Genomic DNA, 70,807 nt, shown 5'->3' with positions numbered 1-70,807 from the left:
ATTATACCCTCAATGTCCATCCATGTTGTCACAAATGCCTGGATTTCATCGTTTCTTATGGCTGAGTAGTATTCCATTGTGTATATATACCACATCTTCTTTACCCATTCGTCCCTTGATGGGCACTTAGGTTGCTTCCAAGTCTTGGCTGTTGTGAATAATGCTGCAATGAACACAGGGGTGCATGTACCTTTGCAAATTGGTGTTTTCAAGTTCTTTGGATAAAAACATATTCATATGAGCATTTTAAAAATATGGAGGAAGAAAGTAAAGAAAGTATATACATGAAGTTGTTAACAATTATTGTCTCTGAGTGGATTGGATTATGGAATTTTTTTTCTTTTAATTGTCTTTGCTCTCTTATTTTTCTGTAACAAACATGTATTGTTCTTATGATGAGTTGTTTTTAAGTAAGTAAATAAATAAAAGGCCCTTATCTTTAGATCATGACCCTTCAGCCAAAAATAGGAAATAAAAATAAAGTGGTTGTTCCTTTATATGTGGGGATTACAAATCACAAGTTAGGTTTCATTAGAAAGCATTTTTTTTTTAATGCAATTAAAAATTCTTATACCAAACTCATCTTTCTTCACTCTATGAAGAGAAATCATAAATACTTTTCTCCCCAAGAGCTCCAAGAAGGAGAAATCAATTTCTGGTGGCCTACTTTGTGAGGAACCTAATATAGTTCAACATCAGCTGCATGGTTTTATGGGGATCCCATGTGGGACATGGAGGCCCACTGACTGGAGGGACTGCTGACTCCTCAGTGCCAACTATGATCTCTAGGCAAATCTAGCTGGGAGAAGCCTACAAAGCCCAATCCTGCAACTCAATCGCAATGAGGGCTTTACCTGGACACTAGAAAGACCAGAAAACAAAAGCAGAGAATCCTTTCTCCCCCGCTTCCGGTAAGTAGAGGCGTCCGTCTAACAAGGGTGGGTTAATTCTGGCTGTGTTGGGGATTCTCTATGAAAGTATTCAGCTGCTCCTACAGGTGGTAGTAACAATCACAATGATGACGATAATGGCTAATATTTACTATCTGACGATTGTGTGCCCAGCACTGGTTCTTATAGATATTTAATCCTCACAATGACGGAAAGAAGTAGGCAATATTGTTATCCTCCATTTTAATAGTGGAAGCAATAACTAAGTGGGAAACACCAGTATAGGGAAGTTGAGAACTTTCCCAGAGCCAGAAAGATAGTAAGAAAAAGGGCCAGGAATTGAACTCAGCTAGTCCAGTTCTGGGGCAGGCTATAAACCACAAAGCTAGCATTCTCAAACTTTGCGTGCATTGGAATCAGCTGTGGAGCTTTCAAAAACCCAGATTCCCAAGCAGCACACAGAATGTGCCTGTATTTGGAGATAGGGCCTTTAAAGAGGTAATTAAGTTAAAATGAGGCCGTTAGGATGGGTCCTAATCCAATATGCCTGGTGTCCTTATAAGAAGAGGAGATGAGGACACAGACACACACAGAGTAAGGAACACATGAAGACACAGGGAGAAGGCTGCCATCTGCAAGCCAAGGAGAAAGTTTCAGAAGAAATCAACTGGACATCTTGATCTTGGCCTTGATCTTAGTTTCCAGAACTGTGAGAAAATAAATGGTTGTTGTTTAAGTCCCCCAGTCTGTGGTACTTTGTTACGGCAGCCCGCGCAGAATAGTACAAGAGGGTAGGGGCTGCAGTGAGTCAGAGAAGGGCATGAAACCAGCTTCACTCTTCATTATCCCTGTGACCTTGAGCAGCTTCCCTGTGAATAATGGACAATCAGTCTTACTTGGGAGAGCAGCTTTAAGGATTAAATGAAGAAGGGCATGAGAAAGCTGCTAGAACTGAGCCTCAACAAACTCCATAACCATGTATTTTTCTTATAAAGAAAGAATCCAGTGAGTTAGAGAAATGGTGTCAACTCAGACACCTCCTGTTACTTTGGTGATCCACAGAGACATGAGTGGGCAGAATTGAGCTAGATGCAAAGTGGCATTTTACATCTGCTGGAAGCCTTGGGGCATCACCCAAAGCAGGCAGGTGGGATCTCAGCTCCATCTTCTGAGGTTTGGTCCCTGAGGCAGAACAGGGAGAGGAGGACTACAGTCCTGTTCTGATACTTAACCAGCAGTGAGAACTCAAGCACATTCCCCAAACTCGCTCAGCCTCAGTTTCTTCAATTATAAAGTAGGGATGCCAGAACTTACCTGGTAGGCCATTATGATATGAAATAAGATAATTTGTAACAGGATTTATAGCATAGTGCCTGATACTTAATTTATTTAAAATCAACATCCTCCTTGCCTGATCCTAGTTCCGTGACAGGTTGGAAGGGACAGGAGCTTTCTGCAAAGGATAGGAACAAAGAGAGGTGTTAGCAGTTTTTACCTGCTGGTCTTGCTCCCTGTGAGGTGGAGTCAGGTGACTCACCGAGACTTTTTCTCACTTTTGTACCTGAGCAGGGAGTAGGGAGAGCGGTCAGGAAAAAGCCAGTCGGCTACAGCTTCATAAATGACTACAATCCCAGCAACGGGTCCTTATCTTTTTTATTCTTCTTGGAAAAAATCTTGATTCCTCCTGGAGAAACTCATAGTTAAAAACAGTTTTCAATAAACCTTCTTGATATATTTAACACTTGAATTCTAAAGGCATAATACTTCTGTGATTTTATCCAGGAAAACATACTGTGAGGTCTGAAACAGGTTATAACATGGTTTAAGCTTTTGCTGAGGGACTTTCCTCCCTCTGCCCATCTACTCCTATTCAAATCCTGACATTATGTAACACATCAAAAACAAATGTAAATCAGTAATTATGGATATGTGATTTAAAAAAAAAGACATCTTAAGATAATCCCCATTTAAAAAAATCTCAAACTTACAGAAAAAAATGCAAGAGGTCCAATGAATACCATATGCCCTTCACTTAGTTTCACCAATTTTTTCCAGCTTTATTGAGATGTTATAACATTGTGTAGGTTTAAGGTATACAATGTGATGATTTGATACTCATATCTATATGAAATGATTACCACAATAGGGTTAGTTAACACTTCCATCACTTCACATAATTATCTTTTTTTTTTTGTAGTAAGAACATTTAAGATCTGCTCTCTCAGCAACTTGAAAGCATGTAGTACAGTGTTGTTAACTATAGTCACCATGCTGTACATTGGATCCCCAGAACATATTAATCTTATAACTGGAAGTTTGTACCTTTTAGCCAACTTCTCCCCATTTTCCCCACCCTCCAGCACCTGGCAACCACCATTCTACTGTTTCTGTGAGTTCACCTTTTTAAGCTTCCACATATAAGTGAGATCATACTGTATTTGTCTTTCTCTGACTTATTTCACTTGGCATAATGCCCTCAAGGTCCATCCATGTTGCGGCAAGTGGCAGGGTTTCCTTCTTTCCTGTGGCTAAATAATATTCCATTGTATATATATACCACATTTTCTTTATCCATTCATCTGTAAATGGACACTTAGATTGTTTCCATATCTTGGCTGTTGTGATTAATGCCGCAACGTACATGGGAGTGAAGATATCTCTTTGAGATCCTGATTTCATTTCTTTTAGATATATACCCAGAAAAGTGATTGCTGAATCGTACAGTAATTCTATTTTTAATTTTTTGAGGAACCTCCATACTATTTTCCATAGTGGTTATGGTTGTACCAATTTACGTTTCCAACAGCAGTGTGCAAGGGTTCCCTTTTCTCCACATCCTTGCCTACACTTGTCTTTTTGTTGATAGCCACTCTAACAGGTGTGAGGTGGTACCTAATTGTGGTTTTGATTTGCATTTACTTGATGATTAGTAACGTTGAGTATCTTCTCATATACATATTGGATATTTGTATGTCTTCTTTGGAAAGACATCTGTTCAGGTCCTATGCCCATTTTTAATTGGATTGTTTATATTTGCTTTTGAGTTGTATGAGTTCTTTATATGTTTTGGGTATTAACCTCTCATCAGATATTTGGTTTGCAAATATTTTCTCCCATTCCGTAGATTGCCTTTTCATTTTGTTAATTGTTTCTTTTACTAGGTGGAAGCTCTTTAGTTTGATGTAGTCTGACTTGTTTATTTTTGCTTTTGTTGCTTGTGCTTTTGGTGTCATATCCAAAAATTGTGTCAAGGAGCTTTTATCCTGTGTTTTCTTCTAGGAATTTTATGGTTTCAGGTCTTATGTTTAAGTCTTTAATCCATTTCGAGTTAACTTTTTTTTTTTTTGCTGAGGAAGATTAGCCCTGAGCTAACATCCATTGCAAATCTTCTTCTTTTTTTTGCTTGAGGAAGACTACTCCTGAGCTAATATCTGTGCCAGTCTTCCTCCACTTTATATGTGGGTCACTGCTACAGCATGGCTGATAAGTGGTGTAGGTCTGTGCCAAGGATCCGAACCCATGAACCCGGGCTGCTGAAGCAGAGTGTGCTGAACTTAATCACTATGCCACAGGGCCAGCCCTCAAGTTGACTTTTGTGAGTGGTGTAAGATAGGATTCAATTTCATTCTCCTGCATGTAATTATTCAGCTTTCCTAACACTATTTACTGAAGACACTATCCTTTCCTCCTTGTATATTCTTGGGTCCCTTGTCAAATATTAGTTAACCATATATGTGAGGGTTTATCTCTGGGCTCTTGATTCTGTTCACTGGTCTATTTTTATGCCAAGACCATAGTGTTTTCATTACTATAGCTTTATAATATAGTTTGAAATCAGTGTAATGCATCAAGTTTTGTTCTTTCTCAGGATTGCTTTGCCTATTTGGGGTCTTTTGTGGTTCCATACAAATTTTAGGATTGTCTTTTCTATTTCTATGAAAAATGCCATTGGAATTTTGATAGGGATTGCATTGAATCTTTATATCACTTAGGGTAGGATGGATATTTTAACAATATTAATTCTTACAATCCAAGAACACAGGATATCTTTCCATCTGTTTGTGTCTTCAGTTTTTTTCACCAGTCTTACAGTTTTCAGTGTGCAGATCTTTCACTTCTTGGTTAAATTTATTCCTAAGTATTTTATTCTTTTTGATAATACTGTAAATGGGATTATTTTCTTAATTTCTCTTTCTGATAGTTTGTTGTTAGTGTGTAGAAATGCAACTGATTTCTGTATGTAGATTTTGTATCCTGCAACTTTACTGAATTTGTTTATTAGTTCTAACAGGTGGAGTCTTTAGGATTTTATCACATTGTCTGCAAACAGAGACAGTTTTACTTCTTTGTTTCTGATCTTGATTCCTTTTTTTTTTTTGCTTAATTGCTCTGATAGGACTTCAAGTACTGTGTTGAATAGGAGTGGTGAGAGTAGGCACCCTTGTCTTGTTCCTGCTGTTAAAGGAAAACCTTTCAGCTTTTCACCATTGAGTATGATATTAGCTGTGGGCTTGTCATATATAGCCTTTGTTATGCTGAGGTAATTTCCTCCCATACCCAATTTTTTGAGAGTTTTTATCGTGAAAGGATGTTGAATTTTGTCAAATATTTTTTCTGCATTTATTGAGATGATTATATGATTTTTTATCCTTCATTCTGTTAATGTGATGTATCACATTGATTTGCGTATGTTGAACCAACCTTGCATCCCAGGGATAAATCCCACTTGATCAAGGTATTTGATCCTTTTAATGTGCTGTTGAATTCAGTTTACTAATATCTTGTTTGAAATTTTTGAGTCTATATTCATCAGGGATACTGGCCTGTATCTTTCTTTTCTTGTAGTGTCCTTGTCTGGCTTTGGTATCAGGGTACAGCTGGCACTGCAAAATGAGTTTGGGAGTGTTCCCTCCTCTTCAATTTTTGGAAGAGTTTGAGAAGATTGGGATTACCTTTCTTTAAATGTTCAGTAGTATTCGCCTTCTTTAGATGTTTGGTGAAAACATCTGTTCTTGGGCTTTATTTTGTTGAGAATTTTTTGATTACTAAGTCCATTTCCTTACTCATTATTGGTCTGTTCTGATTTTCTATTTCTTCATGATTCAGACTTGGTAGGTTGTGTGTTTCTAGGAATTAATCAATTTTTTTTTAGGTTATTCAATTTGTTGGTGTATAATTGTTTATAGCATTCTCTTATGATCCTTTGTATTTCTGTTGTATCAGTTGTAAATATCTCCTTTACTTTCTGATTTTGAGCTTCTCTCTCTTTTTTTTAGTTAGTATAGCTAAAGTTTTGTCAATTTTGTTATGTTTTCAAAAAACCAGCTCTTAGTTTCATTGATCTTTTCTATTGTTTTTCTTGTTTATTTATTTTTTTATTTATTATGTTTATTTACTTATTTTCTCTCTGATGCTTGTTATTTCCTTCTTTCTGCTAACTTTGGGCTTAGTTTGTTCTGCTCTTCTAGTTCCTTGAGGTGTAAAGTCGTGTTTTTGAGATCTATCTTTGTTCTTAATGGAGGCATTTATTGCTATAAACTTCCGTTTTAGAACTGCTTTTGCAGCATTCCATAAGTTTTGGTATATTGTGTTTCCATTTTCATTTGTTTCAAGATTTTTTAAAAATTCCCTTTTGATTTCTTCTTTGACCCCTTGTTGTCCTGGAGTGTACTGTTTAATTTACACATGTTTGTGAATTTTCCAATTTTCTGCCTGTTATTGACTTCTAGTTTCATACTATTGTGGTTGGAAAAGATACTTGGTATGTTTTCAGTCTTCTTAAATTTGTTAATATTTATTTTGTATTTTGTGACCTAACATATGATCCATCCTGGAGAGTGTTCCATGTGCATTTTAGAAGAATGTGTATCTGCTGCTGTCCAATGGAACGTTCTGTATATGTCTGTAGGCCCATTAGGCTAAGGTATAATTCAAGTCCAGCATTTCTTATTGATTTTCTTCTCTGGATGATCCATCTATTGTTGAAAGTGGGGTATTGAAATCTCCTACTATTATTGTATTGTTTTCTTTTTCCCTTCAGATCTGTTAGTGTTTGCTTGATATATTTGGGTGCTCTCATTTTGGGTGCATATATTTACGCGGTGCCCTGCACCTTGACCAGCTGGGTAGGCACTGACAAAAGTAGAATGCAGTAATCCATTACCAAGTTTGGAATTTTTTATCTTTGATTCTTTTTAACCTGATTTTACAATCATAATGAAGTTGGGTGAGGAAAAGATTGGATAGGAATTTTGGAGACAGGTAGAGGGAGGAATAATCTAGTTCTGGGGACACACAGTATAATTTGTCCCAGCCCTAACATTCCCAAGGAGTCTCAAAGACAATTGCAATAAATGGACTAAGGAAAAATCAAATACAATTCTTTGTATATTTGGTTTCTTAAGCATGGTGAAGGAGATTGAAAGCAATTGTATCAACAGTAAAACCATGCAACCCAACTTGGAAGAATGTGATCCTCAACAATTTGGCTCTGTCTCTAGTGTGCAGTTATCCAGCACTCGACAGCGCTGCCTCAGAGAATAACATTGGAGCAGGGTGGTCCAGGTAACAGTTGACTCCTCTGGGTCTCCTGGCATAATGTGGAGTTGTGAAGCAGGGAGCTATGACCAGCTTAATTCTCTCCCACCATGTGACAAAGGTGAGGATTCTACCTTGGGAATGCCATACTTTTTAGTAGTAGAATTGTTTGGTGTTTTAGCTAAATTTGTATATATAAACTTAAATATATATATTTTAAGTTAAATATTTTATAAGTTTATATTTGTATACTTTTCAATAAATGTGCAATACTGAAAAAATTTTCTACGCCTCTAGTATTTTTTACTTTGTGGCAGATATCCTTTACTTATATTTATATATTACCCACTTTGAAACTTGAGGCAGCTAGCTCGCAGTATTATATTGCAATGAAAGGACAGTTAGAGTAAGAAAGTAAAAAGGGTTGTAAACATTCTAGTGAGAAGGAATATCATTGTGCCAAATGCCTGGGATGAAACAGTAAAAGCATCTGAGAGCTAAGTTTAGATTGAAGCTTCCTAGCAGCCTAAGCAAAAAGTGAAACTTGATGTTTTCCAATGAGACAAACCTTTTCTGGTGCTAAATACTTCTTGGAACATATCAAATGTTGCCCTCTCTTGAGTTGTCAAAATATGGATGTCTTCAGCTTGGTTTGTACAAAGACACAGAAACTGTCTTCAAACCTGGGCATTATGTAAAACCTGATTGCACGTTATTCACTACAATCTTTATTTCTCTAAGAGTATAAGATTTCAGTTAGGAAGATCTTCTCTCTTTAGGGCAAAGCCCAGCACTTCTCATGGCAGTTTCCATGGCCACGGCAAGGTCCTTGGCCATTCAGGGGTCTGAAGGTAAAGATGAGAATCCTGGGAGTAGAGCCGAAGGAGCTGTGGAAGAGGCACAGAGATGGAACCTGGGCCAAGTAAGGGGGCCTCCCAGGCTTACTCCCAGTAGCCTGGAATCCGGGCTGCCTTCTGCCCCCAGAGATGCAATTTTGCAGGTATCAGGGTGTTTGCAACCACCTGACCCAGGTGTTAGTCACAGGATGGGCACTTGGGAGAATAACTGGCCTGGGTGAAAGTCTTTGTGGGTGTGAATTACAAAGACTTTCCCACAGAGAGAAAGCAAGCCCCTGTAACCTGGATTGCATCACAAAGTTCAACTCACTGATTCTGAGTACAGCTGCTGCCTACCTTTTGCCATCTGAAACACATGGCCTCTGGCTCCCATCACCTACAATACTCTTGATTAGTCACTGCATGTGAATTGCCAATGAGATAGCACTTAGGATGAGAACATCAACAGCAATAACCAGCCCCTTCCCTAAATGAAATGCAACTGGATTTCTTTGCATATCTCTCAGCTCATAGGGAAATCAAAGCCTCTGGATGATAGAGTTAGGGGGGACTGGTATGAGGAACAATACAACATTTCAGAGGGTTTCAGAAAGGTTGGGGGTGGGTAGAAGGACATTGAACCTGGGAGAAGGAGGCTGGAGGGAAAGATCACAGAACCAGGCCCTAGTTCCTGCCCTGCCAGTGACTTGCTGGGTGACCCAAAGGAGTCAATTCTGCTCTCTGAGCTTCACTTTCTCATCTATCAAACAGAGGTTTTAGCTGTTGCCTCCTGGTCATCTCCAGTGAAACTCAGAAAGATATTACTAAATCACATTGGAAATAGTAAGGTCAATAGTTTAATGTTGGTAACTTATAAGCAGTGTATAAAATATTTTTATAAATAAATGAAATAATATTGGTCAAAGGTTACTGTTATGTCTGAATTTATTGCTTTGTCTGAATTTGGAGGCTCAGGTCGGGAAAGGTGTTACCAGATTGACAAAATTCATTATTGGGTCATTGCCCATGACGTGTGCCAGCACCTCATGGGTTTTAGGCCCTCTGTTTGATACTTGGAGATCTAAGTTTCTGCCTCATGAAAGTCACACCTTGAAAAAAGCAAACTTTCAGTGTAAAGGCTCATCAAACAGAGCAATCAAGTAACCACAGGAATAGAAGGAGACCAAGAGGGAAGTGGTCAGCTCTGCAGGGGAGGTCAACATAGCCTGTCTCCAAAATCATGACTAAGCTCATTCAAGGCCACATCCCTCCGAATAGTTGCTGCCACAATAGGAAGGAATAGAAAAGAAACTGGGAAACAAAACATTTTTGAGTGAGATAAAAAGCAGAAGAAAACCCACAGTTAATTCAACTCAGAGTATTGGGTTCAGTAAGGGTGAGCATAGTAGGTTACTATACTCAAGGCAAATGTCTATTCAGAGTTAAAGCAGGAGCTGCAAATTTTTGAGGCAAATGAAATTCAAATGTTGATAGAAGTACAAGCAAAGGTCGTGGATATTCATAGAGGAAAAGGAGCAATTAACATAGGGGCAGAAGGGAATCAGTGAAAATTTTACAGAGGAGACGGCATTTGAGTAAAGGCTTGCAAGATCAGTATTTTAGCGGATAGAAGAGGAGAGGGCCTGGGAGAGCCATCTAGCCAAGGCTCAGAGGTATGAAAATACATGGCGTGTGGGGAAATGCAGTGGGAGATGAGGCGGGAAAAATAAGCTATGTGAAATATAGACAGGGCCCAGCCTAGGATGACACATGAGAGGTGACTGGGGCACAGAATTTAAGGAAGCATTCACTCTCAGGGTCTGATAAGTGCAGGGTTGGCACAGTGGCTGTGGTCATTAAGTAGAGGATTGATTTCAAAATCTCCTATATGAGGGACTTCTGCTTCTGGGAAGATAGAATAGATGTACTTTTCCATATGCTTCGTACCAACTGCAACTTAAAACCCTGGCCATTATATATAAAACAAACATAAGACTCTGACAGATGGAGAGAAGAAACAGACTAACTAGGAAACTTGAGATCCAAGGAACAACATGGTGGTGAGTTCCCTGGGTTTTGTTTTTGCTTCACATTTCCAGACTTGGAGCTGAAGAAGCTGGCAACCTGGAAACACTAACGAGTACAGACAAAAAAGCCCGAATAGGCCAGCCCTGTGGTGTAGTGATTAAGTTCAGCGCTCTCTGCTTTGGCAGCCTGGGTTTGCAGGTTTGGGTACTGGGTGCAGACTTACACCACTCATCAGCCATGCTGTGGCTGCGACCCACATACAAAATAAAGGAAGATTGGCACAGATTTTAGTTCAGGGCTAATCTTCCTCAAGCAAAAAAAAAAAAAAAAAAAAAGCCCCAACAAAAGCCTGCTGTCTTTAGCCAAAGGACTGGGAAACGGGCAGCCAGCAAGACAGAATTAACCACTATATTCCAGTCAAACACTACAAAAAAAAACTGTGGTCCCACCCCTAGCACTCCCAGCAAGGACTAAGTGGAGAGCCTAGACTTCCACTCTCACCAGGCTGTAAAGAGGTGTCCTAAACATCCCATCTCGCCGGAGTAGTGTCAGAGAAGGCTGAGTAGAGAGCTGTGACTTTTGTCCCTGGCTGGTGACACCCCCATCCAACCCCTGTGCTGTCAGCGGAGACCTTGGGAAGTCTGACCCGGTGATAATGAGGCACCATCCTACCTAATTGCTGGGCTGGTGATATCAGAGGAGGCCCAGTGGAAATTCAGGAATTTCACCATCTCCCAGTGGTAACAAGGCCACCCCCACTGCAGTGTCGGTGGAAACCAATGCATGAGGGAATTTTTCTGCAATCTTCACCTTAAGAGCTCCTAGAGGTAAAAGTCATTAAAGTGTGCCCTTCTCCCCTAAGAAAAATCTAGGCCCCTAGGAGTTTCTTTTTTTTTTAACTCTTAAACTAGTCCTCATTCAGCCTCCAGCAATTCATCAGTTACCATTTAAGTGTTCCTATCAGTTGCTGGCTCCAGCAGTGGCTTCTGCTCCTGAAAAGCTGTGGCTCTCTGTATTTACCTGTCTCTTGATTTTCTGGGGTGGCTATTTGCCCTGTGACTTCAATTCTCTGATTGACCTAAGAAGACTTGTTGATTTTCAGTTTGTTCAGCTTTTTTCTTGTTTCGAGGATTACAAATCCCAAGCTCTTTATGTATTGGAGTGGAAACTGGAAGTTTTGTGTTCATTTTTATTCATTCTTTTTTCTTTCTGTTCCTCAGACTGGATAATCTCAATTGACTTATCTTCAAGTTCACTGATTCTTTCTTCTGCCTTCTCAAATCTGATGTTAAGCCCCTCTAGTGAATTTTTTTTCAGTTATTGTACTTTCCAATGCCAGAATTTCTATTTGGTTCTTTTGGAAAGATAATTTCTATCTCTTATTGATATTCCTTATTGGAGACATTATTCTCATACTTTCCTTTAGTTTTTTAGACATGATTTCCTTTGAACATATTTAAAATGGCTGATTTAAAGTTCTTGTCTAGTAGGGCCAATGTCTGGGCTTCTTCAGAGGAAATTTTTATTGATTGCTTCCCTCTCTTCCTTTTTAATGGGCCATACTTTCTTTTGTTTTGTTTTTTTGTTTTTTTTCGTGAGGAAGATCAGCCCTGAGTTAACATCCATGCCAATCCTTCTCTTTTTGCTGAGGAAGACCGGCCCTGAGCTAACATCTATTGCCTATCCTCCTCCTTTTTTTCCCTTTTTCTCCCCAAGGCCCCAGTAGATAGTTGTATGTCATAGTTGCACATCCTTCTAGTTGCTGTATGTGGGACGCCACCTCAGCATGGCTGGACAAGCAGTGCATCGGTGCATGCCTGGGATCTGAACCCGGGCTGCCAGTAGTGGAGCGCGAGCACTTAACCGCTAAGCCATGGGGCCGGCCTCATGGGCCATACTTTCTTGTTTCTTTGCATGTCTTATAGTCTTTTGTTGAAAACTGGACATTTAAAATAATATAAGATGGCAACTCTGGAAATCAGATTTTCCCAGCTTTCCAAGGTTTATTGTTGTTGCTGCTTGTTATAGTTGTTGTTTGTTTAGTGACTTTTCTCAACTAATTCTGTAAAGTCTGTATTCTTTGTTGTGTGTGGACACTGGAGTACTATTGATTAGCTTACTGGTCAGTTAAGGATTAGACAAAGATTACCTTAAATGCCTGGAACTAATAAACCTCCCAGTCTTTCACAGGTGCATGTTGGGGCATGCCTTCAACAATCAGCCAGGCAGTTAAAAGCTCTGGCTTAGACTTTACTTGCTGCTTGGGAAAGGCCTCAAGGTCAGCCAGAGGTGAATGCTTAGGGCCGTATCATGTCTTTCTTGAGCATGCTCACAGCCCTAGGTATGTATATAGCCCTACACTTGCATGGCCTTCTAGACTTCCAGGAATATGTCAGAGCTTTTTAAAACCCCTTTGGACATCTAATTTACCAGCTTTTCCTTTAAGCTTTTTGGCTAGTCTCTCATTTGCCCCAAATGTTATCCACCATCTCAGGCAGCCAAGAAGTTAAAACCATTGCCTGTAATTGTTTTTGCCAAATTTCCCTGAGGAGAAGACTTTTTGCACTGAGTGGACTCCAAGTTAGGTCAAATACAGATAGCTTTGCAAGTGAGCTCTTCGAGGTAACAAGCAGATAGGTGAAATAATGACAATTCTTTGGGAATGAGGCTTTGAAAGAGCACTATCTCTATTCTATTCCCTCTGGCGGCTGAATTGGAATCTGGGCTGTTATTTTCAAGGAAAGCAAATAATGGAACAATGCCACAAAGCTTGCTGTTCATACTGAGATTCAGTTCTTCTTCTTGAATAAATGTTTCCTGAGCTGCTGCAAGCTTCTGGTTAATTTCCAGAGTCTGAAAAGGTTGATTATGACAAATTTTTGCCACATTTTTCATTGCTTTTATAGAGGAGAGAATTTTCAGAGGTTTTGTGCCATCATTTTTGTCAATATCTCCCCTGCTGTTCATGACCTCTGGGTCATGGCCAGGGTTTGGCCAGAGCAGCAAAGAATAACCATTTGTAGTTAAAATAATTCCATCACTTAATTGAAACAGCTTTGCTGGGTGTGAGTACCTTGAAATCATAGAAACCTGATTTAGAATAGATATCCTATTCAAATTACTTTTTGAAATCTTTTTGTCTTAACCATAAAGTATGATAATATTCTAAAGTCAATGAACTTATGTCTGAATCCTGTTAAATGGCTACAATTATATATTATTTCATTGTTTCTAAAACATAAAGTCTAACCAGTCTTCTATAATTGAACTTTTAGATATATGAGTATTTTTAGATATTAGCCTCCCACATAATTATCCTTTTATTTTATTGAAATCCCAAATTTGCTTTTGATTAACAATCAAACCTTAAAAGATTCTCTGAAGGAAACAAAACCTGAAAAGGAGAAACAGATAAAATGATTTAAAATAATATTTGGGCATTCATATTTCCATTGATGCTAAAATATATCTGAACATGGAATGGAATTTAGAGCTCCATGAAAGAGAGTTGGTGTCCAAAGAGGTGATGTCACACAGCCTATCGCGTAATAGGCACAGAAGTCGGAGCTTAACAGTGGCTGCCCATTCTGCTAGCTCTGGTGGAGACTGCAGTTCTAAAAGCAAGCTCTTCAAACTTATATTTTAATTACCCCTAACAGGCATAATTAGAATTTTCTTTCTCAAATTAAAGGTTTGAGAAATTCCTGTTAAGATGTACTCTTCTGTAAGGTTTATTTTAATTGTAATTTTTTTGTACTGTCAGCATTCAACCAGCTGTGAAGACTTAGATGATGGTAAGTATGCTTTGGCATTTGAATTGTTTCTTCTTCTCTCCTGGCTCACTTTTCCCCAGTTTCAGGGAGTTAGATTAAACAAATTGCTTATTCCAGACAAATTGGATTTCCTGGGAGGATTTAGGAGGAAAAATGGCAATTGTCAGTGGGAGAATTAAAAACTTTTCTTCCTGAAACATATATCACTTACAAAATAGATTTGTATATTCTCAGTATTGTGAAACATAACATTTTTAAAAAGTCATTCTCTTAATCATTCCCATAGGAGAATTTTAAGCCTGATGTACAGTGAGGGGTTAATTCTAACACTGAAAGTGAACATATTTCAGGAGGGCTATGTGTTTGGTAGTAAAACCTTTTGCTCAAGTGCAGGCCTGCTTGTTATTTATGGTTTCACATTACTGCATATGAAAGGGAGAAAAAGATTCTTCCCACTTTCTTTCCTTCCTTCTCTCTAGATTTTGCATTTCAGTCCCGTCTCATTCATAAGTAAATCCTTTTCTCCATCTCTGGGCCAGCTTAGGATCCTAGGCCTCCCTGGGCAGACTCATTTGTGTTTTATATGCATAAAAATCTGTGGTTTGGGGTTCATTCTTCCTCCACTAGAGGAAACACATTGAGGATGCTAAGACTCATTTGTTTTTTATATGCATAAAAATCTGTGGTTTGGGGTTCATTCTTCCTCTGCTAGAGGAAACATATTGAGGTTGCTAAGTGACTGTGTGGGGAGGGAAGCTACGTTCACTGCTTGCCTGCACTTCTCTGCCTAGATAAAGCTAAGTCTTCTCAAGTGAACACTATAATTATGTTCTGCATTGGTGGCGGTATCCTGGTGGCCGTGCTTGTGCTGATGGGTGTTGTCATCTGTCTTTACTTCAAAGTAGCCAATGCATTGAAGTGAGTGATGTGGGTAAGACTAACACCCTCCCCACCCCCCCAAAATGGGATTCCTGGGGCTCTCTGCTTGAGCAGGGTCATTCCTTGGCCTGTGGCCACACCCTGGGTGAGGTCAGGAACAGCAGGCGGGTTTGAAAAGGCAAAGGCAGGTGAGTGTAGAATCTTGGCTTCTTCCCCTTCTGGCCTGGGGCTGTGAGCTCATAAGTAGAATGTTCTCAGCTGGCAGCTCTGTGTGTCAGCACTGCTTTGCTGTCACTTGACTTGGTTGAGTTTACCCTCAGCTGGTTACATCAGCATACTGGCTGGGCCCTCTCTGTCCCGGGCACTGCAGACTGAAGACTGCGGGGGAGGCTGTGTATGAGGCTCTGCCTCGCGTTCACTCAGAGGTTGGGCTGAACTGATCTCTTCTTGCCTGAGCTGGGGAGCTCTCAGGGTGCTCTCTCATTCATTGCCATGGCCTTGGGGACAGTGAGGTGGGCCTACAGGACTATGGGGAAGTTGAGCTGTGTGAAGATCCTGGGGGACACTTCACAAGGAAGTATAGATCAAATAAGAGATAATTAAATTTGGGGGAGAGGAACCTTCAAATATGGGAGAGATTAGTTGTCAGAAGCAGTGATGTTCCCATTCTGGGGAAGTTAAGCCTGTGAGCTAGAAGGTAAATCTCAGGATCTGGGGGACAGCCGACTGTGGCACCTTCTCTGTCATGCTCTGCACTTGGCGGGCCTGCCGCAATCAGCTGGGTGATCACACTTGCAATTCCCTCTCCCTCATTTGCTGTAACCTGCTTTTACGTTGCTAGCAATCTTAGGAGAGGAAGGGATTGGATAGGATTTAGGACAGGGGCAGAGAGCTTTAATTTCAGGCTGGTGTTATGTGTTTGATTAGCTCCAGCCCTAAACTTCCCAGATACCCCTGACAATTGTAACAAATGGACTGAGAAGAAAAATTCTAATCCCATGCTTGTATGTGTATGTCTTTTCTCAAGAGCCCCAAAGGTACCTGCTTGTTTGGCCTTAAAAAATAATCCAGCCATGCTCACCCAGGACAAGCTCGCTACAGCCACTGCCATCGCCACTGGGTCTTGTCCCTACCTCCAATGCTGTGACGAATGTAGCTTGTACGCCAACTTTGATTCCCTGCCACCGTGCTGCTGTGACGTAAATGAGGGACTCTGACTTGGGTGGGCACAAATATCTTCATGAGCAATATTTCTTTCTTAGTACAATGTTTTATTATTCAAGTTTTATAGTGTTTACATTATATTATGTACTATAGAACATATTTATGTACCTTTGAATAAAAACAATATTAAAAATAATTTTCTATGCCTCCAGTATTTTATTGTTGTTAGTTATAAATGTACTTAAATTTGTGTATTACCCACACTGGGACATGGGGCAACTAGCTTATAATATTATATTGCAATATAAGGAGAGTTAGAGTAGAAAATAAAGCATCCAGCATATCCCCAACCCCAAGAAGAAAAATATATATTGATCTTAGAGTGTTTCCAGTTTCAGACTCAGCTAAACTTCCCAAGATGGAGTAGTTCATTTGGCTCTTCTCCTTCTGAGGGCTTCATCCACTCTCATCCAGCCACTCTTCTGCAGACAGTTATGTTACATTGCCATGACAGAGAACACTGGTGAATGGCACCCTGGACATAGTGAGAACTGCCAGGTAGGACATCTCTGGGTTTAGGTTACCTGATATGTGTATCAATGGGATTGAGCTCAATCGTATTAAAAGGACATTTAGAAAACCTGAGATTCCTCCTTCTTGGTCACTTTAACACTGATTTTTGCTGACTCAGCTGTCAATGTCTTTAACTGCTATAGGAACCTCCAGCTGAATGCCAAAGCCCAGATTCTCCTGACCTCAGCAATAGGCAGTGGGATGCCCTCACCACTTACGCTTGTCAGCTGCCTTCTTTCCCCGCTCTTTCCCAAGAGCCTTCTGGACCCTTCTACTCACAGACTCCCCATCTGTAACCACAATTTGTACCTTTTCTCATTAACAAAACCCTTGCTTTGTGAGCATCACATGTTGTACTTAGTGTAAAGAATTAACTAGTAACAGATGGTTACCTATTAAAAGGGCTGAAAAAGGACAACAGGAATAGAGGAAAACAGCTACTACCTCTAGGCAGGGAGTGAATGGTGATAGAACTAGGCATTCAGAAGAGGCCACCTCCTAGCTGAGTGTCAGCAGACTTCAACCCTCTCAGCAGAGGGTTGACTGATAAAGGGTTATTCAGCACTTCAGTGGTGGCAAAATTTGCCAGAAGGTGTGGGAGCTGGAGCTGCTCTCACAGAGCAGCCCTTGGAATGGCTGAGAAAATCCCTGGAGGCCAAGCGCTCCCAGCCCCAGTACAGTTTTAGGAGGCAAATTCAAGGCTGCCTCTTCCCTAGAGTCTGCTCTGAGACATTCCAGCTGGAAGTGACCTATCCTTTTTGAGTTCCTGGAGCACTTGCTCCCTCTCCTGGCATCTACTGCTCTGGCCTCGTTTTAGGTGTTCATGTATGCTTTGATTTTCTCTTGCCACCAGTAAGCTCCATGTCAGAGCACATCCAGTCCCCTCTGAACCCCACCCAGTGGGCGGCATAGTGCTCAACAACCGGAGACTGTTCCATACGTGGGTATAGGGGCACTAGCCGGTGGTGCCCCTTTAAATCATGTGTCCTTGAGGCTTCTTGTCTGGGCTACACGCCAGCACTCATGATAACAGTCCTGGGCTTGGCTAAGCTAGCTGTTTTCTTGTGGGAGAGTTAGCACCGAGACCCTCACGATCTGAGAGAACATGGAGGCCCTATGGGGGGGCCTCTGGTCTTTGGAATGCAAGTCATACAGGGACAGTCCCCCTTGGCAAGCATGCAGGCTTTGTTCCTCTGCCTACTTAAGCAAGCTTCTCTCAGGGGGTGGTAGTGGGTGCACATTGCCTGTCCAGCCAGCCGCCAGTGGACCTTCTCTGTAAGTAACTCCCCAGTAAACCCCTATGCCTCGTTTGCTGTCTCCGGGTCTTTTTTTCAGTCTCTCAGCAACCTATCCCGCACTGCTCACCCAGCTGGGCGTGTGGTGCAACAGTGGGGAATGCACCTGACATCCAGGCATCACAGGGTCTGTGAGGGAGGCAGGATGGGGCAAGAGCTCTTTAGGACACCCTTCTGGTAGGCAGTAGACAGAGTGTAACACATGGGCTTTAGAGCCAGATAGACTTGGTTCAAATCCAACTCTGCCTTTCACTAGCTATGTGCTAGCTTGCATAGGTGACAGCGAGGATTAAGTAAGATCAAGTATGCCACCCCCACAGGCCCTGGCACCCTGTGATCTCTTGGTAAATTGCCAGTGACCTGAACCACATTTCTTTGCTGACTGCTAACCTAGGGTTCCCTCCCCGCTGCTCATCCTCCTCCCAGAGGAGTGACCATGAAGCTCTCACAGTCAGTGGTGATGGTTCAGGGAGTTGGGAGATCATGTCCATAGGAGAGAGGGAGAGGGGTGCAGTAAGAAACCCCAAGGGGTGGGAGAGGAGTGGGGAATCTGTGGATACAGCTGAGAATGAGTGGCCCTTAGTAATCAGAAGGGTCCCCACCACATATGCGTGCCCCTTGCTCACTCTCACACCAGGACATCCAGTCCCCACCTGGTACGTTGTGAGCTCCAGAAGTCTCCAAGCTTACAGGAACTGCGTGAAGCTACGCCAGGTACCTTGGTGAGTGTCCAAGCTCCTCATGAGCACAACTTCCCTGTGTCACAGGTGCTGGCCTTGCCTCTGCAGCACTGGCGTGAGGCCAAATCCCTGCTCCAGGGACATAACTAGGAATGTATCCCCTGGGTCACAGTCTAGTACTGTGACCGCCCCAGGAACCCCAATGTCCCAGAACCAAGTAAGGTTTTCTGGACTGCAGGATAGTCAGAATAACATAAAAGGGTTGAGGGCAACCAGGAAGGCTTTCAGTCTAGAAGATCCAGTCTATATCTACCTTTACCTCTACAGAGCTGCTGGGAAGATTCTTTAAAAATTAGTCATCATTTTTCTGTTCAAAAAGTTCCAGTTGAACTTAGAATAAAATCCAAACTCCTCACCTGGCCTGCGGGCCTTCACTGTTTGACCATTACCTGCCCCTCCTTTCCATCCTCACCTCCTACCTCCCTCCCCTTCACTCACATCCGCCACACTGGCCTGCCTTCCCTTATTTTGCAGATGTGCCCAGCTGGTTCCTGCCTCAGGGCCTTTGCACTTGACCATTCTTTTGCCTACAATGCATCCTCCAAGCCCAGATCACACACGAATGCCTCTCTGTGTTTGCTCAAATTTCATCTTCCCAAGGTGCCTTTCTTTACACGCTAATAGTGCATTCCCTCCCAAGTAGTCAGTCTCTATCCCATCGCCTTGTTTTATTATGTTTATAGCATCTCTCACTATTTGTAATTTATTTTTGCTTGTTTGTTGTCTGTTTCTCCCACTTAGATAATAAGCTCTGCAAGGGCAAGGACTGGGTTCTCATGTTCAATTCTGTATCTCCAGGCCCTAGAACAGGAGCTAATGAATATTTGTGGAATGAATGAATGAGTGAAAAGAGGGCAGCTCCTCGTGAGCACAACTTCCTGGTGTCACAGGTGCTGGCCTTGCCTCTGCAGCACAGGTCTCACCTTGGACACCGGGCCTCCTTTCTGTCATCTGTAAAATGTAGTGCCTAAGGGATTTTAATTCACCTGCTTCAGGCTCTCTGGACATAATGGTTTGAAATTCTTGGCAACTGAACCTGGACCTGCACTTTCTCTTTCCTCCCCACCCCGTACCGCTCCACCTCCCTCAGTGTCAGCATCCTGGCAGGCGTCAGACCCAGGGTTTGCCCAGGTGCCCTCTACCCCTGAGCTGATCCTTTGGACCCCTAAAGACTTTAATTTTTGGAAAAGATCAGTGAAGGCTTAAGATGTCAGTGGTGTTAGCCGCTTCATGATCTGAACAAATGAACAGGGCAAAGGCTCAACTCCAAGTCAGTGCCACGAGGAATTACTCAGTGCCTACTGTGTGCCAGGTGTTGGAGATCCCCCGTGACAAGCTTTAGCTGGGTACTCTCTGCAAACCTTCCAGGAATCAGTTGAGGAGAGCAAACACTCACTGTTGGGAATTGCTGATGATAAACCAGTCACACAGCTGCTACATTCTCACATAAATCTACTGCTTGCATGGTCCAACTGACACTTTTCCCTGGAGGTCGCCAGGAAGCTTATGAAACCAGATAGTTATGAAACACAGAGAAGTATAAATCCTGCTAGCCGTTTAGGCTGCCCCGCCCCTCACAAAGATGGAGGCTGTGCGAAGGCTCATCCCTTTGGCCCTTCTCATTGTGCCGTGTCTGGCCGAGTTGAATTCGACTGAGCCTGAAGGTAAGAAAATTGAACCACGTTTTACAATCAAAATAGAGGAGACCTCCTTTCAAGAGGACTCTGCCAAAAGTTTTTAAAGTTTTAATATTTGCCATTGGCCCTAAGACAGAAAATATTTACTCATATGTTCTTGATGGGATTTTGAATCAGTACTAAGTTTTTTCAGGCCCATAGGACAATGTACACAAAACATAAAAGCACAAAGAATTTTACCACGTAATTTCACTACTAAGAATTAACATTTAGGAAATGATCATAAAAGTACACAAAGGTGTATGTACTATGCATTTACACAATTATAAAAGGCAAAGTAGGGGGCCGGCCCGGTGGCGCAAGCGGTTAAGTGCGTGCGCTCCGCTGCGGCGGCCCGGGGTTTGCCGGTTTGGATCCTGGGCGTGCACCGATGCACCGTTTGTCAAGCCATGCTGTGGCGGCGTCCCATATAAAATAGAGGAAGATGGGCACAGATGTTAGCTCAAGGCCAGTCTTCCTCAGCAAAAAGAAGAGGATTGGCAGATGTTAGCTCAGGGCTGATCTTCCTCACACGAAAAAAAGCAAAGTAAATTTCCATCATTTCCTGTAAGTTATAGTAAATCCATACAAAGGAGTACTCTTCGGCAACTTAAAAATAAGACTGATCTATAAGAAAGGCGCCCAGGATCTATTTTAAGAGAAAAAACCCTACCTGAAATTTGTACAATATGATGGTGTTTATGTTTAAAACATATACATTTGAGCACTTGAAAAATCTGCAAGTAGAAGAGGAAAGGAAAGGGTCTGGAAGTGTTTACAAGAAGTGTTTAATGATGATTGTTTCTGGGTGGATGGGATTATAATTTTCCTTAATTGTCTTTGCTTTCTGATTTTTTTTACTAATAAACATAATAGTTATTGTTAGGGAAAAATAAATAAAAGACTATTGTTATAAGGACACCACTCATCAGTCACAGATAAAAAAGAAAATGAAAAGCTGTTTCTAGGTGGAGTTTTTAACCACGAGTCGGGTTCCATTATGAATTATTTGATTTTTTTGTTCACATTCAATCCGAGTCGCTGCTGCTGCTGCACCTCCTCCTCCTCCTCTTCTTCTTTAGTAAAAGCTTTATTGAGACATAATTCACATACCATAAAATCCACCCTTCTAAAATGTACAATTTAGTGGTTGTTAGTGTATACACAGCAGTGTGCAACCATCACCACTATCTAATTTGAGAATATTTTCATCACCCTAAAAAGAAACTCTGTACCCATTAGCAGTTACTATCCATTTCCTTCAATGCCCCTAGCTCAAGGCAACCACTAATCTAACTTTCTGTCTCTATAGATTTACCTATTCTGGACATTTCATATAAATGAAATCATACCATATGTGGTCTTTCACTCAGCATAATGTTTACAAGGTTCATCTATGCTGTACCATGTATCGTATGTCATTCCTTTTTGTTGCTGAATAATATTCCATTGTATGGATATACCGTATTTTATTTATTTATTCATCAGTTGATAGACATTTGGGTTGTTTCCACCTTTTAGTTAACTAGCGCTGCTATGGACATTAGTGTACAAGTTTTTGTGTGGAGATATGTTTTCATTTCTTTTGGGGATATGCCTAGAAGAGGAATTTCTGGGTTATGGTAACTCTATGTTTAATCTTTTGAGGAATTGCCAGACTGTTTTCCCAGAAGCTGTCCCATTTTACATTCCCATGAGCAGTGTAGGAGGGTTCCAATTTCTCCACATCCTTGATAATTCTTGTTATTTTCTGTTTTTGATTCTAGTTTTTGTTCCACATCCTAATTGGTGTGAAGTGGTATCTCATTGTGGTTTTGATTTGCATTCCCCTGATGACTAATGATGTTGAGTATCTCTTCAGGTGTTTATTAGCCATTTATGTCTTCTTTGGAGAAATGTCTATTTTGGTCCTTTGTCCATTTTTAATTGGGTTATTTGTCTTTTAATTATTGAGTCATAAGAGTTCTTTATATATTCTAGCTATAAAGCTTCTTTTTATTTTTTATTTTTATTTTTTTTATAATTTTTATTTATTTATTTATTTTTCCCCCAAAGCCCCAGTAGATAGTTGCATGTCATATCTGCACATCCCTCCAGCCACTGTACGTGGGACGCCGCCTCAGCATGGCCGGAGAAGCGGTGCATCAGTGTGCGCCTGGGATCCGAGACCGGGCCGCCAGCAGCGGAGCGCGTGCTCTTAACCACTAAGCCACGGGGCCGGCCCCTAAAGCTTCTTTTTAAAACCATCTTTCTTCAGGCCTGAATATGTTGTTTACTCTTTTATGTACCATATGTAGAGAAATCGTAAATTATACTTTCTCCCCAAGGGCTCTAAGAAGGAGAAATCAATTGCTGGTGGCTTACTTTGGAGTGAGCTAAATACCACTCACACTTACCTGCATGTCACACTTACCTGTATGGATATTACATATGGGAGGTAGATTCCCAATCCCTGGAGGAGGAGGGCAGGGGCTGCCGACTTTCCTCAGTGCCAACTGTGGTCTCCACCAGGCAAATCAAGCTGCAGTGCCAGCCTGGGGGGCTCCAACGTGGCAGAGACCCACAGAGCCCTGATCCTACAGCTCAATCCCAGTGAGGACTGCACCTGGACACTAGAAAGACCAGAAAACAAAAGCATCAGAATCATCTTTTCGAACTTGCAGTAAGTAGAGGCTTCCGTTCCTAATGATGGTAGTCGAACTCTTTGGCCACACTAGGGAGCGTCTGTGGAAAGAAGTCAGCTGCTCCTAGAGGTAGTGGTAACCCCCATGACCACGGTGATGATGATAATGGCTGAAAGTCACTGACTGATGACTGTGCTCCTGGCGCTTGTCACAGAAGTCCTGCGAGGTCAGTACAAATACTAGAGGCACAGGGAGGTTGAGAAGTTGTCTGAGGTCATACAGCTAGTAAGTAGAATGACCAGGGTTAGTACCCAGACTGTCTAGTTTCAGATTATAGGTGCTAAAACACTAAACTCATGGTTCCAAACTTTGCTGTGCTTTAGAAGAAACAGGGGAGCTTTCGCAAACTCAGATTCCCAGGCTGTACCCCATACAATTAGCTCAAAATCCTGGGGTGGGACCCAGGCATCAGTGTTTTTTTTTTTTTTATTTTAAACTTTGTAGTTTGACATAAATATACACTCACAAGAATTTTTTATAAGTGCCCAGGTGATGGCAGAATGAGACAAGGTGAGAACAGGACGTCGCAGTATAAGATTCTCTCAGGGCTTCATGAGGACAGCCCAGTTCATTCTCTCAACAGCCCTCTGGGGTAGATGCAATCTAATCCTCATTCAATGGATAAGAAAGTCCGGAGAAGTCACTTAACATGCCCAAAGTCACACACTAATAAAAGTGGGAGAAGAATTGAGTCCAAGCAACCTGGCTCAGAGCCTGTGCTCTTACCCTATCCCAGTGGTTCTAAAACTGGAGAGAGTAGCAGAAACGCCTGGAGGGTTTTTTAAAAGCAAGGTTGCTGGGCCCCAGCCCCAGATTCTCTGAATCAGATGGGGTAGGTTGGGCCTGAGAATTTACATAGGTAACGAGTTCCCAGGTGTTGCTGATGCTACTGGTAGAGGTGCCACACTATGAGAATCATGGCCCTAGACCACTGAAGTTGGAATTGATTTCCCTCAGAGAAACAAGAGAGAAGGGGGATGTCTAAATTTCCTGGAATGGTAGGGCTATTAAGAAACATATACACTATTCTTGCTGTGTAAGAACAGAGGAGAGGAGAGAACAGAGCATGGGAAGAGCGAGGGAAGAGGAAATTAACATTTCACGTTTACTGGACACCTCCTGTGTGCCAGGCCTATGCCAGGTGCTTCAAGTGCAGAATGTTATAAACCTCATGGCATAGTATGAAGTAGGCTGTAATATCCCCACTTTACAGACCAGAAAACTGAAATCAAGAAAAGTAAAATCACTCATCCAAAGTACACAGCAGGAAGTGACTAAGATGGAAGGAGAATTCAGGTTTGTCTTCCCTTGTGTTTTTTCCTCTAAGTCATCTTGGAAATACGTCCTCTGGAGCATTTGGAGAGACAATGTCAGAATCGGCAGAAAACAATAATCCTGAGCTGCCCTGTCCAATGCAGGGCATGAGACTGTCCTTAAGAATGAGGAAGTGCGATGTGAGGAAAGGAAGGGGCAACTAGGAAGATGCCAAAGAGCTTTATCTTGAGAGAGGTGGCCATGGAAGAAGAGTTGCTTCACCTTTCCACAGGCTTGGATTTCAACTGTCAAAGGGGATCCGTTCTAAATAAGAAGGTCCCACACCAAACAGTCACATGGGTTTGGGGAACAGGAGAGATGGAAGCAGGGAGAAGATGGGTTCCAGCCCCATCTTCCTCACTTACTTGATGTAAGATGTCGGCAAAACAGTTCAGTTCCCTGAGTCATTTAAGACTGCTAGTATGTGGTTTGATGTTGGGGGAGGTAGGGGGGGGTTGGTCTTGGAGTGGTTGAGATGAACACAGATGTGCCACCGTTTTGTAAAGTGGGATGCCAATGTCAACAAACTCTGCAAAACCCCCTTTGCTGGAGGCTCGTCTCTAACCACAGGTGTGTTCTTTTCACAGGCTTGATCCAGATGGAAGTTGTGAAAGTGAAAACATTCAAGTTTTTGATGGGAACTCTACTAAGGGGTCTCTGCTAGGGAAAGTGTGCAGTAAAAATGACTACATTCCTGTATTTGAATCATCATTCGATACATTGACGGTTCAAATAGTCACCGACGCTGCAAGAATTCAAAGAAGTGTTTTCATTTTCTACTACTACTTCTCTTCTGACACCTGTAAGTTCTCATTTACACATTGTATGCACACGCCACCTGCAGGCACAGAAGGTTACACACTCTCCTGCCTAGGTTGTTGTAACCTTGAGTCTGAGTCTATTGCCTCAGAGACTTCTCTACTTGTGAGAGCAGTGGTTCTCTAACTTGTGTGCATAAGAATCACCTGGAAAGCTTATGGAATCACAGATTTCTGGGCCCCACCACAGAGATTCTGATTCATTGGTTCTGGGGTGGAGCCCATGAGTATGCCTTTCTAACCAGCTTCCAGGTGAAGCAGATGGATGGGGCTGATCAGATGACTACATGTTGAGGTGTACTGTGTTAGACACCAAGGCAGACTCTCAAAGCTCAGCCTGTTTAGTAATAACTCTGAGATCTTTTGAAATGCCTGTTCAGGGATCACTCCTCCATCTGGTCTGATTCATTAGGGGAACACATGCTGAGAATCTCTGACCTCACATCCGAATCTAAGACTATCAGGCAGTCAACAGTTACAATTACATGGTTCTGTATTCACAGCACCTAAATTCCATTCCAGCCCAAAGCAGAATGCCAAGAAATTCTGTGAGTTCACGAGTAAAGCTCCATTCTGGTTTGCTTTCCGAAACCCAGAGCTGATCACATCTCTCTCCTGCTTAAACCACTGATTCCTTGGTGCTAACAAATCTGTGGAGTGCAGCAGTCAAGGTTTTCCCAAGCCAGACCCAGGGCACCCTTTCAAGCCTGATCTATAGCCACTACCTGACATGTAGCCTCTGCTTTAGCCAATCTAAACCATTTTACCTCCCCCTAAAAAGAGCCTTCAGTGTTGTTTCTTCATGCTTCATTTGTCCAGTTGCTTGCTTACCTACTGGGGAAGGGAGGGACCAAGGATGGGGCCAAACTCATGAAGGCTGCATTTGAGGTGAGTTTGAACAATAGAGTGACTAGAGTAGGGAGAGGTGGGAATCAGTGGAGGAGGACTCATGTCAGCTGGAACCAACAGTCCAAGGAGACACAGGAAGAAAGGACAGGCTGGAATAGCAGGTCACATGGTAGTAGCCGATGAGGCTGGAAAGCTAGGCTGGGGCTAAGTGGGGAAGAGCCCTCAATGCTAGTTCTCAGAGTGTGACTTTTCTTTCTATGGCTCAGTCCAGGTAATGGAGGGTCTCTACAGCTGGGATGGATCTTATAGCAAGACTTTAATATTATCCATTTGGCAGCAGTATAAAGATTCAATCTCTGCCCTGCACCAATGGGCAGAAAATCCAGTGATAGAGAAGGATGAAAACCTCGGTATGCTGCCAGTTCAAAAGATGGAGATGGAATAAAACTCAGGGGAGACTTACTAAGCTTCTTCCACAACACAGAAATTAAAAGAAGCCTTTATCTTGATTTACACTCTTTGTCACCCTCATCCCTTTCAGCTATTCCGAACTGTGGGGGTTATCTGGACACTTTGGAAGGTTCCTTCACCAGCCCCAATTACCCAAAACCACACCCTGAGCTGGCCTATTGTGTGTGGCACATTCAAGTGGAGAAAGGTTACAAGATAAAATTAAACTTCAAAGAGATTTTGTAAGTATTGTGGTCCATTTCTCCTGTTGGAGAAAATGCAGTGAGCCCACCTAGCACATGGGGGTCCTGGGGAAGAGAAATTATCACACGAACCCCCTCAATTCTTTTCAAAGAATTTATTTGTAAAGAAAGCACTAATACTATTGCATTGAACTAAGTTGTCGATTATTCTGAACATTCTGATGTCATGTCAGGGATTGATAAAGCCCCAGGTTTGTCATCATAAACCTGAGATAGATAGCACTGTAAGGAAAAACCCTTAATCACTTAAGAATGGGATTGTTGGGTTATAGAAAATAGAATTGAATTGGTTTGAAAAGCTTTTCTACCAGAAGCCCTGCATCTCTAGCCTAGAAGTGGACGAGCACTGCAGATTTGATTTTGTTGCTGTCTATGACGGCTCCTCCACCACCTCTGGCCTGATTGCACAAGTGTGTGGCCTTGTGAAGCCCACCTTCGAATCCTCATCAGACTCGTTGACTGTCGTGCTGTCTACGGATTACGCCAACTCCTACCGGGGCTTTTCTGCTTCCTACACTTCGATTTATATGGAAAATGTCAACACTAGTAAGTCATATTTTACATTCCTTAGCTATTTTGAGATCTCTGAAGATTGTGTACATGGAAAATGCTCCTTGATTCTTAGCTGTCTCTGGCTATCCCTATTTGATACTTTGGAACATATTCATAATCTGAAGCTTGAGAATTAGTTGTGTGCATTGCTTAATACAAGAGGAAATTAATGATTTTATTAAGCTGAAAAAGATTTCCGCAGAAAATATGGGCTGTTTCCCTTGATGCCTCCTACAAAGACACAATTAAAAATATTTGATTTACAGATTCTAGCCACAAACAAGGTCACACAGTGAACATTGTAAAAGGCAGATCAACCGTTCTGTTATCTCAGAGTTCTGATTATGGTTTCGGGCAAAACGGGTTTTGAGTTTTTATATATTCTTCTGTACACATAACTTTTCAAAATTCAAAGTTCCTAGCTGACATAAACATGATCATATTTTTTTTCTTTGGACAGCATCTTTAACTTGCTCCTCTGACAGGATGAGAGTTATTATAAATAAATCCTACCTGGAATCACTTAAATACAATGAGAGTAACTTACAACTAAATGACCCAACTTGCAGACCAAAAGTATCAAATGTGGTGGATTTTTCTATCCCTCTTGATGGATGTGGTACAATCAAAAAGGTAAAGTGAAACACCAATAGCTTGGTTTTGTCGAATGCCAAAAGCATGTTGGGTAATGCTGACACTGTAATACTTGCTGGCTGCTTTAACGCACAACTCCCAGATCTTAGTGGCTTAACACGTGGTAGACATATGTGGACATATAATTGCACACACTCATTTATACACAAATGCCATATTAATGCATTCATTTTCAGGGTAACTAGAGGGTGGTTATCTTTTCTAAAAGGTAAAGAACTCTGAAAATTCACTGGAGAGAGTTTGAACATCTATATGCTGTGGGTTTAACAGCCTACCAGTAATACTTGTATAGAAAATGTTTACATTTCATATTTAGCAAAAATCTAGCTGCATTTTTATGATCTTCTTCTTTCCCCTGTAAAGACAGAAGGTAAAAACATTATCCTTATTTTAAACATGAAGGACATAAGTTTGTGATTTGTTTTACATTTTCTAGAACTTCAATTCAAGATCTCAAACATTTTCAGCCTGTGGGGTCCCTTGAGAGTACATACCCTAAATTTTTCAATCAGATCGTTAAACAACCACCTAATTGAAAAGAATGGAGGCTACACTCCATTCTTTAGGATAGAAGGAAATCAATAAGGATAGAAGGAAATCATTATTTTTTTGCCCAAAATGAACACCTGGCTATTACCTTGTGAATCCCTAGGCAAGGCAGCCTGGGGAGAACCTACTGCAGGACCCCTGTCTGCGTGCACTTTGGAAACCGCCCAGTTAGCCACACTACCTTACTGCTACTTATGGAAGGCTATATGGTATAGAGTCTCAAGACTTTATAGGGCTAGAAAATTGCATTCAAAGTTGTTTTTAATGTAACTGAAAAAAATTCTGTCCAAGTTTATCTTCAAGTCTTTCTAATCCAAACTGAATCTCTCATCTCACATTTTCCTTGCTACCCATAATGTGTTTCTTAAATAAAACACATTTAAGGTTTATAGTATTCTGACATGAAAGCTGTTACTTGTGATTTAAGAAACTTGTGTCTCTGCCTGCAAATGTTATTCACATCTATGCTCGAAAATATTGCTGGGCTTAAAATACAACATTTGAATTCCATCTTGCTCTGCAGGTAGAAGGTCCTTCAATTACTTACACGAATAGAATCACCTCTATTCCATCCCTAACTTCTGAATTGATCACCCGTAAGAAACATCTCCAGATTGTTGTGAAGTGTGAAATGGAATATAATTCTACTGTGGAGATAATGTACATAACAGAAGATGACATAATACAAAATCAAAATGTGCTGGGCAGATATAACACAAGCATGGCTCTTTATGAATCCAATTCATTTGAAAAGCCTATACTGGAGTCACCATACTATGCGGATTTGAATCAAACTCTTTTTGTTCAAGTCAGTCTACACACCTCAGATCCAAATTTGGTGGTGTTTCTTGATACCTGTATCACCTCTCCCACGTCTGACTTTGCATCTCCAACCTATGACCTAGTCAAGAATGGGTATGTACTGATGGTTGATATTCTTTCTGAGGATTGATATTGACTTTAATGAAGTAATATTTTATGTGTGTGCATATATAATTAAAATATATATAATTTTTTATAGTACTACTATGGAGTTTAATATATTTATTTTAATCATTTTATAAAACGGTTATTGTGTACTAGTTACAAATAATTTCAGTTAAAACATTTCTATAGCTACAATCCATACCCACTACAATTTTAAGTGCATTTACAAAATATTTTCTCGTAGAAACAAATTTATTTTTGTCAAGAAGGCTTTATTTTCTTTTTGCTTTTTTCACATTTTGGTTATTTTCAACAGAAACCCAGAAGATTATTTCTTGCGTTCCAGCTTTAGAACATAAACATAACGTAATCAGTAAAGTATATGTGGCATTCTTTAGGAAAGAAAAGAGAAAGTTCCTTTTTGAAATGAAAGGTTTCCTTTTTTTCTATAAGCTGATGGACTTTAACTACATCCACCCTAGTGACACATTCACAGCAAGTATGTAAAGTAAGGTGTTTGATTCTGATATATCAGAATTGATTTTCTAATTTATTCATATGGTCTAGGAATTTTAGAGCTGGAGAAAACTTTATCTCACCCAAGAATCAGATCTATAGTCTTAGCTCACTGTAGTCTAAGCTCAAGACATTGTGTTTCTAGAGAGATTTTTGGATCCACATATTAGACAGTTCAAAGAAAACTTTGTATCATCTCTTTTTGCTATTGAAAAGACTGAACTTCTGTAAATTTCTAAATGTATCATAAATTCTGTTCCAGATGTACTCGAGATGAGACTTGTGAGGTATATCCCTTATCTAGACACTATGCAAGATTCCAGTTTAATGCCTTTAAATTTTTGAGAACTCTGAGCTCCGTGTATCTACAATGTGAGGTTTTGATATGTGATAGTAGCGACCAACAGTCTCGCTGCCAACAAGGCTGTGTCTCTAGAAGGAAGCGAGACATTTCTTCATACAAATGGAAGGCTAATTCCATCGTAGGACCCATTCGTCTGAAAAGGGATCGAAGTGCAAGTGGAAATTCAGGTAAGAAAAAAGCTATTTCAAGATATAAGAACACCTTATGGCTCATAAAATGCTGCTCAAATGTAGTCCTTCTTCAGCGTGTACAGTTTATAGATTTATGATAGTTTTAACAAAGCTCTAAATAAGTCATGAGTTTTAGGCATGCAAGATTAATTTTTATTTCTCTTAGTTGATAATATGTAAACCACGTACAGTTTAAGCACATTATACTCTGATAATTCACCATTATTCACATGGCTTTTGAGTATAAATATAAATATAATGTTGTCATTTATATAAACAATAGTTTCCTTAGCTTCCTAACTCCTTATTATAGGCACCATGGCAGATAACTGAGTCAAAAATAATGTATTTTAACTCCTAAATGAGTAAAATAAGATGAACCAGCATCCCACACAATCACCTATTTGGAAAAAAGCTATTTTTTTAAAACAGAAAATATATTATATTTTCAAGACAGCCCTGCTTCTTTTTAAAGGATTGAAACCTGAGCTCTGCCAGGTTGTGTGGGAAAGAGGCAATAGTAAATACTCAAGGATAATCCATAATTAAATGGCTTAGGATAAGCCAGAATTTATCTTATGAGAAAATGATTCTGGCATAAAAAGAATCGTATGATCTCTGTATTATTATTTGAATGAACTATGAAGGAGTTTGATTTTCATTTGTAGCAAAATATTTCTATGACAAAAACAAAAGAGCACAAACAAAAATTAAATTCATTAATTTTATAAACACACTCACTAAAAAGACTGCATCTATGGATATTAGTTTGAAATTAGTTGAAAATTCGTGAATGAAAGTTATTATAGAAGTATCACACATATTAGAAAAGTATCCTTTTCCTATTTCAAGAGAAGAAACTACTTTTTTGCTCTATTAATCAAATATATTTTGCAACTATGGGAAATAGAGACCATTAATAAATGAACCTGCATTTCCATTTGACTATTATGCTTGAATTTCACAAGTTTTTCCACCTTATGTCAGGGAACCAAATTAAGTTGACTATTTAAGCAAACAAATGTAAGTGTATCTTGTCTTTGAAATTAAATATAAACATAAGCTAAATCAAATATTTGGTAACAGTTCCTGTATGTTGTGTTGGCATTATATATTATACAGTCATTGATATATAAGATTCATAGGTCACGTAGAGATATAAATTTATGCAATTTTCTAATGCCAAGTAATACTTTTCTTTAAATGATTTTTATCTTGTTTCCATTTATAGGACTTTGGTATCAAATACATCAAGAAGAAACTCAGAATCAACCTTTCAACAGCCTGTATCTATGTTCATTCATGGTCCTTGCTCTGAATGTTGTGATTGTGGCTACAGTCATAGCAAGGCATTTTGTGCATCAGAGAACAGACTACAAATACCAGAAGCTGAGGAACTATTAAATTAAGGGTTCAGCCTTAAGTGAGACACATTTCTCCTGAGTGCCGGAGGAATGCCACCTAATGGCTATATGCATTTTGAATAAAGTAGGGAGCATCTCATCAAAGTGATGTACAGGTCCTCATGTCATTGTGGTCAGAGTGTGTTTCCTTGCAGGACAACTGAAATGAACAGACATTACGTAAGTTAGCTCTCATGTTAAACAACTAAAGCCACCAAAATATTAAATGAATTGAAAACATCCTTTTTCATACACATAAAACATTTTAAGTAAACATTAGGTTAAAAGTAAAAGGTTATTTTTACTTAAGAAAAGCAGTCTTCAGCATTAGATGTATTCATTTTCTAGATGGAAATATGCTGCCCTTTGAAACATAAACAATAGTTATAATTTCTGAAACTAAATTGTGACAGAGGGAACTGAAATCTCCTTGATTCACATGCCTTACTGCTTTAACACAGAGTCTCAGCATTTCACACCTTCAACATCTCAGAAAAGGGCTTTGGAAAGAGGACCCTGACTATAAAAGGAGAGACTTCTGTGTAGTTTCTGGGTTAATGAGATAAATAACATTTCTCCTCCCACTTACCATTCAAACAAGCCAAAAGTAATAGTCCTAACAAGGAGTAGTCAGTTCTGATTTACACTTTCCTAGCTACTGTGGTTGAGTAAATATTGTTAAAGACCCCAGTGTGAACTCATTTGACACGTGCCACACATCACATCAAATTCTTTATCTTAGATGAACAGTACAACTCTACCTTGTCACCTAACGAGATGGTCTCAGGCTCTAATATGCATCCAAACAGGCAACCATCTTCCTGAAGGCCCAAGGTGTTCTTCACTTGTGTCCACATGTGCTGAGTATACAGCAGGCTGGGGGGACACATGGATATGGCAGCATCTCTGCCTTCATGGAACAAGTCCTTAGGGGCCTGATTGGTTCCCAACTACAAATCAAAACAGATCTGCCCCATTTTCTTTTTAATATTTCCATGTAGATCTTCCAAATACAGTACTTCCCCAACCAGCCGTGCATTTGAGTCTCCTCTGCCTTCCTCCATCTGTAAACCTAAATGGAACTACTGACAAGTTTTTTTCTAACCTAATGTGAAAACATTTAAGAACTCTATTAGAATGCGCAAATCAAATGAAGTACTTAAAAACTGTCTGGTCATCAGCCCTTCAGCCGTCCCTCTGTCAGGAACTGACTGAACGTCCACTGGTGGCCATGCAAGGGGATTATTCAGAGGCACATCAGGCATAATAGTGTAGTACTAAGAAAACTGTCAAATATTTACTCACTAGAAAGCGTAAAATCATATCACCGTGAATCAAAAAACCCTTTGTAGTGGAGCTATTGAGCTATACCAATACATTTTCAGTAGATAATAATACGTGGTATCAGTAAGCTGCTTTTTCTTGGGGAAAACTACAGTGAAGTGATTAAAGGACCTGGATCTGGGGGCTGGCCCGGTGGCATAGGGGTTAAGTTCGCGCGCTCTGCTTTGGCAGCCCGGGGCTCGCAGCTTCGGATCCCCGGCGCGAACCAACGCACCGCTGCTGTGGTGGCGCCCATATAAAGTGGAGGAAGATGGGCGTGGATGTTGGCCCAGGGCCAATCTTCCTCAGGGGAAAAAAACGAGAATTGGCATCGGATGTTAGCTCAGGGCTGATCTTCCTCACAAAAACAAAAAAAACAATCCTGGATCTGGAGTTAGTGGCCTGGATTTTAGTTCCTCCAACTTACCTGGTGGATTACCTTGGCCAGGTCACCTTCAGCCTTGATCTCCACAATTTAAAATAGGGATGGTAACATCTGCCAACCCCCTGGGAGTATTGTGAGGATTAAATGAGAAAATGAGTTACAGTCAAGGGCTATCTGTGTTCCGCTTACCGCCAATGATGAGTCCTCATGGCCAGCCCCCGAGTCCCATTTTGGAGTCTGCTTCCTCAGACCACACCTGGTCCTGACTATCAGGAGGTGGGTTCCTGGGAAACAAGCTCTGGCATAGAGGTTTGTGAGGGAAGATTCCTGGGGAGTGCACTCAAGATCAACCCCTGTGTGGAGTGAGGGAAGCAGGACTGGGCAAGGGGAGTCGGTGAACTATGGAGCAGCTGTGGTAAAAGGCCCAGCCAATCCCTGGGGAGTCCTAGGCTGGGCTGGCCCTTCAGAGATGGCCCACATTGAGGCATGGTGCTAAGACGTTTATGTGTTCTATTGACCAGTCATTGGATAAAGGCTGTGAACTTGGACAGGGCAGCTGTCTTGAGCTGAGGGAAATTCTGGGGGAGTAGTGGAGCTGAGAGCCAACACTCTCAGCAGCTTGAAGAATGAGTGACTCCATCTGAGGGAGACCTGGGTGTCACATCAGATGCTCTTAAAAGAGTAGGATTTTCAGAATGTCTCGCAAAGTAAAGTCTGACTCTGTGCTATATTCAAGAAACCTGCTTAACAAAGTGTTTGAGGAAGACTAAAAGCAAAGGATGGACAGTGGAGTAGCAGCATGTGCAGTTGAGATGCCAAGGGCCACCTCATTACTGCTGAGCAGGGTTGAACCCAGGCTACCCATGTGGCCTCTGCTGCCCCTCCTCCCAGGAAAGTGGACTCACCTCTTCCTTACCTCTGTCTGGGTGGGTAGAAGTCCCTGCTCTTTACTAGGCCTCCTCTGACTCCACCCTAGAGCAGACTCAAAGGGCTGCATCATACCTGCCTGTCCAGTCTCCCTACCTGATCTCCACTTGACATGGGGGATGCAGAGGAGGCCCTGGTTACTACCCAGAGGTGATGAAAGTCCCAGCTCCCCATTCTGCCTTCTCTGATGCCACCCTGGGGAGGGGAGGGGAGAGGTAAGGAGTGCTGGAGGTGATTGGCAGTCTAGGCTCCCCACTTTACCTTTGCTGGCTGGGTTGCGGGTGGGGCCGCAGTTTTACCCACAGTGTTTGGAGCGGGGCAGTTATTATCTAAAAGTTGTCTGTCTTGCTAGGCTGCCCCTTTACTGGTCCTTTGGGTAGAGAGAGCAGGCTTCTCTTTGGGCCTTTTTGTCTGCACCATTGGTGTTTGCGAGTGGCTCCCTGTTAAGTGCATTTTGATCCATGGGGCATGGGATGCTCAACAGTGGCCCTGGCTTTTAACTTCAGCATTCCTAAGGATCACTTGGAATGCTTTTGGAAAGGGCAACTTCCTGGATCCTATCCACTGAACCACACCCAGGGAGCCTCATCTGGAAGTTCACTGGATCCTTATTTATTCTAAAATTTCAGTCCTGTCATCGTCAACACTTTTCACATTAGGGATTTGTTAAAAGCCATAAAATGCTAGATTTTGGAAGCTGTTAGCCTCCTCCCTCTCATGGATAAGTACAGTTAATGGGCAGGTGAACTTTTGAAAGTAGACACTATCAGCTCATAGTTACTTGGAAAAACTCCTTTATTTATTTGAAGCATTTGCAAGAAATAGATGCCAGATACTAAAATCATTTTTTCGTATGACTGAAGATGAAGCTACTCAGTTTCAAATGATTAACTTTTGATTTAAAGATGCCATCTTCTTGGCCGGCCCCGTGGCTTGGCGGTTAAGTGCTGGCGCTTTGCTGCTGGTGGCCCGGGTTCGGATCCCGGGCGCCCAGGCGCCGCTTCTCCTGCCATGCTCAGGCCACGTCCCACATACAGCAACTAGAAGGATGTGCAGCTATGACGTACAACTATCTACTGGGGCTTTGAGGGAAAAAAATAAATAAATAAAATCTTTAAAAAAAATAAATAAAAAAAATAAAGATGCCATCTTCACCAAACTGACTAGTAATTACACTTCATCAACTTCTATGCATAAGCAGGGAACTTCACAAAAATAAAGGTATCACATTTTTACCAAGACAGTTGTTGACGAAGGGCATGTTTGTAATGAAACTGAGATGTTCCCCTTTCAAGGCAGTGCCTGTCTTGGGGTCACTTGTCAGATTTTCATCTCTCAGGACTTCAGGGTTGGCTCCCAGGCTCCACCATGCTATATATTGACAAAGACAGGAACAATTTCTTGGAGTTGAGGACTCATTTTAAATATTGCTACTGAATATTTCTTGACAAGCAAAAAAAAAAATCTGACTATGTTCAAGTCTGTTTCTTTAAAGACAACTTGAGGGTACTGAGCCTAGTACAGGCCTCTATTTGTCAAGATAAAAAAAGAGATTAGATCAAGTGGGTGCTGCCCTCCTTCTGTGGGAGGATGTGGGAATATGCTAATCTATCCTTGTGTGCTTTTCAGGTTTCTTATAATGCTTTGAGGATCTGGGAGACAGACTGAGATGAAGGTAGCTCAGAAAGCAGACACGAGTGGTTCTTATGATTGTGTTTCAGACTTTCTCATTTGCAAGCTGTAACCCAAGCCCAACAAAGCCAGGATCCAATTTGTTCCCTTTAAAACAGACAAAGCTTGTTTGAGTAAATGACTATGAGTAAATGAATAAATGATGTGTTTTATTTAACTGACCAGTTATTAGAGTTAAAAAAAAAAAAAGAGCAGTGGCTGTCTGACAGACACTTAATTTATTTTTCTAAGACTCTTGGCAAGATCTGAAAATAAATTCTCACACCACCAGAGGGACAGAAACAAAAAGATCCAGTACTAGCATCTGAACATTTAAAAAAATCTTTAAGTTGGCAATGTGGTATACAGAGATAACTCTGTTCTTTATAACATTTTGTACAGTTTAAGAAATGATCAAGTTCTGGATAGTGAAGAATTAGAAAATGCAACATTTCTAGCCTGCAAAGAGAATGACTGCCTTAGAAGTTTAGTAATCAGAGAAGATTTATTTAGTAACAAACCTCAGAGAGAACCTCTTTAGCTATTTCTTTTATCCTGTCTCTATATAGACAACTTTGTCAAATTTATTACTTAACTGAAAATAAACAGACTTAGCTTCTAATTTCTAACAGATTCATGTGAAAATTGGAGAAATCACACAAGGGTCTTGCTCTGATCAGTTCGTTTGCGGATTTCCAGTGGCCCCACCATTTGGAAATGCTCAGTCTGCTCCTCCATGGTCTCCGTGGGGCCTGCATCCCTCTTACTCTGCCCTGCGCAGCCCTGGGAGCAGCGGGAAGAGTGGTCCCCCACTTTGCACACGGCGACCTTACACTGCAGATAGAGCACATCGTAGCTGTTGAGAAAGCTGAAGGCATTGAACTTGAACTGGGCCATGTTCTTCTGGCGGGAGTGGAGGTTGACATAGGTATTGTCTTTGATGCATCTGATGGGAAGAAAAACCCCAGGCCAAAAGGATTAATTTAAAGCATGTTGAGAATTCACTCTGACTCAAATAATCAGGCTTGGACTCAGACCTCTGAATTCTAAATGGAGTTCTTCCCATTACCCACTCTTATTTTTTATAAAGAAACTTTATAATACTACCATGAGTGGAAAAGCCACTGTTCCTGTCCAGAAATAGAAGGGAAATGTAAAATAAACATAATAAAAACAAAACAAGGTAATTAAATTCTAGTTAGAGCTGCAGCCTTCAGAAGCCTACTCTATTTTGTCAAAAGGGGAGATTAAAGGTGGTGGTTGTATTATTTGAAGGTGAACTTAGATTATTTTAAAATGTATTTTGTAAACCCTAGAGCAACCACTGAAAAAGTTAGGGAAAGAAGTATAAATGATACATTAAGAGAGGAGATAAAATGGAATAATATAAAATGCTCAATTAAAACCAGCATATAAAATGCTCTATTAAAACCAGCAAAAAGAGAGTGGGAGGAGAAACAAAGAACAAATGCAACAAATAGAAAATAGTTACCAAGATTGTAGGTTTTAATCCAACTAAAGTGATTATATCCATATATATATATGGATATATATATATATATAAGTGATTATATCCATAATCACTTTAAATGTGAATGGTCTAAATATACCAATTTAAAGACAGAGACTGCCAGAGTAAAATAAAAAAAACAAAACAAAACCAAGACCCAACTATATTGTTGTCTATAAGAAACCCACTTTAAAGGTAAAAGACATAGATTCTAAGTTAAAAGTAAAGGGATAGAGAAAAATTTACTATTCTAATACTAATCAAAAGAAAGGTAGAGGGCCGGCCCCATGGCTTAGCGGTTAAGTGCTCGCACTCCGCTACTGGCGGCCTGGGTTCGGATCCCAGGCGCGCACCTAGGCACCGCTTCTCCGGCCATGCTGGAGGCTGCGTCCCACATACAGCAACTAGAAGGATGTGCAACTATGACATACAACTATCTCCTGGGGCTTTGGGGAGAAAAAAATGAGGAGGATTGGCAATAGATGTTAGCTCAGAGCTGGTCTTCCTCAGCAAAAAGAGGAGGATTGGCATGGATGTTAGCTCAGGGCTGATCTTCCTCACAAACACACACACACACAAAATAAATAAATAAATAAATAAAAGAAAGTAGAGTTGCTATATTAATTTCAGACAAAATAGACTTCAGAGGCAGAATAATTATTAGAGATGAAGAGGGGCATTATTTATAATAACAAAGGGGTCAATCCTCCAAGAAGACATAACAATCTTTAATGTATATGCACCTAACAACAAAGCATCTAAATATATGAGGCAAAAACTGATAGAACTGCAAAGAGAAATCCACAAATCCACTATTATAGTTGGAGACTTCAACAGCCCCCTATCAATACTTGACAGATCCAGCAGGCAGAAAATCAGGAAGGAGATAAATGACCTAAACAGCACCATCAATCAGCTAGACCTGATTGACATTTATAGAACACTCCATCCAACAACAGCAGAGTACGTATTCTTCTCAAGCCCACATGGAACATTCACTGAGACAGACCACATGCTGGACAATAAACCACACCTTAACAAATTTAAAAGAACAGAAATGACACAAAACACATTCTTGGATCAGAATGGAATTAAACTAGAAACCAATAGCAGAAAGGTTGCTGGAAAATTTGTAAATATTTGGAAATTAAACAACACGCTTCTAAGTAACCCATAAGAAAAAGAAAAAGTCTGAAGAGAAATTTAAAAATATTTCAAACTAAGTGAAAATGAGTATACAATTTACCAAAATTTGTGGGATGCAGCTAAAGCTCTGTTTAGAGGGAAATTTATAGCATTAAATGCATATACTGGAAAAGAAAAAAGGTCTAAAATCAATAATCTAAGCCTCCACCTTAGGAAACTAGAGAAGGAAGAGCAAATTAAATCTAAAGCAAGTAGAAGAAAAAATGGTACCAAACTGTGCCTCTCTCCTTGATATATTTGTTTGGAGAATTGAAAGGGAAGAGCTTTCTCACTCTGCATCTCAGTGCAGTTTAGTGCCACATCTGTGCACCCTCACACCGTAGCTCATACCACCTGTGGAAGGTGCTGCATCTTGCCCCTCCCCTGGCTTTTGAAAACAGGCACCACAATGATGCTTCTTATGTGGCTCTCACCACTCTAAAGCTGCCATCAGTAAATGATGGGTTCCTGTTATTTTTGTACTGGGTTGTCAATTGCCCATCCATAAGCATTCTGCCCCTGTTAGGGGTTAAGGGAGCTATAAAGGCAAACAACTTGCCAAAGTTCTACCTTGGCAAATCCTTTGTTTAACCAAAGGAGCCAGAATAAATCTCACTACTATAAGAGTTGAGCCTGATAACCCACCAGCCCATCAATGTAGGCCAAATGCCCTGAGGGCCTGAACCATGAATGGGGAGTGTCATAAAGTCATAAAACTCGAAGGTAAGGGAGGCTTAGGTATGAAAGGGTGGGATTGGACAGCAGAGTCTGAGACAGCAAGGGCTCTGCCCAGGATTCTTTGGGAAGCTGTCCAGACTTCCTATAACTATTTGTCCCAACTGGGATCAGACGGCTGGTGAAAGCCCCAACTCTGCTTCTGGGGCAGGACTCTTTTGCACAATGTTATGATTTAAGACTTCCAGTTGAGAAGCCACTGGTCACCCAAAGGAATGCCACGGGAATAAAATAGTCAACCCGAGAGGGCCCTCCATTTTCCTTACCCTTGCCGGATCAAATCATACTTGACTGTTGTAAAATCATGAGGATCTGGAGAAGCCACACAGGTATCCACAAAGAGCCTCAGGCTGGGATCCGGGCTGTGGAGTGTGGCCTGGAGGAAGACCTCTTTCCTCTGGCTGGCATAGTATGGCCCCATGCTCTCCACATGCTGGGACACAGGCAACTCGAGGAAAGATATGGACACATCGTAGCCGGCACCCTCCCTTGGGACGTCAGCCCCAGGAATGATTTCAACTGCTGACGGGCCGTCCACCCTGCAGGTGAACTTCAGCTGGGGCACCTTGTGCCGCACAATGACTCGGTCGTGGTGGCCCCGTATTCGGCCTCTGATGGAGTTGGAGTAGCTGAGGGAGCCAAGGCTTTCCTGGGAGGACGAGAAGAGAGTTGGTGGCTAGTGCTCCTGGCTCCCTGACAAGTACCTTCCTTCACGAGCAGGACCTCTCCTTCACACCTTCTGACAAGCTGGAGGGCAGGAGGCCCTGGGCCAGACTTCTGTGGTACCTAATGACATAATTGGGGGGCCTTATGTCTTTGCTTCTTGGAGTTTGCAGAGAGCCCCTGGTGTGTGAGCCTGGATTTCCTTTTTCCCTCCTGTGAGGGCTAAGCTGTGGTATACGAGGTGGGGTGCGAGGTCCACGCTGGCTGCCAAATTCCTCCACACACTCCGCTCCCTCAGCCCATGATGTTCTTAGGCAACCACAGACCACCCCCCACTGTAGCTCTTATCTTCTCTTCTGGCTCCTCCCTGCTCTTGACCCCAAACCAGTTCTGGCTTCTCATGAGCTGAGGGCCCGGCCCTGCTGACCTTTGCTCTCAGCCTGCTCCTTCAAATGCAGCATGACTTGAAGGGGCTGAAGGGGTGCTGAAGCCTGATGAGCAGGGGTCCACCACCTCCGGCAGCCTCCTTCCCGTAGCCCAGAGAGTCAGCCTGCCCAGGGGCACTTGTTCGAGGAAGCCCTGACTGTGTGACTCAGATCTTGTGACATTCTGCCTTGGAACCCTCCAAGGACCACCCTGTCAGCTTAGACCAGTGCTTCTCAACTTTTTCTCCATTATGGCCCTCCTATGAGGAGGGATTTTTAGGCATTTTCTTTTTTTTTTTTTTAGGTATTTTCTTTCCTACCCATCCCACCCCCTTCCCAGCCTCCATTATGAAACTTTTGTACAACAAATATACTATATATGTTCTGTATGTATATCTGTGCTTTATCCATAAAGAAAGATTTTTCCCTTTTTTGCCCCTAAAAACCAATATCTCTCCACCCCCTTCAGGGTGATGTGACACCCATTGAGAATACACAGCTTAGAAGAAAAGCTAAATTCCATGACCACATGGCCCGTCCCCTTCCAACCTGACCTTGGGCCTCCCGGTGCTCACGGGCCTCCTGGTGCTCACAGGCCTCCGGTCTCCTCCCTGAGCCCTCCAAGCTTGCTGCTGCCTCGGGCCTCTGCTGGCTGATCCCCTGCACGCAGCGCTCCTGTCCGTCTCTACTGGCTCCATCTCCTCATTCAGGCCATGGCTCCTCAGCCGCCCTATTCAGAGCGGCCTTCTTTCTATCCCAAATCCTTTCCTATCCCCTCCCCTGTTTTATTGTCTTCTTAACCTTTTCTCTATAAAATGACTCTCATTTGTGCCTTTGTTCAGTGCCTGTCTCCCTTTTCTCGAATGTAAGAGCCACGGAGCAGGGGCCCCGTCAGTCTTTCGGCTGCTGTGTCCTCAGCACCTAGAAGGTTGCTTGTTCACTGACTCGGAAATCAGACATACAAGGCAGTGTTTTCCACGTGGGTGGCCTGGGACTGGGCCGTCACCCCAGGTGGTTCCTGACCTGCTGTGTCCTCTGCCCCTAGCATTGTGGTCAGCACACAAGGCTTGCTGGGGGAGCTGGGCCAGCTAGGGCCAGAGAGGATATCTGAGGGTCCTCCCTGATGGCCCAGAAGCGTCCGGGAGCTGCCCACCTCCCAGACACAGGGGGGGTTCCAGCATGGCTCCTGGGACAGAAACTTCTAAGGTAAAAACTAAAATTTCAGAGCAAAAAGGATAAGAATGATCATGGTCTGCACAACCAGATGGACAAAATGTGAAGTGTGGAGTTGAAGGGGTTATTTGGCATCATGTCGACTGTCTGAATGAATTCAACGCCCAGCAATGCAAAGCGTTTTCTGTGTGTGTCTAAACATGGATGCAAAAGAACAAAGGAATAGCATGGGGATTTTGTTTTGAAAAATGTTATATTGTTAAATTGCACTGAGATAAATGATTTCATGGTTATACACTCTTTCTATATCTTTGGTATACTTGTTTCCTGTCAACTTCAATGACATCGTTTTGTGAAATAAGCGGGTGGTTAAGGAAAATGAAATAGACATTTGCATTTCATTATATATAAGTGTCCTAGATATTTGCTTTCTAATTGGGAAAAATCGCTAGCAACCTGGTTAGAAATATAGCAGTCAGACAGACAGATCATCTGTCCTCCCCCACGCCCAGCACCACAGCTTGCACATGGTACATGTGCACCAACGCTGAATAAAGAAGCACGTTGTGAAAAATGCTTTGATTTTGGAGCTATGAGAACACCAGGCATCCATCCATCCATCCATCCATTTACCCATTCATCAGTCCATCAGCCCTCAACACTTGTTAATATGTATTCCAAATTCAGTATGTATCCCAAATTCCCAAAAGGAAGGAAAGTGTCAGACAAATTAGTGAGCTACTCCAGGTCTCACCAAACTCAGAAACAGAATCATGGCTTGTGCCTTTCCTCTGTCCTTACCCAGGTTTTCAACAGGCGGTTGAATTTTCCAAACCAACCTCTTTGGCCTCCATCTACAGAAGAGTACCACCACCATGTCAGTTTCTTACCTGTCTGATGGTGCCACAGTGGCCATAGGGAATGTTGAAGATCAGATAGCGCCCTGTGACTTGGGGGCGACACAGCTTATCATTTAAGTGGATGTCCCAGGAAGAGTAGCCCAGCCTTCGGAGATAGCCTCGGTCAATGATGACTTGGAAGAGGTGAGGTAAGCAGGAGAGCTGGGCTGCAGGAGGTGGAGGATGGGGAGATCCTTACGAAGAGAACCTGGTACACTGGACGTGTAGGTCAGGGGTGTGGGTGCATGTTTACTTTATGAAAGTACTATGGACAGTGCCCTGGGTTGGGGCTGGCTCAACTCTCATCACCCTCCACCTTTGACTTGACTTTCATTGACTTTATTTACATCCCCCCTTTTCCAAAAGTCACACTATATCCATGGGGACTCCTACCCACAGCATATGACCCATGGGCCATGAGTCAGAGCCTCAGCTAAGGATTTAAAGGACAGCTCATTTCACACATTGAGAACATTTGAGCCTGAACAGGCATCTATCTGGGCTTTTGTATGAGAGGTAGGTTGGCAAGAGAGTGGAAGCAAAGGGGGAGGGTATAAAGGGGCTTCTTCCCCAACCTTCTGAAGCCCAGTGAGTGGATGGAGACACAAGAGATCTCAGTGGAGACACACAAGCTGGTCCCCCTCCCACTCCCCCGCAGCCTGTTCTTTCTTCCCCAGACTGCTCTCTTAACTCCCCCTTTCCGCAGCCTCAGATCCTAGGAGGAGAGAAGACTTTACCATTGTCTTTGGGTACAACAGAGTCAGCTGGACCTGGTGAGGAGAGAATGAAGAAAAATAAATGTCAGTGTGCAGAAACACTGGAAGAGAACGATGCAGCCAGCAGTAGACATGAACTGCAGGGAAATGGGCTCATTTGACTCAGCTATTAAAGCTGGAACACATGACATTAAAATACTCCAGGGCAATGTGAAGGAAAGGAGGGCCCAGGGCCTCCTGATGGGGCCGAGGGAGGGATTCTGGCATGTGCGCAGTAGTGTTGAGAATACAGATGTCATTAACACCAAGATCTGTTGGAGCAAGAGAACAGTAAATAGAGGGCTTTGCAGGTTATAAACACTGTTACATGTATGACCTCTGGCTGGTGTCCCTTCCCATGCACATGACATCCATGAAAACTCAGGCTTGGAAATAAATATGCAGTTTATGGCTATCGAAGGCCTCCACAGCCCAGAAGCAAGGCAGGACAGTAACCTAGGGCCAGTTCCCAGGCCAGGAAGCACAGCTAGCCAGATTCACTCTTTGCCCCAGACCACTGGTCCTTTGGATACTGTACCCAATGAAAAGGAAACCCCTTGGTGTATAATACAAGAACAGAAAATAAGTTACTATTTAGGGTGGGCTCCCCAACAGCATGAGGAATGGTTGGAACTGTGAACAGACACAATACAAGTGAGAATCTGGAAGATAAGAACCTCACCGCCCCAAGCAGACTCATACTACGTGGCTTTCTTCGGGATTAATGTTTGTCTTAAAGGGACTCAGTTTTTCTATTCAGGTCCCATTTCTATGCAACACAAAAGGTAAAAGCAACAGCAATGATTCCACTGATTAAACTGTAAAAAACTAAGAATGGAACAGACGTGGTGAGCTCAGACTCGTTCACCAAATCTTAGAATTCCATAACTCCTTGAGATTTATATGGGTAAATTTAGGACAAATATAAGGAAGTACTACTCTACACAGAAGGGGGTCAACCTATGGAAGTCAAAATGACAAGATGGATAGTTGGTAAAAATAAAAAATATTCCAGGAAAGGTAAGCCAAATCTTGGATGAAAGGGACACAGGGGAACCTGGACATTGTAGGGTTCGGACTTCTGAGGGCCGGGTCAAGGTGAAGAGGGGTGTCTACTTAGGAAGGTCCCTTGATGCCCTTCTCAGAGATTGAAAGAGGGACAGGACAAATGTAGTTGGATGGATAGCAGCAAGCTCCATGTCCTTACTCATTTCATTACACTGTCACTCCTTCCTTTGACCTCATAATCTTTTAGCTATATTTTGGAACAGATATTGCCCTTAACCGGAATTAGACAAAACTGATTAATGAACCCCTAAGCCTGGACCATTAAAATATTTACCACAACGGCTGTATAACAAATACGTCCTGGCTATCCTGGCATCTGGCGCCTTGGCCAACCCGATATACCTTGGGGTGGTGAGTTTTGACCTTAGGAATGCTTGGAGAGAACAGAAGGGACGGAGCCTCGGGGACACCCCAGGGCCGGGGCGGCGTGGCGAGGGAACTGGGTACCTGCGCAGACCACGCCCGCGTCCTCCTGGTGCCGGCAGTTGTGGCGCGCCCAGCCCGAGTGGGCGCAGCGCTCCAGCGCGTCCTCGGTGCCCGCGCAGCGCACGTCGTCCAGCAAGATGGGCCCTCGGCCCGGGCCGAAGCGGCAGCGCCCCGGGGCGCCCAGCGCGCGGCCGCAGCCCAGCAGGCGGCACACGACGCGGGCGTTCTTGATGTTCCAGTGGTCGTCGCACACCGTGCCCCACACGCCCTGGTGCCAGACCTCGACCCGGCCCTCGCAGCGGCTGCGCCCGCCAGCCAGGCGCAGGGGCGGGTCTGTGGGAGCAAGAGAGCGAGTCAGGTGGGCAGAGCGCATGGTCAGGTTCCTACCGCGACCCCATCTCAGGGTGTCGCCGGGTATTTGCAATAGAAAAAATAACACTGGAATGAGCGCTATGTCTGATTTTATTGTTCTCCGTCTCTCTTTCTCTCCCCCCCATCTTGCCTCTCTCTCTTTTTCTCTTTCTCTCTCTCTATCCCTCTCTCTCTCCGCCCACCTTTTTCTCTGTATCGCACTCACTCTGTCATAAAAAGTAAAACCTTAATTAACTGAAACCCTCGAGGAATGGCCATTACGGGCAGCCTAATTTCCCACATAACCTAAGAACTTAATCTTTAAACGAAAATACTAAAAACCAAAAGATAAAACAAAACCAGGCAAACCGCCAAATCTTTGGAAGACAACTGTTCTAAAATGAGGCACTGCCCTGACTTATCAAACAAAATCTATCCAATGAGATTTCTTTTACTCTTGATGAATAAAACCCAACATTTTAACTGTAAAAACTCTATTACTGGGGCTGGCCCCGTGGCGTAGCGGTTAAGAGCCCACGCTCTGCTGCTGGCAGCCTGGGTTTGGATCGCGGGCGCACACGGAGGCACTGCTTGTCAGGCCATGCTGTGGCGGCGTCCCATATAAAGTGGAGGAAGATCCGCAGGGATGTTAGCTCAGGGACAGTCTTCCTCAGCAAAAAGAGGAGGATTGCCATGGATGTTAGCTCAGGGCTGATCTTCCTTACAAACAAAACAAAACAAAACAAAACAACCCCACCCCAAAGAAAAACTCTATTATGGGTACAAATTTCCAGTTATAAAATAAATAAGTCCTGGGGATGTAACGCACAGCATGGTGACCATAGTTAATAATACTTGTATTGTACATTATAAAGTTGCTAGGATAGTAGATCTTAAAAGTTCCCATCACAAGAAAAAAAGTTTGTAATTATATATGGTGATGGATGTTAACTAGATTTTATTGTGGTGATCATTTCACAATGTATACAAATACTGACTCCTTATATTGTACACCTGAAACTAATATAATGTTATATGCCAATTAACCTCAATTAAAAAAAACCTATATTATATAACCTAGCTATTCCGTTCCTAGCTGTTTACTCAAGGTAAATGAAAACACATGTCCACAGAAAGATTTGTACATAACAGAATTCTCAGCAATAGGCAAAACGTGGAAAGAATCCAAATGTCCATCCACAGGAGAACGGACAAATAAATTGTGGTATAGCCCTACAATGGAATATTACTAAGCAACCAAAGGAACAAATTACCAGTATATGGAACCACATGGACAAATCTCAAAAACAATTTGTTAAGCAAAAGAAGGCAGAAGGAAAGAGCACATATTATTTGATTCCATTTATATGAGATTCTAGAAAAACAAATCTGAACTACAGTGACAGCAGCAGATCAGTGATTCCCTGGGGGAGGTGAGAGGGATTTAGTGCAAAGAGGCATGAGGGAACTTTCTGGGGTGATGGAAATGCCTTCTATCTTGATTGTGGTGGTGGTTACATAGTTATACATTAGACAAAACTCACAGATGTGTGCAATTTATTGTACATAATTATACCTCCAAAAAGGTGATTTAAAAAGTAAAAATAGTAAAAAAGTAAAACCTGTATTATGTTGGTGGTGCCACACCCACAGATGTGTGTAAAATGCTTTGTCTTCATATAAATTGGTCACTAGTGACTAGTTTTCAATTTCCTGCTCTGCTTGGCACATAGAAGATGCTTGGTGAATGTTAATAAACACCACTGGCTTCAGTTTCTCTGCGACTGCAATATCCTGGTCTAGGATGGTTGCTATCTCCTCATCTAATTTGCTGCTGTGATATTGGAAGCAAGATAACCATGCTTGTTTGAACTATGAATAAAGGCAAATATCTTCTGCATGAGGTCTCGGGAGGTGAATTTGGGGCTTCCCACCCACAAAGGTGTGTCTGGTGTGCACACATATCTGTGTCTTCACGTATATACCTATAAGCTCATAGAATTTTTCTGTAAAGAGTAGGAAATTTGAATGAAAGAGAAATACGATACTAACAGTATTAATAACAATATGATAATTTTAGTGCTTAGAAACAAACAAAAATTACCAGGCAAAGGGACGATTTCTTCACCAACTGAAATTGTAAGTGTAAAAAAGAAAAACTAAGCTTAAAAAATGGGAACCCTCACCTATTTATATTCAAAGCTGAAAAAGAACCAAATGTTTTCTCTCATTTTAGACATTAATACTTTTGTTTAAGTTTCCACTATGGTTTGAGTGTAGAAATACTGTACTTAAGTTTTATTTTTTTGGCATCAAAATGTAACAAGTGGTATTGTGTCCTATTTATTCTCCAAAAATAAAATAATTTATTAAGTGGTCAGAAAAGAAGCTTTATACATATACTGAAGTTTTGAAAGGAAGAATACAAAAGCAGTAGATTTTATAGGAAAAATCTTTACAGCGGCTGAAAATGAAATGAAGAAAATCAAGTTAGAGTCCTCAGAAATATTGTTAGAGAAGAGCAAGATCATATCTGAGAGGTGTAATTCAACATGAAAATGTACAGCGGGAAGCAGGTAGGAAAGGTAACAATGGACTTTATGATAGAGTATGGTTGTATAAATTACTGTAAAACCAAACTACTGCAGTCTAGTAACAGGATATGATCATTACCAGGTAATCGTGTCACTTTTGTGGAAATCAGATCTGTGGCTGCCAAAAAAAAAAAAAAAAAAAGAAAATTTCCAATGAAAAGAAAGCATTAAAATTTGACTTCATTGAAATTTTATGCTGTAGACTACAAGTTTATGAAAACAAGCCTGTTCCATATGGTGTATATAATGGACTCCACCCTGCTTATTTGTCATGCAGATTTACACATTGGTGGTAAATTGTGTATGAGAAGTTGGCATTTTGCAAGTCTGATTAACAACAATTCCCATTTTGAGCATCTACAATGTGTCATACAATTTACATCTCTAATCCTTACCACAACTGTGCCAGGTAAGTATTATCACTATTTTAGAGATGAGGAAGTGGAGACTGGGAGGGCTTGTGTAACATGCCCAGGTCATCCACAATTCAAACCTGTGAGGCCCCAAGGCAGACACTCTTTCTACACCACTCTGCCTTTCAGGAGCATAAGATGACGGAGTCACATTCACTCTGGGCTCGATGGGGTGCCTCAAGGATGAGTGGGAAGGAAGGTAATGGTTCAGTGGCCACCACATCTGTCCTCACACTCCAAGAGGCAGGAAGTGATTTCGGTTGTCATGCTTTCATAAAGGAAGAAAAATGTGTGAGTGCCACACAATATGTGTTACCATCAACCAGGGTTACAAAGAAACGCTCGCCTCACGTGATGTCAAAAGCCAGCGAGAACTACACGCGAAGGAATCTTCTGCCAAAAATGGAGTCATGGTGGGGCAGGGAAAGAAGGGAGTGAAGAATGAGGGATGGAGGGAGGAGGGGAGATAGGGAGAGAGAGAGGAAGGAAAAAAGGGTTGGAGGAAAACAATACCTAAATATAAGTGGAAAGAAAGCCCTAAACTTTGGTTTCACTGAGTTTTACCCCACATATCTTCAAAGTAATCAGGACTCGAAAATAAAGAAAATAAATGAAATAGAAGAAAGCAGCAGGCCTTGTTACCGAAGAGATCGGTTTCAGATGGAGTTGAAGGAATCACACAGATGAATTCATCAGCAAAGCCTGAGAGCAGAAAGGACCTTGGACGGGAGCTGGGAGACCCAGCTTTGCCTTGCTCCAGCTCTGTGACTGCTATGGACTGAACTGTGTCCCCTCAAAATTCATATGTTGAAGCCCTAGCCCCCAATGTGGCTGTATTTGGACATGGGGCCTCTAATGAAGAGTTAAAGTTAAATGAGGTCATATGGGAGGGCCCTGATCCGATAGGATTAGTGTCCTTACAAGAAGAGACACCAGAGCACTCTTTCTCTCTCTCTCTCTCTCTCTCTGCTAGTGTACACACACTGAGGAAAGGCCCTGTGAGCACACAGTGAGAAGGTGGCCATCTCCAAACTAAGGGAAGAGCCCTCATCAGACACTGACCTACTGGCACCTTGATCTTGGACTTCCAGTCTCCAGAACTGTGAGAGAATAAATTTCTATTGTTGAAGCCACACAGTCTGTGGTATTTTGTTATGGCAGCCTTGGCTGACTAAGACAGTCTTAGGCAAGTCTACTCCTTCTCTGGGCCTCGTCTTCCTCAAAAACAAAGGCAGTGGTTTAGTGTCTCACTCCTTGAATGTGGCCCATGACCAGCAGTGTGGTCATCACCTGGGAGCTTGTGAGAAATGCAGAGTTCAGGCTCCACCTGGAACTGCTGAATCAGAATCTGCTTTTTAACAAGCTCTCCAGGCCGTTCACTTGCACATCAATATTTGAGAACTGCCGGTGTAGGTCATCTCTAAGGTACCCTCCAGGGTTGACACTTGATGCTATTTTATCGTTTTTATCCTGTCGCCACATCTGCCTTCACTGTTCAGAATCACAATCATCCATGGGGGAGTGGCCTGGACCTTCCCTGGAGTTGACTCAGGAGGGATGAGCTGGCCTCCCTGACCTGCTCTCCTCTCCTCTCCCCTGACGTCTTCTGAGAAAACAGGAAGTGTTTACTCTGGGTGTCAAACTCTTGCTGGGCTGGGAATTTCTCAGCGCTGGGAATTAACACTCCAGGACTACTGCAAGGAGCAGAGAGCATACCTGGTGAAGAAGGCTCTTCGCCTGAAGTGAGAGTTGTATCTGCAAACAAAGAACAAAACTCAAATGTCAGCTAAAAGGAAATGGAATGTTGTGGTTTAAACAACTGCATGGTCGAAAACAGAAGAGCGAATGGGTAGAACCAACGCTAGCATAACCCAGTTCTCTAGTGTGTGCACTGGGTGTGCTGGATGAGTCAAAGCATCACCTGAAACACAACACACACCGCCAAGCAGGTCAGGTGTGGGCCCCCAGCCTGCACCTCCTTTGGGCACATCTGATTAAGACCAGTGCTACAAGCAGAAGATGTTCTCTAGTGGAGGGACCATCTCTGTGTCTATGGATGAGTAAAGAGAAAATGAAGCTTAATTTCTGTGCAAAGGGTGCTGGGACTTCTGTTTACATTGGGGTTTATACCGTAGACAAAATATTCAGTACATATGTTCATTTGTCCAATAGAAAGATGGAGAGTTGATCATGTTTAACTTAAGAAATGTGACAGGCAGAAAACATTACCAGAGGGGGTGTCCACTTCTGCTGAGGTTGAAGATACATATGTGGAGGAACGAATGAGAAAATGAGAGAAATGATACACCTATGTGTCTTTCTATTGAGGTTTACCTTGTGTGCAAAATGGTTATGAAGTAGGTTCATTTTCTAAATAGAATATGACAAGTAAGAAACTGGTCTCATTAATTTAAACAGCACAGTGAGAGAACCTTTACCAGATGGAGAGATCACTTCTGCTGAGCTTGAAGAGGTATCTATAGAAAAAGAGAAGAAACTTCAACACCAGTGCAGAGGACTCCTGGGTTTCTGTTTTTACTGAGGTTGTGTTGGGGACAACATTTTCATGGAATAGCCTAGTCTGATAAATGTAACTCCAAGAAGAGGCACTTAATGGGACAGTAGACAGTGAGACAGTGTTTTACCTGGTATGGAGTTCACAGTGGTTGAGACTGAAGCTGCAGACGAACAAAATAACAAGGCAGCAATAAGACAGCCATATCAGACACACATGTTTCTATAAGACGCAGGAGACATAAACGTGGCCATCATAGATCAGGGTGACTGGCTTGTCCTGTCTTCCTGCTTTCCCAACTGGGGCTATGGCAGGGTATCTCCAGATCCTCCATTGCTTCCAGGCCACCCCTCCACTCCTTGGGTCTCCACTCCTCTTGCCCACCCTTTACTTCTCCCCTTGGAGGTGGAGATTACCTGGTCAATGGACAACAATCATTGGTCCAAGTTTCCCCACTGTATGGGGCCCATCTAATAAAGATTCTGTAAACGGGGGACACTATTTCCCCAGCCCTTCCTCATTTATGCAAATGCGTGGGAGGCAGTAACCCAGGAAAGGATGAGCTTTGCAGACTGGAACTTTCCCTAGGTGGGCTGTCCCAAGATCTAGACTGAGGGTAAGGAGAGGATGGCAAGTCCATTTTTCTCTTGTACTAAGCATTGTCCTCCAACTCAGCTTTATCAGTAATAAAGGCCATATTTTGGTGTTGACTCATATTTTATATCTTGATTGCTTCAGCACCTAGAGTAGGGGACAGCACCCTCTTTACTGTCGTCCCCCCTAAAACAAACCTGCAACACTCTATTTATAATATTCTCAAACCCAAGTAATATCAAGAACTCCTTGGATAATTGCAACCAGCATCACTCAAAATCTATTGTACAAGAGGAGAGTTACTTGTTACCTTGATCAACTCTGCATCCCTTACTGCCTCAGCACAGAGCCTGGCACATGGCCATCCTCACTGAATGCTGGTTGAATGTCTAGGAGGATCAGTAAAAGCCATAGCTTGACTCCCCACCATTCTGGCAACACCCACACGGTTGTTGGTCTCCAGGAGAAACTCCCTCCATGGATGGTTGACATTAGGCTACCAGTCAGTCCAGTGAATGAATCATTGCTTCTTTTTGGCTGAATTGGCTGAACTAATTTTTCCCTTGGCCCATGCATTTAACTGGGCTGCCCAGGATTCATTTACCATCAAGAGACCTAGAGGTGGCTTTTGTGAGTCAGGTCAATATAAACATACTTAAAAACTCTAAAGAATCAAAGCATTTGATCAGGACATAGTTGTTTAATGAGCTCATTGAAAAATCAAATAAATTTTATAGCAAGCAAGATGGATGGAACCCAAAATAACATCAAAATTACCTGGTGAAGTGGTTACAGCAATGCTCAAAGATTCTGGAAATAAGAAAAGGCAATTGGTCAAAACCTGCCACAGGGCAAAAATAATTGTCTTATAGTTAACTTGTTTTCTTCTCTCTGTTCCTGGAGCATAGAAACCATAGAAACTTCATTTATTTAATCAAATCTTGATTCACTCATCTCCTCTGTGGCAGGCAGTGTGCTAGAAACTGGAGTACAACAGTCAACAAATTAGATATGGTTCCTGCTCTGTAAAACTGCAGTTGTGACAAGTGCAATGGAGGAGGGATGCATGATGCTATGAGAACCTACAACAGGTGGCCCGACCTGGCGAGGGAGATCCCCTCTCTATCTTCCTGACCTCCCACCACCTCCTGCTTGGCACAGGGTCTGGGCCAGACTAGGTGCTCTACTCAAGGACAATGACAACCTGATGTCACACCGTCCCAAAAGCTGTCTAGTCTTGGCCCTGGTGGCATGACAGAGGCGATCTTGCTGCGCCATGTGCCTACGTTTGCAGTGGGCAGAGGGCACCACCACGTGAAGGAGTCACTTCTGCCCAAGTGGAAATCATGCCTGAACATGAAACATAAACAGGAAAGTAAGTATTCATTTTTGGATTGTACACAATTCTGCCTTTCCTATAACCTCATCTACTAGGCTTTGTTGTTGGAAAATTCAAGCGTGAGGACTGGTTATTTCCCACCTTCGTGAATAAAAGTTAAAGTACCCAAATTAAAAACATGTGGACGTTATAAATTAAAACATTCCTGAAATGGAACATGTTTCCCTGTCCTTTTAAACAAAAGCTATTGATAATATTTTAACCTCCGTGATTCAGCCTCCTTAAAAAAATCATTGTTGTTCAGGGTTGTAATAGAGAGATGTCTCAAAGGATATTGAGGTTAGTGGGTATTTTTGCTCTATATCACCACATTTAAAAGTCTGGTGACAGCTAATGGGTTTCTGAACCCTTCTGTGGGTGTCAGACTATCTGTTGGCATTTCCTGCCATTGCCAATGTGGCTCTTCTATGAGGTCCCCCTCCCAGTCCCTACACCCCCTCCCCAATTTGTTGTCTCTCATAATACACATTCAGTAGAGAAACCAGATAGCCAATTGTTATGTGTGTGTAGAAAGTAAGAACAAGAGGCACGCTGGAACACGCCCATATATATTCAATGCTTTACTTGGGCTTGAATGTTGGGACCTCAACTTGGCTGCGTACAGGCCCTCCTTGTCTATTGCTGGGTTCTAGCTATTTTCCAAGGGATTAACTCAGCCAAGTGACTCCTGGACAAACAGCAAAATTGTGCTATCTAGGTTGAACTTCAACACAGCAATATCCCTTAGATAGGTGCTAAGAGGACAGATCGGCATAAAACTTGTAACCAGTTGTAAGGACCAAGTCTGGCTGAAATTGAGGTAGGAACTGTCAAAACAAGCACAAGTTAAAAAAAATTATAATTAAATCCCACCCATGTCAATCAAGTTTGTTGGTAAAGAATTCTTCTAAAATCACTCTATTTACAAATTATGCCCCAGCCATGTTCATATTTGATTATTCTCTGTTCCTATTTGATCCCCTATTTTCTGTTTCATTAAGCTAAGGGAAATAAATAATGGGGAAGGTGGTCTATGGATCTGGGACCCAAAAGACATGGGTTCTAGTCTCTGCTCTTTGTGTAACTAAGCACACGACCTTGGACAAGGCTTTTTGCATCTCTGAGCTTCAGCTGCTGCATCTGAAGGGCTAGTTCATGGACCAGCAGCATCTGCATCACCTTGTCAGAAATGCAGACTCTCAGGGCCCACCCCCGACTTCCTGAATCAGAATCTGCATTTTAACAAGATCTCCAGGTGACTTATACACACATTAAAGTTTGAGAAGCACCAAGCAGCCAAATGGAGATGCCTCCAGGCCCAGAACTAGTTGGCATGAGCCAGGAGGAAACTAGACAGCACATGCCCATATAAAGGGGAGCCCTTCCCCGCTCAACTGTAGACAATTGGTGCCCTGCCAAAATTCATGCTAGTATTTCCCATCCTTTGGATTTTCCATCAAAACTTGAAATCTGGACTTTGATAGGAAAGCTCTCATTTTTAAAATGTAGAATTAAAAAAAAATTAAACATCACCTAGGCAAAACTCTGTTGTCTGAATCAAAACCCATCCATGGGTCAAAACTGGCCCATTGGCTGTCTGTTTGTGGCATCACGTCTAGAATAATCTCTAAGGCTTCTTCCAACTCTTGGAAAAATGTTACACTCGTTGGTGCCATATCAGACTTGTCCTGGCTTAAGAGACCTGGAGGCTGATTCTCGCAGATTCAACCACAAAGAGAGAAATTTATTTCATTGTCTCCTTTTGCTTAGAGGTCAGTTTCTACCAAGCCTGGTGGAGGGCTCTGAGATTTTGGAAATATGGACCATGGGCTACTTTCATCACTGTTTACAGTTCAGAGAAAACTTGAGTTAACTTGACTTGAGTTGAGTTGAGATGGTATTTCTCCAACTTACTTAGCCATCTATCGATCAAGCCCTAGGATGAACTCCAAAGTGTCCAGAAGAGGGAAGTGCACAGAAGGACACATGAGCTGCTTCACTAGAGATCCAGGCAGGTCTGGGAAGGTGGCAGCACACACATCCCTCAGGAATGTGACTGCCACGCTCCATCACTGCATGCTCACACAATCCCCAGGACAAGCTCTGAGGCGACTCTTTTCATCCTCCTGTTCTACAGATGAAGGAACTGAGGCTCTGAGAAGTAAGGGGACTTGCCTGTTGTCACCCTATTGGTTAAGGCTGGAGGCAGAACATAATCCCAGGTTCTCTAGCTTCAAGTCCTGTGACGCTATATTTTTCACTCAGAAGGTTTCAGTGGTCAAAGAAGTTTGAGAAACATTGGATTAAGCCAAGTTAATGAAAGATCCCTTGTGCAGGACTTGTCAGAGACTTGAATGTGCTAATAGACTGTGAATCTTCAAGAGATGGATATGGTATTCCCCCAACTTATTTGGCCATGCAAATTCTTTTTTAAAATTTTGATGTCACTGGATTGGCGGACCACACTGTGGAACACACCTGGGGGATGTGGTCCTCTACTGTTTTCTGAAAATGCAGATTAGAAGGATAGTTTTGCTTGAGATGCCTGAAGTCCTGTGACTGTTACGAAAAGTTAACTCACTGAATACCTAAATGTGTGCCATTGATGAGAATATGAATGAGGCTCATGTCACCATGACTTGATTTCAGAGACCTGCTGTAGCACCAAGGAGGGAGGGAGCAAACTAGACATGGCGTGTCCTAAGAACAGAAGGTGCTTGGTTACTACCTGTTCAATTTACTGTTTCATTCAGTGAATAAATGAGCACCTTATATTAGTTTGATATGACCTTGATTTTTAATTTCATATGAGGTAGGAACCCTAACCCTAGACATATGTAAGGCAATACATGTATGCTTTATAAAAGCAAGAAAGAAAATGAAATTATCAGGTGACATGGTAATTTCTGTGGCTGATGCTGAAATTGTAAAACAAAACTGAAACCAAAATAAGATAAAATTCAAACAAAAATCCCACCCACAGAGAGGAAATTGAGAAGATAACTTCTTAGTTAAAAAATATACCTCAGATATACTAAAATTAGATACAAAATAACTTCTGAAATGTGAAATTAAAAATGAGAAATGTTTCTTGGGTGAGACTGAAGTAGATATAGGGATGCGTGGAGGCAGGAAGTGGGAAATGGTCATTGGTTGTGAGAACAGTAAAATCTCTCCGATGGATCAGAAAGGCTGTTTGTTTCACTGACGCAATGAAGAGGAAAAGTTTTCTAGGAACCTTCCTAACTCTTTAGGTTTCTATCATTGATTTCTCACTCTCACCAAACAAACTAGTTTATAACATAGTACTAAGTTGTCTGAATGTTGAAGGAAAGTGGTTCCTTAAGATAATAAAGCATGTTCTGCCCCCTGACTCAATGTTCATTTACTTTTGCTAATGATCTATCAGGGCTGAAATGCACAGATGAGCCTGAACCCTTGCCCTGGAATGTAAGCCCCACGAGGGCAGGACTGTGGTCTGTTGTGCTCACTACTACATCTTCACCAGATTGTGCCTGGGGCACATAAAGTGCTCAGGAAATATCTGTGAAATAAATGGATGTCTTAACTAAATCCTAATATTCTAGTCTTTGCTCTATAAAGTGAAGATAGACTGGGCGGTGGGCATTTCCATTTCATCTGGTTTCCTTTTCTGTTCCACTTTTCTGGCAGCCTTAGATAATGCATAACTGGGATGAATGAAAAAAAGAAAAAAGGGAAAGTGTCTCCAACCATTGGGGCCAAAAGGAAATAATGTTGAAGCTTTTACAAAGCGTGTGATTGAGAGGAACCGGGTTTTGTTCACGGAATTCCCAAAAGCAGCACTACAGAGTCAGCTTTAAAGTGAAAACAGATAATTTTAGGACAAAGACTAGCAAGTGCAATTACCCCAGTGGGTGGATAACAGAGGGGACCTGGTAATTCCTTGAAGATGGCAGAGACTGAGGGCTCTAAAGTGAACTCATGGATGTTGCTTCAAGCATTGGGTAGATCAGCAAATTAAGAGAGGCTAAGAACGACCGAGAGGCCTCTCAGAACCCATGCTGAGAGCAGACTTGAGCATGTGGTGGAGGACTCCAACGGGAACCAAGCTTCCTCACATGCATTTCCAGGTCCCCCACCAACAGGGGCTCTGGCAGCCTCAGCAGAAACTAGGAGTGAGTACCTGAGCAAATGACCCCGGCGTCCTCATGGTGGCCACAGTTGTGGATGAAGAAGCCCCGGTGGTGGCATCTCCCCAGGTTGGTCTCACTGCCTGTGCACTGCACATCGTCCAGGAAGATGGGGCCGGAGCTGTCACCAAACAGGCTGCTCCCCGGGGCCACCAGGGCCATCCCGCAGCCCAGCTGCCGGCACACCACCTGGGCGGCGGGCAGGCCCCAGAGGTCGTCGCACACGGTCCCCCAGGTGCCGTTGTGAAGGATCTCCACGCGGCCCTCACACCTGCTCTTCCCGCCAACCAGCCTCACCACGGGCAGATCTGTGGGAGCCAAGAGCCAAGTGGGCTTGAGAAGGTTCCCTCGATCCTCAGACGAGACAGCGTTTCCACTTAGAGAACTCTAGCGTGGTCTGCAGTGTGCCACTCAGGCAGCATATGTCCACAGGAGACTATGTATGCCGAGGAAGTGGAAGGACTGCTTTCTGTGTCTGAAATTTAGCACAAACTCTACAATGATTTTCCTCACGGGGCAGTTTCTTTCTGGGGACACAGGCCACATGTTGGCTTCATAGAGGACAACACGGAAAAAGAACCTTCTGCTTTCATCCTCTTTTGGGTGTCATTTCTCATATCGTTTCTCTAAAAATTCCAAACAATTCGGCTGAATGCTTGGAGTTCAGACTTCATATTTCTAACCTATGTCTCTCAGAGAATATTATAAAATTCTCAGAACAAAATTAATTTAAGTTTCCTTGAGTTAAAAGTTTTAAAGTATTGATTGGGGAGGAGGGAGGTGGTTGGGGTTGAAAAGCAAGCAGAGGAAGAGATGGTGTCGCTGCCGCAAGAGCGGAAGGAACTGGCCAAGCGAAAGCGACCCCTGACCCCAAAGCTGATGAAGTCGCTTCTCAGATTCGGAGCCCCAGAGACGGGGGCCGGTTCGTGGCGTCCTCTCTGAGAAGGGCCCACAAGAGCACTCTGTGGTTCAGGCCTTAATAAAAGGCCTTGCAATGACGCTACTGAGGGTGGCTGGGTGCCCTGGCTCTCCCTGAAAAGGTCCCTACCCGGGGAGAATCCACCACATTACCCACTTGACTCTAATGGTCATGACTTTCAGTCCTTACAGCACTAGGACCATGCAAACAACGCTGGCTACCCTTCTGTTGGCTACAATTGGCAGGGCTCCTGCCTAAGAAAAACAGTTAGAAAACACAGGAATGGAAAAAGTACCTATTGGATGGAGAACACGCGGCTGTTTCCCAGGAGTTGAAGAAACTATCCATATAAGAAAGAAAAATAGTCATCATAAGTACATTCCAAACAAGCACGATGAAATTTCATTCTCTTCTCAAAAACCATCTAAATCATATGCGTGAGTTTGCCTTTAAACAATCCCATCCAATCTCTAATCAAATAGTTACCATTTAAAATGTGATGGCAGCTTATAAATGCGTACAAATTATTCTGATCAAGAATAAGAAAGCGAAAGAAAAAAAAAATGGATGTTGGGATTGTGAAGACATGGCCCCACAGGCCCGGGGCACCTTGTCAGAACCACAGAGTTCAGCTGCAGCATCCTGGGCCCCAGGTGGGCTGCAGGCGGAAGAGTAGCTCCTGCCACAAGGCCCACCTGCCCCCAGACCCTCCTGCCCTCTCTGGCCTACTACGGCCTCTTTTGCGTGAGCCATCGCCTCAGGTCAAGAACTGGTGCCTCAGAGTCCTGCTGAAATGCACATCTCATGTGCAGAAGGGATGACACATCAACCTGTTCACACAACACCCAGAACAGCCTTTCCCCTGGGTGCAGAGCAGGGCCTCATGGGAATGGCAAACAGCTCTGGGAGGGTGGAAAGGTCTGAGCGCAGAACATTGTCAAGGAAAGTTAAGGCTGGTAAGGGAGACCCAGTGTGGGGACCCCTGCACTAGAGGGCTAGTCCCCACTCAGCAGATGAAGTGGATGTGAACTCACAGAGACCCAGATGTCCAGCGGCTGCAGACTCTACAGAGATGAAGGACACATGAAAGTACTTCAATAATAGAAGCCAGGGTGGTGGGGTGGCTCAAAGATCACTGTCTCAGTTTAAGTGGGACTCAACAACCCTGGTAAAGCACTGTTCTTAAGCATCTAGGGCTGTCGCCTCGGGGTTTTTACAGCCTGGTGGGGATTGTATCACCTGGATAAAAACTCTGAGGTAGTGATTCTGACAGAATTTAGTAACTTAGTTTAGTAACTTAGTAACTAAAATACTACCACCACCAACAAAATAGTTCACATTTTTGTGTGTTTATGGTGTGTTATATACTTGACTAAGTGTTCTATGTGGAATGTCTCATTTAATTCTCCCAGGAACTTCATGAGATAAGCACCATTATTTTCTTTCCTTTACAACTGATGAAACTTGTAGACACTCACGTTGAATGGTGTCCCCCCCATATATTAAACAGCCGGCATATTTTTCAGAGTTAGAACAGAAATCTGCTGTTCTAGAAATGGGGGAAGGTTTAAGGCATGGAGGCATTCCAGACTCTCTCTGCAAATGCCAGACTTGGCCTGAGTAGCTCCATGACTGGCCCAGAAGACACCTGAGCTCACTGAGCAGATGACACCAACATCTTCCTGGTGCCCCCAGTTGTGGGTGACCCAGCTGCCGTGAGGGCACTGTCCCAGGAGGACTGGCTTCCGGTGCAGTTGACATCGTGCAGGAGGATGCTGCCTGACCCAGGGCTGAAGCTACCACAGCCAGGCCACAGCCAAACTGCCAGCAGACCACTTGGGCATCTTCTGTGGCCCAGTTGTCATCACACGCTGTGTCCCAGGTGTCGGCGTGGTAAACTTCCACTCGGCCAGCGCACCTGCTTGACCCATTCACCAGCCGCAGGCCCAGACCTCGGTGGACATTCCAAACAATGACCTCCATCAAGACTCATCCAGAAAGGCCACCAGAAGTGACAGTATTTCCTGGAAATTGTGCACTGATAATGGCTAATAACAAATCTACTCCCTCCTTCATTTCATTTTGTGTCTTTCATTTCACTTATTTTTGCCTTGGGTATTATTCAGGGTGTCTTATGAGGGTACCATTGGTTAAGGCACCATTTTGTTCCTTAGGCAGCTGGCCCAGAGACCCGCATCATTGCATCGCTGCCCCTTCTCTTCACTGTGTGTCATGAAGCCTTGGTTTCTGGCACTCATGGGGTTTGGTGAATTTTCACGAGAAGCTATCATGCACATACTAATTGGGGTGTGTATGTGCGTGTGTGTGTGTATGTAGGATTCTCGGTGTGCCCTTGCACACCTTGCTCAAGTGACAACAACCATAGCTCCTGTCTACGTTGTTCCCAGAATCAAGTGCAACCACAAATGTGAAGATGCTCCAGGGAGTGTAAAGGGTGGTCATTATGGCTGACTCCCATGTTCACAGGGCAGTGTTACAAAAGGGAGCAGAGGCTGGATATGCTCTGAACACAGCCAAGGTGAGCTCATGGTGGGAATGGGTGGAGATCTGGGCTCAGCAGGGTCCCCTCAGCCTTCCTAGGAGCCAGCTTCCAAACCAGTCCCCAAAGCCATTCTTGCATCTCACAGCTTCTTCTCTCTCACTCTCCAGTCACAGATGTTCTGGGTGAACCTGGACATCATCAGCCCTTCCTCCAGAAGCAGCCATTGGTTCAGCCAGCCTGAGACAGCAGAGGACTGTGTTTTCGCCAGGGACACTTTCTCCCACAGTGATGCTGGAAGTTTCCTGAGCTAAAACTCTACGAAGGGAAGTTAAGTGAAGAGAAAAGAAAAGATTACCTGTTGATGTGGGCACCTTTGCTGGCTTTGGAAAAGATGCTAAGGACAGATAGAAAAATGAAAGCAGAAAATTATACAACATCTTAATTGTCCAACACGTTTACCTCTGAGTTAACTGTCGGTGGCTCTCTGCCTCGTGTCTACGGTTTCTGATTTTAAATAGATTCCCTTCCCCATCTTTTTTCTGTGGAGATTACTCCTTCCATCACCCAACTGGTGTGCACACAGGGAACACAGGCCAGCTGATACAGGCTCAAGAAAATCAAAGCATGGTGGTTGATAGATTTCTTTTTAACAGATACGTTTTAAAGTCAAGAAAGCACTCTTTGGGGATCACTGCTGCTCACTATAACCTACCCTCGTGCTTCCTTTGAAGCTTTGGGATCATTTTTTCCCCCCAATTCCTCTCTGCATGTTGTATTTCACTCTTAAAGACACTGCCACGGAAAAGCAGCTGACCTAATTTGTAATGTGACAACTATCGGGCCATTCATGATTCAGGGAAAGACTAACAAAGGGTGCCTTCAGCTCTTTCATTCTTTACAGTTCTGTGAGGTAGAAAGCAGCACACAGAGATTAATCCCTACAGTGCTTGGAAGAGGTGGAGCGAGAAGATGATGGCTGCCATCTCAATAGAGTGCCCCCTACTGCCCCACCTGCTCTACACAGAGAGAGCCACTGAATCCCACCAAGGCCTTAGGAGACAAATGCTGTAATCCCCGTCCTCATCCTTATCCAGAGGAGGAAACCAAGGCATGAAGTGGTTCAGAGATTTGCTCAAGGCCCCACAGCTGGTAAATGATGAAGTCAGGACTACAAATCCAGGGCATTTGACCCCTAAACCACTATCCTCCCACCCAGGGTGACTTTGCCAAGGCAAGTTACAGTTAATCAATTAAGAACAGTTGAAATACCTGAAGTTGGGTGAGTCACAGATGCTGATGGTGTTGAGTAAGGCCAGGAGGCTATGAGAAACAGAAACCAAAAGGTGAGGGTACGTCATGTCCCTTCATTCTTCTCAAACCCAAGGGGTCCACTTGCTTATTTGAAACAGAAAGGTACATGTCTTGTTTTGAGGAGAAAATACACCTTTTCTGGGCATCTGAGAATGACCCTGAGTTACCATGGTTACAACCTCCTGATGTCCTGGGTCTCTGGGTTCATTTCTGTCCTGCTGCCGGAAAGTGCAATGTCCTTTTGTGTTTTTTTGGCAAACTGTCCACATTGATGGTCCCCTTGTGTGGAGAACCTATCTTGCCAGTTGGCTTGGTTTTGTAATTCTTCCTGGGTGTGTGGGTGTTGCCTCCAAGAGTGAATGTCAGGTTTCAATGGGCGGAACCATGTTTGTTTCAAGGACATACACTGGCAACTTCATCACTGGGAGGAGCAGAAGGGCCGGGATGAAAGAGGACTGCTGCCTTGTGACCTTTCCTGTCACCTCTGACCCACCCCCACCACAGCTCTTCCCAGGGCCCTGGGTCCAAACCTCCCTGCTCTTCAGGCCCCCTCCCATCCTCTGACGTCACACTCGGCATGTGGCTTCAGCTCCTACTTTGCTCAGAACATTGATTCTGCCCCTTGACTTCTCTCCTCTCCTCTCAGAACCTTCCAGTACCTCCACCCCTGCCTGCCCTTTCATCCTGCCTCAGGTTGCTGCTAGGTCTAGCTGATAAACCAGTTTGCCTCTTCCCAGCCAAACCTAGAAGGATGCAGAGATAAATGAGGGCTTTGACTCCAACTATTGAATTTATTTGCATAAACGCAATGGGGATAAAACTGAGGAATACGAACCCTGGGCTAGGACCTGGGATCCCAACTCTGTGACTTTTGGGGAGGTTTCTGTGTTACCTGTGAAATGGAGGGGAGGGTGAACCAAAGAGATGGTTCCCAAAAGCATGACTCATCACTGGTGGGAGGTGAGATAATTTGCTGTGGTTCATCTTCTATTTTAAGAGTAACATATTTATTGCATTGAAATTTAAAAATTTACATTTAGTTCCATTCTGATCAAGGATATTTTCAGATATGCGTGGGCGTGAATTGATTAAACAGTTCACTATTTATTTTAAATTTTTTTTTGTGAGGAAGCTCGGCCCTGAGCTAACATCTGCCAATCCTCCTCTTTTTTTTTTTTTTTTTTTTGCTGAGGAAGACTGGCCCTGGGCTAACATCCATGCCCATCTTCCTCTACTTTATATGGGACGCTGCCACAGCATGGCTTGCCAAGAGGTGTGTCAGTGCGCGCCCGGGATCCGAACCGGCGAACCCCAGGCTGCCGTAGCAGAGTGCGCGCACTTAACTGCTTGCACCACGGGGCCGGCCCCTTATTTTAATTTTTAAACATTTTAACATTGTTTTATTGCTGGGTTTATTTTTATGTATTGTCTATTTGTGGCAAGCGATCCTGGCTCTCCATTTATGGTGGCGATATACAGTTTCCTTGTAAAATGAATTCATTTAAGTGAGAAAAGAAGAGTCGATGCAAAGGAAAGCATTAACATCATAATGTGGGTAGTAGGTGGGTGGTAGATGAGTGGTTAGTGGGTGGTCGGTGGGTATGGCAGGGATCATGCAGGGCCATCTGAAGGCTGATGCTTGGGAAACAGTGACACCAGGACTGTCCAGGACTTCCCTACTGCAGAAGACTCACAGAGCCAGAATGTCATTTCTCCCACCCCCTGCCTCAGCATCAGGCCCACCTGAGCAGATGACACTGGCATCTTCGTGGTGACCACAGTTGTGGGAGAACCAGCCACTGTGCAGGCATTGCCACAGTCTGGCTTCAGTCCCCACACATTCCATGTCATCCAGAGCAATGGGGCCCAGGCCTCGGCCAAAATGCGCCTGCCTGGGGGCCAACACTGCCCTGCCGCAGGCCAGCTGCCTGCACACCACCTGGGCATCACGCAGGTCCCAGCTGTCGTCACATATGGTCCCCCAGCTGCCATTGTACTGTAGTTCCACGCGGCCCTCGCACCGGTGGCTGCCGTTGGTCAGCCTGAGCGCCACATCTGGGAGACACAGACATGCCCATGTCACTGCTCTGGGGGTGACCCCTTTGCCACAGCCTTCGAGGAAGACCTGGGCATCTCCTCTGAGCTGACCAGCTCTCAAGTCTCCACTCCACTCTCCTATAGGGGAGGGAACCACTGTGGGTTAAGGGGGCTGCAAAGGGATTTTGGGTTTGACCTCTCGTGTCAGTGTGACTGACTTTTGGGGGGACTAGGATTGTCTACTTGACAGAGGCTGAAGGAGGCCCCCTGAAAGCCCGGTGTGAGGTGGGAAGCCCCAAGCATGTGAACACTGGCTGGTGCTGCTCCGGGTGAGGAATAGTGTTCTCTAGGCAGGTGAAAAGACACTACACGTGCATTTTGAATGAAACAGGCTCAAGAGCAGCATCAGCCAACTCTTTCCCAGCACGTGTGAGGCGCTCTACCATCAGAAGGTGTATGCGGATGTGTGGTTCCACATCCGACCACTTTCTCCAGTCAGAACTTGGGGGTAAACTAAGGAGTGGGGGAACCCCTTTCAAGTCCCTAGTGCCCAGGCATAGGGTGGGCCGTCCAACCTCGCCATCAATACCAAGCAGGACCAGGGGCTAAGATGACAAAAGGACCTACCAGTACCATTCCCATCTTGCACGAGAGACTCATAGGATGCATAAAAGCCAACACTGGTGACGATAGCATCGCTGTGGAAGACCACCGTTAAGCGATTTGAGGAGGAGGTAAATATTGGGGTTCTACCAGAACAGAATCTTCCCAGAGAAAAAGATTTGTTTTGTGGGCCATCGAAGATTTCAATGAAGTCGTACGGACAGCCATAGTAGTTTTCCATCCTGTGAAGTAAGGATATCATTCAGGCTCAGTCCATTGGGGCTTTTTCCCAGTAAGCCCCACCCAGATTAGTTCAGGAAGTGTTCTGGAAAAGCTGTCTGAAACCTACATCTTTTCACACAGGTCGGAGGAAATGACGACCCTATTGACTCAGGCAGTATGCATCCTGTTTCTAACAATCTTTTAATTTTTAAAGTTTTCATTCAATTGTATTTTCTGAATATGTATTACAAGTACAAAGAATATAATTTAAGTGGTATTGGCAGGTATTTGGTGAAAAAAAATTTTTCTCTCACCCCTAACTAGTCCCCTCTTGCTTCATTCCCCTTCCCAGAAACAGCTACAATGAATAGTTTCTTTCTGGAGGTGGTCTATGCACAAATGGCAGTGACTCTATTACTGTCCATGGTTATCTTGCAGATCATTCCATAGCAATACAACCTACATGTGTGATAACAACATATGGATGTACCAAAATCTGCTTAAATGATCCCCTCCTGATGAGCAGTTAGATGATTTCCAACCTATTGCTGCTCTAAAAGAATGCTGCCATGACTATCCTCAGTGCACATGAGCCTTTATCTGTGGATTAAATTCCTGGAACTAGAATTGCTGGGTTAAAAGATCTGTGTATTTAAAATTTGATCCATGTTACTGAATGGGCCTCCAAGGCCCTCCTCACTTTTGAAAAAAATCACTTTTGAGAATTAAATATGGAAGTTGGGTTTTTTGTTTTTTTTTTGGTGGTGTCTATAACCAAGTGAAGAAGACAGTAAATGTAGGAACTGTGTACTCACTTCACCACTTCAAATGTAAGTTTGACATGAGCCTTGATATCCACTTGTATGACCCAGGCACACACCACATTTGTGGGGTATTTTTCAGGGTACCAAGGACTGCAGAAGGAGCCGGAACTATTTGTGAGCAAACCGCCACAGTGGAAATTTTCATCTGCAAGAAACAGTGAAGAAACCCCATCAGAAGGGCACACTGACCTCCACTGGTGTTTTTGCAAGGGTCAGGAGGGGATGGAGTGAGGGCAGAAGGAAGAACTTGTTCTGGGGCTGCTTCTGCTGGTAACTGACAAAGTCGGCTTTGGAGACTCCTCTGAGTTTCCGACGCTGTTCATTGTCAGATAAAGACCGTTACATGTGCCTGTCAAGCTTAGAGGGTTATTGTGAGGGGAAAATGATAGTGACACATAAGGGCTTTGTGAACCCATGTGCACAGATAAGTCTGAGCATGGGTTTTAATGAAAATGATGCAAAGACGATGCAGCCAAAGTCTCCTTTCTCGGACAGTGTGTTATAAAACAGCGTGTATTAGAAGGTCCTTCATTGTATTATATACAAACTGTAGCTGCAATCAAGACCAAGATTACTTAAAGCATCCCATTCATGGCTGAAATACTGGATTTGGTATGGAATTTGTTAAAGGCCTCTCTGTGTTGGGGCTTCTCACATGTAAAAGGAAGAAAGAGCAGCCACCTAGTTGCTGGAAGTGCTGAAACTGAAAACAAAGCAAATATTAAACCACATGAAGGATTTAAATAAAGCTGAAGTACCTGTAGGGGGGCTGTCCTCAGGCGAGCCTGTGAAAATACACAGAGAAAAAACGATACCGTGAGCAAGGGCTTTGATCCAGAATGCTCCTTTAAAGTACTCAAAAATATTGACACTCACAGCTGTGATTTCTCTGTGCCCCAATGAACAGAGAAGACGCTGCCCCTGGGGTTTCTATTTCCTTGCTCCTCCCAGCATCTATGGCATGGTCATCACAGTAAGCAGTTAGCTCTCTATTCACAGCAGATACTGACTCAGGGAATCCCAGGGGCCCAGAGATTGCATTTCAGTGAATCTGAACTCTCCCTCCCTCCTACCTCTCTTCCCACCCTCTGCTGCCCCCAGCCCCACCATTTTGTCGACACTAGTGAGCTGCATTGCTCTTGTTAATTTACAACAGAGAATTTATGCTATTGACTGTGCCCCAATTTCAGGATTAAAGAGTAGCCAGGATTCACATACATCAGGGAACTGGCAACTGGTTGAAAAGTATGGAAGAGCCATACCTGTTGGTCCTACTTTTGGATTGCCATCAACACCTACTCAAAGATAGAAGACAGAGTGAGAGATGGATTGAGTAAGGCAGTCACATAATTAAAAAAAAAAATCAGGTACTTTTTTTAGGATCAAACACATTCTATTCTAGGCAGCTGGGATTGTGGTATCAAAAGTCACGAATGCTGGTTAAAGATTGGCAGCCTGTGGCAGCCACCGGGTGAGAGACTGCTTTTCAGTCTTGTGATGGCTAGCTGCTGGAAGTGCTAAAACTGATAATATGGTATTTATTTACTTTTGGTCAGTTACGGGACTGAAGGAGCTTTAGTAACAGAGCCGAGCTCAGTCTTTCACACAGTACCTTGGAGGCACACTTACAGAGTACGGGCCTGTGCGTGATCTTGGATATGCCTTTGTTGTCTCATCAATAAAATGAGGCTGCTAAAGTCTGTACTTTATCAGAGGTTGTGCAGATTAAATGGGAACATGAATGCACTGGTTTTAGCACAGATCCTGGCACGTGGTAAGCACTCTTTGGACACCAGTTACTATTCATATTCAGGAAAGAGTGCATTATTGCCAACACCACGGCATGCCTATCCAGGAATGGTTGTCTGATGATACAAACCCTCTACTTAATCACCACAACTTTTAAGGCGGGACTTTGAACATTTTACAGACACAACAATTTAAGAGGAAGAAAACTAACTTTTAAGCAAATTGACTTAAAAAGATGGCTTAAAGCCCAGGGCTCATTTCTGAGTAGTTGCCTGCTGGTATTTACTTCTTCCTTCCCAGAGGTTGCTGGTGGGTGAGATTCTGTCTCTGAAGTGTGCTGTGTCCCATGGAGGCTCACCTGAGCAGAGGACACTGGCGTCTTTGTGGTGCCCGCAGTTGTGGGAGAACCATCCGTTGTGCGTGCATTGCCACACCTTGGCTTCGTTCCCTGCGCACTGCACGTCATCCAGCATGATGCGGCCAGTGCCTCCATCAAAGTAGCTCTGAGCTGGGGCTGACAAGGCCTCACCACAGCCGAGTTGCTGGCACACCACCCTGGCATCCATCAGGTCCCAGCTGTCATCGCACACTGTGCCCCAGGTGCCGTTGTAGAAGACCTCCACCCTGCCCTCACATCGGTGACTGCCGTTCACCAGTCTCAGGGACACACCTGGGGGACAGGGAAACAGGCTTCTGAGCTTTGGTGCTGTCTCCACTCTCTACGACCTTCTGCAGATAGAGAATGCCCAGCACTTGGGCACATTTTCCCATATTAGGCTGTTGGACTCTGGGTATGGTGGCCCTGTGTCCTGATTTGCCTGGAATAGTCCTGCTTTATGACTATTGTAGGCCAATTAATGCCTATTAATTATTTTAGAGTCTCTTTTAAACTCTCATAAGTATCCTGATTGGAGGATAAAGTATATGGTCACCCTAAGCATAATCTACTGAGAGCTCTGGAATGTTCCCCATATCCTGCTGCAGAACCTAAGAGGTCTGTATAAGTGTTCTGGAGGGTTTTTGTATTGAATTTGGCTGGACACAGGTGGGCTGGTAGTTGTAGTTTGAGATAGTTTTGTTCCAGAAGGATTTGCCCTATTGCATTTTCCCTTCCTTTGGAGAAGAAGGAGGCTCTCATTTTGGTCCTCCATCTACACACACAGCCAAGCAAGATATGAGTTTCAGCCATCTGTTTCTTCAGCCAGGATGTTTTGGTGGAGGAAAATGACAGTGAGAGGCAGAGCAGGGTGAGGGGTGGGTTGGGGTCTGTTAGTGTCATAGTGGATGTCACTCAGGATGTCATTAATGAACATGTACAAGCGGGTCAGATTTAGAAAGTATCTCCTCTCTTAAAGGGAAAGGACACAAATTAGCTCTAACTTCTCTTCTAAGTAAGTATTAGGATACCTACCACCGTCCCTCTCATCTTGCTGAACGGCATTGTACAGAGCATAAAACCCTGTGTTGGTGATCATGGCGTCACTTCGGAACACTGCAGTCATGATGTTTGAAGAGGAGAGGAATGTGAGATCTGACCCAGCACAAAATTTGCCCATGGAGAGTGAGGCAACTTGCCGTCCATCGAACATTTCAATAAAGTCATAGGGGCACCCATAGATGTCCTCTAATCTGAGGAGGCAAAGGCAGAGTTAATCTCCCCAAGCAAATCTGCAGAAATGTCTTAAATAGAATCATCATTTGCATCGCATCTAGCCAGAAACTGCAATCATCCCTGCCACCTCCTTGCAACCACGCATTCTACTAGTGGACTTGAGCCCTTAAATATCGCTTGGACCTGCCCTCCTGTCCTTCCCTATTGGGACTGCCCAGGTCAGGCAGCCTTTGATCATCTCTCATCTGGTCTATTTCATCAACTTCTGAACTGGAATCTTGGCTTTCAGTCACTCCCACCATCTTCCTCTCAACCTCGAGTGTCTCCTGAATGTCCCCTGACTCTTTATTCAAACTCTACCACTTGTTGAGGTAGTGGCAAGTGTCCACTAGGGTCTCATTGGGTAAAACTCTCAACAAGTCCCAGAGCAGGGAGAAATGGTGACAATTGCAAAAGCTCTGAGGGCCTGTTGAGTAGGGGTCTTTCTTCCAATGACCCAAATTGGTTCAAATGAAGTGTTTTCATGATATGTTTCGTCTAACCTGGATGATCAGAGAAGCTGGCCGCGATCATCCTGCCTAATGCTGTCCTCACTCCCTTCACTCTCTATCATGTTACGATATATGCATATATTTCTTTCTTCATAGCACCTATCAACTTATCACTAACTGAAATTGTCCATTGAGTTACTGGTTTATTCGAGTACTATATGTCTCCCCATTTAGAATGTAAACTCCATGAGGGTAGAGATCTTGTCTGTCTTGTTCACCACTGTAAGCCCACTTCTAGACCAGGGCCTGCACAGAAAGCAAGTTCAATAAATATACGGTGAAGAACATAAACATTTATCTAACTCAATAAAAATGTGAGACATGCACATTTACATTTAAACAACAGAGAATAGCCTTTGATGCATGCATTTTAAGTGCTCATTGCATAATAATGGACACAATTACATTTGTGCACAAGCTACTGAATTTGAAAACCTGTTTATTGCGGAACACATCTGTTCCAATAAAGTAAGAGCCAAGTGCCTCAAAATAACCCATTTTTAAATTAAGAAAAAGTGATAACATTCGTGTGTCAGGTGACAACAGTGTGGCAGTAACAGGTGACACTGTAATCTGAGAAATCATTTCATTAGAAAACAGGACACACTTCACTTAGCAGGAATGAAATGGCATATTTTAAATACGGATATAATTTTTACAAATTGAGTGTGAAACAAATCTCCATAGAAGCTGAAATAGAAAAACTGAAGCAACTGTCAGTGCAAATCAGAGTTTCTCAGCACTATCGGCATTTGGAGCTGGGTAATCCTTTGCTGTGGGTCTATCTTGAGAATTGTAGGACAATGGCAGCATCCCTGGCCTCTACCCACTATATGACAGTGGCACCCTCCCAATTAGGATAATCAAAAATGTCTCCAGACATAGCCAAATGTCCTGTGGGGAGGTACAATCATTACCAATTGAGAATCACTGGAGCAAATAACTAACTTTATGTCCTAAAAAACAAAAAGCAAATATCAATAAATCTAGACTCAAAAACATCGAAACCTGGAAATCAGCAACTAAGTTCTGGCTCTGGGCAACACATTAAACAGCTCCCTGAATTGTGTTCTCTGAAACTATGGTAGGAAATTTATGTTGGTATAATAACCTTGAGATTGCAGAGAGTGTGGGTCATTACAGCTGCTTGGAATAACCACTTTCCAGAAGTGATAAAATGATATTCTGTACCCCAAAACATTAGAACTGTGAATTTCATAGATTTGAAATATATGGTACCAAATCTTCTCACATTGCTTTCAATAAATAAATGAGTGTGGAATGAATGAATGAATGATAAATACAATTTGCTCATAATACATAATGCTCACTGATATTAGTTTGTGTTCTCCGTTCAAAAAGAATTTTAGCCATCAGGTAAAACTAATTGAATCTGTCCCTCACTTCACT

The 70,807-nt window shown here is 43.0% G+C and overlaps 4 protein-coding genes across 4 annotated transcripts; 2 read left to right on the top strand and 2 right to left on the bottom strand.

The window, feature by feature from the left end:
• Positions 1-14,735: 14,735 nt before the first annotated feature.
• On the top strand, positions 14,736-16,270 carry LOC131407639 (protein FAM24B-like). The gene is made up of 2 exons (XM_058544396.1): positions 14,736-14,982; positions 15,866-16,270. Exons 1-2 carry the CDS (start codon positions 14,891-14,893, stop codon positions 16,158-16,160), a joined length of 387 nt encoding a protein of 128 aa, XP_058400379.1. The 5' UTR covers positions 14,736-14,890; the 3' UTR covers positions 16,161-16,270.
• A 4,027-nt stretch (positions 16,271-20,297) lies between these two features.
• CUZD1 (CUB and zona pellucida like domains 1) lies at positions 20,298-32,089 on the top strand. The gene is made up of 9 exons (XM_058544395.1): positions 20,298-20,379; positions 22,903-23,053; positions 24,977-25,191; positions 26,598-26,748; positions 27,098-27,315; positions 27,782-27,954; positions 29,048-29,439; positions 30,230-30,498; positions 31,733-32,089. Exons 1-9 carry the CDS (start codon positions 20,298-20,300, stop codon positions 31,903-31,905), a joined length of 1,824 nt encoding a protein of 607 aa, XP_058400378.1. The 3' UTR covers positions 31,906-32,089.
• A 4,538-nt stretch (positions 32,090-36,627) lies between these two features.
• On the bottom strand, positions 36,628-41,426 carry LOC131407637 (deleted in malignant brain tumors 1 protein-like). The gene is made up of 3 exons (XM_058544394.1): positions 41,283-41,426; positions 39,907-40,289; positions 36,628-37,156 (listed from the first exon to the last, which is right to left on the bottom strand). The coding sequence occupies exons 1-3, from the start codon at positions 41,424-41,426 to the stop codon at positions 36,865-36,867; spliced, it is 819 nt and encodes a 272-aa protein (XP_058400377.1). The 3' UTR covers positions 36,628-36,864.
• Positions 41,427-41,680: 254 nt separating this feature from the next.
• Positions 41,681-59,968, bottom strand: LOC131407636 (deleted in malignant brain tumors 1 protein-like). The gene is made up of 6 exons (XM_058544393.1): positions 59,662-59,968; positions 57,060-57,374; positions 50,037-50,162; positions 45,071-45,382; positions 42,792-42,967; positions 41,681-41,929 (listed from the first exon to the last, which is right to left on the bottom strand). Exons 1-6 carry the CDS (start codon positions 59,966-59,968, stop codon positions 41,681-41,683), a joined length of 1,485 nt encoding a protein of 494 aa, XP_058400376.1.
• Positions 59,969-70,807: the final 10,839 nt, after the last annotated feature.

The sequence above is a fragment of the Diceros bicornis genome, chromosome 6, assembly GCF_020826845.1.
Source record: "Diceros bicornis minor isolate mBicDic1 chromosome 6, mDicBic1.mat.cur, whole genome shotgun sequence".
Classification (NCBI taxonomy): domain Eukaryota; kingdom Metazoa; phylum Chordata; class Mammalia; order Perissodactyla; family Rhinocerotidae; genus Diceros; species Diceros bicornis.
This window is presented reverse-complemented; position numbering and strand designations above follow the sequence as displayed.

Bases quoted from the DNA above. Each gene is read 5' to 3' on its own strand.
- LOC131407639 (XM_058544396.1), top strand. From the start codon at position 14,891: ATGTTCTGCATTGGTGGCGGTATCCTGGTGGCCGTGCTTGTGCTGATG. The intron at 14,983-15,865 runs GTGAGTGATGTG...GTTATGTGTTTG, and splicing joins AAAGTAGCCAATGCATTGAA to ATTAGCTCCAGCCCTAAACT.
- CUZD1 (XM_058544395.1), top strand. From the start codon at position 20,298: ATGGAGGCTGTGCGAAGGCTCATCCCTTTGGCCCTTCTCATTGTGCCG. The intron at 20,380-22,902 runs GTAAGAAAATTG...GGTCTCCACCAG, and splicing joins GAATTCGACTGAGCCTGAAG to GCAAATCAAGCTGCAGTGCC. The intron at 26,749-27,097 runs GTAAGTATTGTG...CTGCATCTCTAG, and splicing joins TTAAACTTCAAAGAGATTTT to CCTAGAAGTGGACGAGCACT.
- LOC131407637 (XM_058544394.1), bottom strand. From the start codon at position 41,426: ATGGAGCCAGTAGAGACGGACAGGAGCGCTGCGTGCAGGGGATCAGCC. The intron at 40,290-41,282 runs GTCAGGTTGGAA...TCGTCCTCCCAG, and splicing joins TGAGCACCGGGAGGCCCAAG to GAAAGCCTTGGCTCCCTCAG. The intron at 37,157-39,906 runs GTAAGGAAAATG...TCTTCCCATCAG, and splicing joins TATGATTTGATCCGGCAAGG to ATGCATCAAAGACAATACCT.
- LOC131407636 (XM_058544393.1), bottom strand. From the start codon at position 59,968: ATGGAGGTCATTGTTTGGAATGTCCACCGAGGTCTGGGCCTGCGGCTG. The intron at 50,163-57,059 runs GTACTCACTCCT...CTTTGTTTGCAG, and splicing joins CGCCGGGGTCATTTGCTCAG to ATACAACTCTCACTTCAGGC. The intron at 45,383-50,036 runs GTAAACACTTCC...TTGCTCCCACAG, and splicing joins GCAAGAGTTTGACACCCAGA to ACCCGCCCCTGCGCCTGGCT.